This window comes from Nothobranchius furzeri, chromosome 13, assembly GCF_043380555.1.
Source record: "Nothobranchius furzeri strain GRZ-AD chromosome 13, NfurGRZ-RIMD1, whole genome shotgun sequence".
In the NCBI taxonomy this organism is placed as follows: Eukaryota; Metazoa; Chordata; class Actinopteri; order Cyprinodontiformes; family Nothobranchiidae; genus Nothobranchius; species Nothobranchius furzeri.
Genome location: NC_091753.1, coordinates 60,873,795 through 60,945,883, shown reverse-complemented (window position 1 = coordinate 60,945,883; position 72,089 = coordinate 60,873,795). Strand labels below are relative to the sequence as shown.

The window sequence follows — 72,089 nt, the reverse complement described above, 5'->3', positions numbered from 1 at the left end:
GAATCTAACCCTCACCCTTCACCCCACCCTAACCTTAAGGTTGGTGGGTTTAAATCATTAGTCTTTAGCTGTATGCTACTAGTCTCCTACTCATTGTAACTTAGAATCTAACCCTCACCCTTCACCCCACCCTAACCTTAAGGATGGTGGGTTTAAATTATTAGTTTTTAGCTGTATGCTATTAGTCTCCTACCCATTGTAACCTTGAAATCTAACCCTCACCCTTCACCCCACCCTAACCTTAAGGATGGTGGGTTTAAATCATTAGTTTTTAGCTGTATGCTATTAGTCTCCTACCCATTGTGACCTTGAAATCTAACCCTCACCCTTCACCCCACCCTAACCTTAAGGTTGGTGGGTTTAAATTATTAGTCTTTAGCCAAGAATGTTTAAGACTATGGAGGTTAGTTTGTGCCATCTACCCACTTTACTTTTCACCTATAAACTCTACATTCCAGCGTTGTCTGCCTGCTCATCTCTTTTCCTCTCCCATTCCTTCTCCTATATTTAGGAGCGGGAATTGGGCGAGACAGGTTAAGCCTAGACCGGCTCGGGTGTGGTTGAGCGTCATACGACGACGCCACATCTGTTACCTGTTCTTCATCAAATTCTTTTCCATCCCTGTTTCTTTCTTCTTTCTCTTCCTTTTTTCTGTATTCTCTATTCTGTCTTTCTCGGTTTTTCTTTATTCTATCTTTTCAATCTTTTTCTATTCTGTTTTTCTATTCTGCATTGATACGAACCAACAATGGAGGGGAGTTTCTGAGTGACATGCGCCGGCCCGTGCATTGCCAGTGACTCTACTCCAAACTGTTTTGGTCAAGGTACCGATTCAGGGGGATGTCACTGAGATACATCTACTCCATCTACTCCACCTAACCCTAACCCTAACCCTCTACTCCACCTAACCCAAAAACGACATTATCTCACCTCAGGTGGGGCGTAGAACTACGGGGTTTCCACCGTTGGAAAGCCAGACATCGACTTTGGGGGGGTAGGTGCCATCGGTTTTTTCCTACGACCTTCCTATAAAGAGATAAAGTCACTTGAAATTTTGAAATTTTAATAAAATTACATTAAATTACATTTAAATGCATTTAAAGGGACACAAACTGCCCTAGAACGCTCAGTCTGTCTCTGACAGACCTCGGGAGCACACCCCCTTGTCCGGCTCCACGCAGAGGATCATCTAAAGGTAACGGACGCTTACACTTACACTATCACCTACCCTATCACTTACTCTTACCCTAACACATACAGACCTAGGGGGCACATCCCCTTGTCCGTCTACACTCAGAGGATCACAGGGCAACGGACTCTTACACTTACACTATCACCTACCCTATCACTTACTCTTACCCTAACACTCACACACACAATTTCACTATCACTTACCCTATCACTTACACTTACCCAAAGTATGGGTTGGGAAAACTGGTCACTCAAAGTAGGTACCATTGGACTCCAAATGCTCTGAAACGTGCTCCTATGAGGTTTCTGGGGGAAGGATTTGGTTCCTGGCACAGAAATTTTTCGGTCACCCGCCTCCCATTCGTTTCAATGGGACGACTTCAACGGCGGATATCTCCGGAACGGAAGGTCGTAGAGACTGGCAACCCTAAACCCTAACCCTAACCCAGATACATCTACTCCATCTACTCCACCTAACCCTAACCCAAACCCTAACCCAAACCCAAACCCTAACCCTAACCCTAACCCTAACCCGTCTGCCATAATTCGACCCTTCTGAATCCAACGGTGGTCTCCGCGAGTTTCTACGACCTTCCGTTCCGGAGATACAGGCAACCGGAAGTCAAAAAGTGGGCGTATCTCCGGACCGGAAGGTCGTAGAGCCAAACGGATGGCACCAATCGAAAGCCAGACCCGTTGGTAGGGGGGGTAGAACTTCGTTTCAAGTCTCTAGCACCTTCCTATCCGGAGTTATTCGCCTTCAAAGTTTCATTTTGGGGGTACCGACGGTCGTCAAAACCCCATATCCCTAACCCTAACCCTAACCTAACCCAACCCTAACCCTAACCCTAACAACCCCACAGTGATACCATATCAATATCAAGTCATTATGATGGCGATTTCCAAAATAAAGGCCTTTTTAAAATGCCCATATACGACCAAACTTTCAGTGATTTCAAACTGCTCTAAAATGGAAAATTGCTGTTTCCACTGGGTCATTCCACTTTAGATCAACAGTATACAACCCCACAGTGATACCATATGCATATCAAGTCATTCTGATGGTGCTTTCCAAAATAACTGCCCTTTTAAATTGCCCATATACTACTAAACTTTCAGTGATTTCAAAATGCTCTGAAATGAAAAATGCTGTTTCCACTGGGTTATTCCACTTTAGATCAACAGTATCGCACCCCACAGTGATACCATATCAGTATCAAGTCATTTTGATGGTGCTTTCCAAAATAAAGGCATTTTTAAATTGCCCATATACGACCAAACTTTCAGTATTTTCAAAATAATCTAAAATGAAAAATTGCTGTTTCCACTGGGTCATTCCACTTTGGATCAACAGTATACAACACCACAGTTATACCATATCAATATCAAGTCATTCTGATGGTGCTTTCCAAAATAAAGGCCTTTTCAAATTGCCCATATACAACGAAACTTTCAGTGATTTCAAAATGCTCTAAAATGGAAAATTGCTGTTTGCACTGGGTCATTCTACTTTAGATCAACAGTATACAACCCCACAGCGATACCATATGAATATCAAGTCATTCTGATGGTGCTTTCCAAAATAAAGGCCTTTTTAAATTGCCCATATACGACCAAACTTTCAGTGATTTCAAACTGCTCTAAAATGGAAAATTGCTATTTCCACTGGGTCATTCCACTTTATATCAACAGTATACAACCCCACAGTGATACCATATGAATATCAAGTCAATCTGATCGTGCTTTCCAAAATAAAGGCCTTTTTAAATTGCCCATATACGACCAAACTTTCAGTGATTTCAAAATGCTCTAAAATGGAAAAGTGCTGTTTCCACTGGGTCATTCCACTTTAGATCAACAGTATAGCACCCCACAGTGATACCATATCAGTATCAAGTCATTTTCATGGTGCTTTCCAAATTAAAGGCCTTTTTAAATTGCCCATATACGACCAAGCTTTCATTGATTTCAAAATGCTCTAAAATGGAAAATTGCTGTTTCCCCTGGGCCTTTCCACTTTAGATCAACAGTATACAACCCCACAGTGAAACCATATCAATATCAAGTCATTCTGATGGTGCTGTCCAAAATAAAGGCCTTTTTTTAATTGCCCATATACGATTAAACTTTCAGTGATTTCAAAATGCTCTAAAATGAAAAATTGCTGTTTCCACTGGGTCATTCCACTTTAGATCAACAGTATACAACCCCACAGTGATACCATATGAATATCAAGTCATTCTGATGATGCTTTCCAAATTAAAGGCCTTTTTAAATTGCCCATATACGACTAAAGTTTCAATGATTTCAAAATGCTCTAAAATGGAAAATTGCTGTTTCCACTGGGTCATTCCACTTTAGATCAACAGTATACAACCCCATAGCTATGCAATATCAATATCACGTCATTCTGATGGTGCTTTCCAAAATTAAGGCCTTTTTAAATTGCCCATATACGACCAAACTTTCAGTGATTTCAAACTGCTCTAAAATGGAAAATTGCTGTTTCCGCTGGGTCATTCCACTTTAGATCAACAGTATACAACCCCACAGTGATACCATATGAATATCAAGTCATTCTGATGGTGCTTTCCAAAATAAAGGCCTTTTTAAATTGTCCATATACGACCAAACTTTTAGTGATTCCAAAACGCTCCAAAATGGAAAATTGCTCTTTCCACTGGGTCATTCCACTTCATATCAACAGTATACAACCCCACAGTGATACCATATCAGTATCAAGTAATTCTGATGGTGCTTTCCAAAATAAAGGCCTTTTTAAATTGCCCATATACGACAAAACTTTCAGTGATTTCAAACTGCTCTAAAATGGAAAATTGCTGTTTCCACTGCGTCATTCTACTTTAGATCAACAGTATAATCCCCACAGTGATACCAAATCAGTATCAAGTCATTCTGATGGTGCTTTCCAAAATAAAGGCCTTTTTAAATTGCCCATATACGACCAAACTTTTAGTGATTTCAAAACGCTCTAAAATGGAAAATTTCTGTTTCCACTGGGTCATTCCACTTTAGATCAACAGTATACAACCCCACAGTGATACCATATCAGTATCAAGTCATTCTGATGGTGCTTTCCAAAATAAAGGCCTTTTTAAATTGCCCACATACGACAAAACTTTCAGTGATTTCAAACTACTCTAAAATGGAAAATTGCTGTTTCCACTGGAACATTCCACATTATATCAACAGTATCCAACCCCACAGTGATACCATATGAATATCAAGTCATTCTGATGGTGCTTTCCAAAATAAAGGCCTTTTTAAATTGCCCATATACGACCAAACTTTCAGTGATTTCAAACTGCTCTAAAATGGAAACTTGCTGTTTCCACTGGGTCATTCCACTTTAGATCAACAGTATACAACCCCACAGTGATACCATATGAATATCAAGTCATTCTGATGGTGCTTTCCAAAATAAAGGCCTTTTTAAATTGCCCATATACGACCAAACTTTTAGTGATTCCAAAACGCTCTAAAATGGAAAATTGCTCTTTCCACTGGGTCATTCCACTTCATATCAACAGTATACAACCCCACAGTGATACCATATCAGTATCAAGTAATTCTGACGGTGCTTTCCAAAATAAAGGCCTTTTTAAATTGCCCATATACGACAAAACTGTCAGTGATTTCCAACTGCTCTAAAATGGAAAATTGCTGTTTCCACTGGGTCATTCCACTTTAGATCAACAGTATACAACCCCACAGTGATACTTTATGAATATCAAGTCATTCTGATGGTGCTTTCCAAAAAGGCCTTTTTAAATTACCCATATACGACCTAACTTTCAGTGATTTCAAAATGCTCTAAAATGGAAAATTGCTGTTTCCACTGTGTCATTCCTCTTTAGATCAACAGTATACAACCCCACAGTGATACCATATCAGTATCAAGTCATTCACATGGTGCTTTCCAAAATAAAGGCCTTTTTAATTTGCCCATATACAACAAAACTTTCAGTGATTTCAAACTGCTCTAAAATAGAAAATTGCTGTTTCTACTGGGTCATTCCTCTTTAGATCAACAGTATACAACCCCACATTGATACCATATCAGTATCAAGTCATTCTGATGGGGCTTTCCAAAATAAAGGCCTTTTTAAATTGCCCATATACGACAAAACTTTCAGTGATTTCAAACTGCTCTAAAATGGAAAATTGCTGTTTCCACTGGGTCATTCCACTTTAGATCAACAGTATACAACGCCACAGTGATACCATATGAATATCAAGTCATTCTGATGGTGCTTTCCAAATTAAAGGCCTTTTTAAATTGCCCATATACGACTAAAGTTTCAATGATTTCAAAATGCTCTAAAATGGAAAATTGCTGTTTCCACTGGGTCATTCCACTTTAGATCAACAGTATACAACCCCATAGCTATGCAATATCAATATCACGTCATTCTGATGGTGCTTTCCAAAATTAAGGCCTTTTTAAATTGCCCATATACGACCAAACTTTCAGTGATTTCAAACTGCTCTAAAATGGAAAATTGCTGTTTCCACTGGGTCATTCCACTTTAGATCAACAGTATACAACCCCACAGTGATACCATATGAATATCAAGTCATTCTGATGGTGCTTTCCAAAATAAAGGCCTTTTTAAATTGTCCATATACGACCAAACTTTTAGTGATTCCAAAACGCTCCAAAATGGAAAATTGCTCTTTCCACTGGGTCATTCCACTTCATATCAACAGTATACAACCCCACAGTGATACCATATCAGTATCAAGTAATTCTGATGGTGCTTTCCAAAATAAAGGCCTTTTTAAATTGCCCATATAGGACAAAACTTTCAGTGATTTCAAACTGCTCTAAAATGGAAAATTGCTGTTTCCACTGCGTCATTCTACTTTAGATCAACAGTATAATCCCCACAGTGATACCAAATCAGTATCAAGTCATTCAGATGGTGCTTACCAAAATAAAGGCCTTTTTAAATTGCCCATATACGACCAAACTTTTAGTGATTTCAAAACGCTCTAAAATGGAAAATTTCTGTTTCCACTGGGTCATTCCACTTTAGATCAACAGTATACAACCCCACAGTGATACCATATCAGTATCAAGTCATTCTGATGGTGCTTTCCAAAATAAAGGCCTTTTTAAATTGCCCATATACGACAAAACTTTCAGTGATTTCAAACTACTCTAAAATGGAAAATTGCTGTTTCCACTGGAACATTCCACATTATATCAACAGTATACAACCCCACAGTGATACCATATGAATATCAAGTCATTCTGATGGTGCTTTCCAAAATAAAGGCCTTTTTAAATTGCCCATATACGACCAAACTTTCAGTGATTTCAAACTGCTCTAAAATGGAAACTTGCTGTTTCCACTGGGTCATTCCACTTTAGATCAACAGTATACAACCCCACAGTGATACCATATGAATATCAAGTCATTCTGATGGTGCTTTCCAAAATAAAGGCCTTTTTAAATTGCCCATATACGACCAAACTTTTAGTGATTCCAAAACGCTCTAAAATGGAAAATTGCTCTTTCCACTGGGTCATTCCACTTCATATCAACAGTATACAACCCCACAGTGATACCATATCAGTATCAAGTAATTCTGACGGTGCTTTCCAAAATAAATGCCTTTTTAAATTGCCCATATACGACAAAACTGTCAGTGATTTCCAACTGCTCTAAAATGGAAAATTGCTGTTTCCACTGGGTCATTCCACTTTAGATCAACAGTATACAACCCCACAGTGATACTTTATGAATATCAAGTCATTCTGATGGTGCTTTCCAAAAAGGCCTTTTTAAATTACCCATATACGACCTAACTTTCAGTGATTTCAAAATGCTCTAAAATGGAAAATTGCTGTTTCCACTGTGTCATTCCTCTTTAGATCAACAGTATACAACCCCACAGTGATACCATATCAGTATCAAGTCATTCACATGGTGCTTTCCAAAATAAAGGCCTTTTTAATTTGCCCATATACAACAAAACTTTCAGTGATTTCAAACTGCTCTAAAATAGAAAATTGCTGTTTCTACTGGGTCATTCCTCTTTAGATCAACAGGATACAACCCCACATTGATACCATATCAGTATCAAGTCATTCTGATGGGGCTTTCCAAAATAAAGGCCTTTTTAAATTGCCAATATACGACAAAACTTTCAGTGATTTCAAACTGCTCTAAAATGGAAAATTGCTGTTTCCACTGGGTCATTCCACTTTAGATCAACAGTATACAACGCCACAGTGATACCATATGAATATCAAGTCATTCTGATGGTGCTTTCCAAATTAAAGGTCTTTTTAAATTGCCCATATACGACCAAACTTTTAGTGATTTCAAAATGCTCTAAAATGGAAAATTGCTGTTTCCACTGGGTCATTCCACTTTAGATCAACAGTATACAACCCCACAGTGATACCATATCAGTATTAAGTCATTCTGATGGTGCTTTCCAAAATAAAGGCCTTTTTAAATTGCACAAATACAACAAAACTTTTAGTGATTTCAAACTGCTCTAAAATGGAAAATTGCTGTTTCCACTGGGTCAGTCTACTTTAGATCAACAGTATACAACCCCACAGTGATACCTTATGAATATCAAGTCATTCTGATGGTGCTTTAAAAAAAAGGCCTTTTTAAATTGCCCATATACGACCTAACTTTCAGTGATTTCAAGATGCTCTAAAATGGAAAATTGCCGTTTCCACTGGGTCATTCCACTTTAGATCAACAGTATACAACCCCACAGTGATACCATATCAGTATCAAGTCATTCTCATGATGCTTTCCAAAATAAAGGCCTTTTAAATTGCCCATATACGACAAAACTCTCAATGATTTCAAACTGCTCTAAAATGGAAAATTGCTGTTTCCACTGGGTCATTCCACTTTAGATCAACAGTATACAACCCCACAGTGATACCATATGAGTATCAAGTCATTCTGATGGTGCTTTCCAAAATAAAGGCCTTTTTGGTGTGTGATGAGTAAGATGGCGCTTGCGCACGGTCATGCTGCGAAATGCTCGTCCTCTTTACGCACTGATACCTTGCTTTTTATTGGATTTTATTGGCGTTTTTTTGGCTTTTATGCACTTTTCTTGTCGCTGATCCCTTTTTTGAATGGTGTGGATCCACTGCTGACATACGATCGAGCTGTGCTGCTGAGGCTTCGTCCCTCCGCTGATCTAGCCGGCAGCGCGCGCTGGGAACCGGGCTGTGCGAGCTATGAACCTCACGGACGATGCTGCTGGTTGAACTGCCCGCGTGCTCTCTCCACCCAAGCCGTGATGTGTCGGCCCTCTGTCCGCCCCAGCTCGAGAAGGAAGCATCGGAGAAGACGAGGAAAGAGAGGTAGCCGGCGCGTGAGACGTCGGCCTGGATCCCTGAACAAGCGGCTGGCCCGATCCGGCCCAGCTTCTGACCCAATGGTTCCGAGATGTCTCCTGGATTACTCGGCGCCCTGCTCAGGGAACTCGGCCGGCTCTGAGGGTGAACCGGCACCGCGCCACGGCCGATCGGCTCGAAGATCTCGCCAGACTGGGGTTTGCTGGGAGAATCTGCACTCGGTTACAGGCACAGAGTTAGAGGGGACTGGGTCCGTGCGCAATCTTGGTGCTGCAGCCCCGCTGCAGACCCGGTTTGGTTTGGTCAATGCCAGGTCTGTGCTGAACAAAACTTTTATTCTTCGTGACTTTTTTATTCAGCATGACTTGGGTTTTCTCTGCATCTGTGAGTCCTGGATCCCGTTTGGTGACACAAGTTCCCTACTCGAGCTGATACCACTTGGCTGCTCGTGTTTTAATACCCCCAGGTCACGGGGCAGAGGTGGAGGGCTGGTTGTTGTTTTTAAATCCAGCTTTCCTTGTAAACAGCTTACACCCACCATGTCATTTTCTTCCCTTGAACTGTGCTTATTTGAACTGTGCATCTCCCCCTGCCTGCTTGTCGTGCTGATATATCGCCCTCCAAAGACTGACTCTAACTTCCTTAATGATTTCTGTGATCTTGTGGCAGACTGCATCCTAAAATCTGACTATGTCCTATTTTTTGGTGATTTTAACATCCATATCTGCTGTCCTGACAATGTGCTTGCTAAAGGTTTTTTTAATTTGCTAGATTCATTCAATCTAACTCAATGGGTATCATCCCCAACTCATGCCAGGGGTCACACCCTGGACCTGGTTATCTCTTATGGTCTACCCATCACGAACCTTGTGACTTTGCCTCCTGTGTTCTCTGACCACTCTCCTATACTCTGTGATGTTACGTTGCCATGTCCTGTCCCTGTGTGTGTAGCTCCAGCTACTAGGTTCAGAGCCCTGGATGCAGAAACTATTTCAAAGTTTGTGGACTGTATGTCTGTAAGGTTAGAGACCTTTAACCCATATCCATCTAACGTTGATCACTATTCACAACACTTTGATGTACTTTGTAATCAGGTCTTGGACGTGGTTGCCCCTCTCAAACTGTGCAAGTCTCGGCCTAGGAGGGAGCCATGGCTCTCTGATGTCACACGGGCTTGCAGGCGGGCGTGTAGATCCTCGGAGAGAAAGTGGAAAAAGGATGGCCTACAGGTCTCGCGTGAGTTGTTCAGAGCATCTCTGGTTGCTTATCAGGATGCAGTGAAGGCCGCCAGAATGGCCTATTTTGCAGACATCATTGAGACAAACTCCAATAATCCTAAGATTCTCTACAAAACGCTAAACTCAGTTCTGGTGTATCAGGAGCCTAGCACCATGTCTCCTACAGCTGCTGGAAACTCTGAAGCTTTTCACAAATTCTTTGTTGATAAAGTGTCGGGCATTAGAGCAGTCATTTCAGGTAACTCTGTTGACCCTGTTCCTGTTCATCCATCACCACCCACCCTGAGCTCCCTCAATACAGTTTCATACTCTGAGCTGAGTAAGCTTGTTGCGAGGCAGAAGCCATCTGGCTCTCCACTTGATGTTCTGCCGCCTTGTCTCTGGAAGGCTGCCTTTCCGTGCCTTGGCCCTTCACTTGGTCAGATTATCAATGGGAGCCTCAGCACAGGTGTGGTCCCAGCTGCTTTGAAAGCAGCAGTTATTCGGCCGACCCTGAAGAAACCTGGTGCTGATGTCTCTGTGATCAAAAATTACAGGCCTAACTCTACCCTGCCCTTTACATCTAAACTGCTTTGAAAGTCGTTTATCAGCAGCTGGTCTCACATTTAGCTGACTCTGATCTGTTTGAGGTTTTCCAATCAGGGTTCAGGTCTGGCCATAGCACAGAGTCTGCTCTACTGAGCGTCCTAAATGACATCTATCTATCACTAGATCAGGGTACATCTGTGCTGCTTCTGTTGTTAGACCTGACACCAGCCTTCGACACAGTTGACCACGTGATTCTACTCAATCGCTTGGAACGATGGGTTGGGATCAAAGGGTCAGCTCTGGATTGGTTTAGATCGTATCTCCAAAACAGGACATTCTGTGTTAAACTGGGTGATGTTTTTTCTTCTTGGGAGGGGCTCCGCTGGGGGGTCCCGCAGGGGTCGATCCTTGGTCCTCTTTTGTTTGCCATTTATCTGCTACCTCTGGGCTCAATCTTTCGTAAACATGGCCTATCATTCCATCTGTATGCTGACGATTGCCAGTTTTACTCTCCATTGTGTCAGGAGAAAGGTCACTCTCTTCAATCCTTTGTCTCCTGTGTTAATGAGGTGAAGTCTTGGCTAATGTCCAACTATCTACATCTGAATGAGGGAAAGACAGAGATCATTGTTTTTCACCCCAACAGCAGGAATGTGGATCGTTATGCTGATCTTGGCCCTCTTTCTCCATACTAAAAACCAGTTGTTACCAGTTTGGGGGTGAAACTTGATGTAGGACTTAAATTTGACGCTCACATCAATTCTGTGGTCCGGTCCAGTTTCTTTCACCTGAGACGCCTTGCTAAAATCAAGCCTATGCTGTTGAGAGCCCACCTGGAGCGGGTACTGCATGCCTTTGTAATTTCTCGGCTTGACTACTGCAACTCTTTATATGCAGGGTTGTGTCAGTCAACACTGCGTCGCCTACAGGTTGTGCAGAACAGCGCTGCCAGGTTCCTGACTGGGACCAGGAAACGGGACCACATCAGTCCGGTTCTGGCCTCTATGCACTGGCTTCCAATTTGCTATCTCTCACAATTCAAAATCCTCGTCTTTGTTTATCATTTCTTCCAGGGTGGTGGTGCCCCCTATCTAGCCACACTCCTGAACAGACACTCCCCATCACGCGCTCTGCGCTCCTCTGACCAAGGCCTGCTCGCTGTCCCTCGGTCTAGGTGTCGTACCCGTGGGGAACGGGCTTTCTCAGTCCTAGCACCGTCACTCTGGAACCAGTTGCCACCCTCAGGCTGTCCCCTTCTCTGCCAGTCTTTAAGAATCACCTAAAAACACACCTCCTCCGCTTGGCGTTTCCAGAACATGTTTGATTTTGGCCCCCTTTTATGTTGAATCCATTCCACAGTTTTCATTGGTACACTCAATCCATCCACTCAATCCAAATGTGTTTCACACATTTGTCCTTTACCAGAATGTTTCATCTATCCTGTAATTTCCATTTTGTATTTTGTAATTTGTATTTTGTAATTTGAATTTCTTTTATTGTTGATTTATTCAATATATTTACATACAACTGTACAATGTTCAGCACTTTGGGCTTCCTGACAGGGTTGCGGAAGGCGCTTTATAAATAAAGCTTTGATTGATTGATTGATTGATTGATTGAAATTGCCCATATACGACCAAACTTTTATTGATTCCAAAACGCTCTAAAATGGAAAATTGCTCTTTCCACTGGGTCATTCCACTTCATATCAACAGTATACAACCCCACAGTGATACCATATCAGTATCAAGTTATTCTGATGGTGCTTTCCAAAATAAAGGCCTTTTTAAATTGCCCATATACGACAAAACTTTCAGTGATTTCAAACTGCTCTAAAATGAAAAATTGCTGTTTCCACTGGGTCATTCTACTTTAGATCAACAGTATACAACCCCACAGTGATACCATATGAATATCAAGTCATTCTGATGGTGCTTTCCAAAATAAAGGCCTTTTTAAATTGCCCATATACGACCAAACTTTCAGTGATTTCAAACAGTTTTAAAATGGAAAATTGCTGTTTCCACTGGGTCATTCCACTTTAGATCAACAGTATACAACCCCACAGTGATACCCTATCAATATCAAGTCATTCTGATGGCGCTTTCCAAAATAAAGGCCTTTTTAAATTGCCCATATCCGATCAAACTTTCAGTGATTTCAAAATGCTGTAAAATGGAAAATTGTTGTTTCCACTGGGTCATTCCACTTTAGATCAACAGTATACAACCCCACAGTGATACCCTATCAATATCAAGTCATTCTGATGGTGCTTTCCAAAATAAAGGCCTTTTTAAATTGCCCATATCCGACCAAACTTTCCGTGATTTCATAATTGCTATAAAATGGAAGATTGCTGTTTCCACTGGGTCATTCCACTTTAGATCAACAGTATACAACCCCACAGTGATACCATATCAACATCAACTCATTCTGATGGTGCTTTCCAAAACAAAGGCCTTTATAAATTGCCCATATCCGACCAAACTTTCAGTGATTTCAAAATGCTGTAAAATGGAAAATTGTTGTTTCCACTGGGTCATTCCACTTTAGATCAACAGTATACAACCCCTCAGTGATACCATATACATACCAAGTCATTCTGATGGTGCTTTCCAAAATAAAGGCCTTTTTAAATTGCCCATATACGACCAAACTTTGAGTGATTTCAAAATGCTCTAAAATGGAAAAATGCTCTTTCCACTGGGTCATTCCACTTTAGATCAACAGTATACAACCCCTCAGTGATACCATATCCATATCAAGTCATTCTGATGGTGCTTTCCAAAATAAAGGCCTTTTTAAATTGTCCATATACGACCAAACTTTCAGTGATTTCAAAATGCTGTAAAATGGGAAATTGCGGTTTCCACTGGGTCATTCTGCTTTAGATCAACAGTATACAACCCCACAGTGATACAATATCAACATAAAGTCATTCTGATGGTGCTTTGCAAAATAAAGGCCTTTTTTAATGTTCCACAATTGACCTATCTATAACGATTTCAAATGCCGTACATTGGCAATTTAAAAAGGCCTTTCTTTTTGAAAGCACCATCAGAATGACTTGATATTGATACGGTATCACTGTGGGGCTGTATACGGTTTATCTAAAGTGGAATGACCTAGTGGAAACAGCAATTTTCCATTTTAGAGCATTTTGAAATTTTTTATTTAATTTTTAGATTTTTTTGATTTGCCCATACACGACCAAACTTTCAGTGATTTTAAAATGCTCTAAAATGGAAAATTGCTGTTTCCACTGGGTCATTCCACTTTAGATCTACAGTATACAACCCCACTGTGATACCATCAATAAGAAATCATTCTGATGGTGCTTTCCAAAATAAAGGCCTTTTTAAATTGCCGATTTACGACCAAACTTTCAGTGATTTCAAAAAGCTCTAAAATGAAAAATTGCTGTTTCCACTGGGTCATTCCACTTTAGATCAACCGTATGCAACCCCTCAGTGATAACCTATCCATATCAAGTCATTCTGATGTTGCTTTCCAAAATAAAGGCCTTTTTAATTGATCCACAATTGACCTACCTTTAACGATTTCAAATGTTGTATATGGGCAATTTAAAAAGGTCTTTATTTTGGAAAGCACCATGAGAATGACTTGATATTGATACGGTATCACTGTGGGGTTGTATAAGGTTGATCTAAAGTGGAATGACCCAGTGTAAACAACAATTTTTCATTTTAGAGCATTTTGAAAATTTTAATTTAATTTTTAGATTTTTTTGAATTGCCCATACACGACCAAACTGAGTGATTTCAAAATGCTCTAAAATGGAAACTTGCCGTTTCCACTGGGTCATTCCACTTTAAATCAACAGTATACAACCCCACAGTGATACTATATCAATATCAAGTCATTCTCATTGTGCTTTCCAAAATAAAGGCCTTTTTAAATGGTCCACAATTGACCTACCTTTAACGATTTCAAATGTCGTAAATGGGCAGTTTAAAAAGGCCTTTATTTTGGAAAGCACCATCAGAATGACTTGATATTGATACAGTATCACTGTGTGGTTGTATACAGTTTATCTAAAGTGGAATGACCCAGTGGAAACAGCAATTGTCCATTTTAGAGCATTTTGAAATTTTTTATTTAATTTTTAGATTTTTTTGAATTGCCCATTCACGACCAAACTTTCAGTGATTTCAAAATGCTCTAAAATGGAAACTTGCTGTTTCCACTGGGTCATTCCACTTTAGATCAACAGTATCCAACCCCACAGTGATACTATATCAATATCAAGTCATGCTGATGGTGCTTTCCAAAATAAAGGCCTTTTTAAATGGTCCACAATTGACCTACCTTTAACGATTTCAAATGTCGTACATGGGCAATTTAAAAAGGCCTTTATGTTGGAAAGCACCATCAGAATAACTTGATATTGATAAGGTATCACTGTGGGGTTGTATATGGTTTATCTAAATTGGAATGACCCAGTGGAAACAGAAATTTTCCATTTTAGAGCATTTTGAAATTTTTAATTTAATTTTTAGATTTTTTTCGAATTGCGCATACACAACCAAATTTTCAGTGATTTCAAAATGCTCTAAAATGGAAACTTGCTGTTTCCACTGGGTCATTCCACTTTAGATCAACAGTATACAACCCCACAGTGATACCATGTCAATATGAAATCATTCTGATGGTGCTGTCCAAAATAAAGGCCTTTTTAAATTGCCCATATACGACCAAACTTTCAGTGATTTCAAAATGCTCTAAAATGGAACATTGCTGTTTCCACCAAGTGGTGCTCGCTGCAGAACCACAAAGGCGGAGCTGCACCAGAAGGTGGAGCTGCACCAGAGTCAGCCCCGCCCATTCCAGAATCAGCCCCACCCATTCCATCAGAGTCAGTACAATTCCTTCCAGTTGTCAGACTTGATAGCATTCTGGAACCAAAGAGGGTGTTATAGCTAAAAAAATGCAAGATTGAGGACGGAGATGAGAAGTTAATTGAGCAGTTTTTGTAAAGTTTCCATATAATTAAAAATCTAACTTTTGGAACTTTTAATCATGTTATATTGTCATTTCCTCATAAGAAACACGCCAAAGCCATTTTTAGCCTCATTCATGCATTGTCCTCCCATCTCAGCTTCAATTTGGTCTCCTCCCCCGAAGCGGCTCTGGTCTTGGTTCTCAAATCTGGATATTCTGTGAATTTTCTGACAAATTATTTCTGAAATGACTTCTACTGAGACACCGCCAATAAACCATACAACCCATCTCCAAGACATTCTGGAAAGCACAATTACATGTAACGCCACATGGAGTAGTGGTTATGGAGTCAGGTTGACATGCAGTTTTGCGCAGGTTCGCCTCCCAGTAGTGGAAGTTTTAGGTAGTCTACAACCTCTTTTCTTCATTTCTAGCTACACTTGCCAGTACTATGTTTACAATAATTTACTGGTATACCGTTTAACATATAATGACTAATGTGTTTATTTATTTATTTATTCGTTTATTTAGCCAGTATGAGTCCATTTGTGAGCAGAGTTTCAACTAAAATGCTGTTTAGGAACGACCAAATTCAAAGAACTTTTAGAGACATAAATATTTTGCTGAAAATAAACATTACAACTAAAATATAAACAAATTAAATGTTTCAGCTGGCTAAATAGATTGCTGACGACCCCACCGAGAATCGAACCAGAATCAGCTGAGGGGAAAGCAAAACTTAACTCACACGATCTTGCCACTAGACTACCAGAGCTCAATCAATAGTCTGATATGCTGTTGTACACCAGTTTTGTTAGATCGGCTGTGGACAGATATTCGCTAACAGAAACCTTTTCATTTCGAGATATATGCAGGTTTTGTCATGTAGCAAGTTATATTTATCTTGTTTAATTGGAGCATAGAACATAGCATTAACGACTGTAAACTAGTAACAGCCGTAATTCATGTGGGTCAGGTCAGTTTGTGATAAAGTGGAAAACAAACGGAAGTCAGTGGGCTAGGCTGAGTTTGCGTGAATGGGCGGGGCTGACTCTGGTGCAGCTCCACCTTATGGTGCAGCTCCGCCTTTGTAGTTCTGCAGCGAGCACCCTCTCGTTTCCACTGGGTCATTCCACTTTAGATCAACAGTATGCCACCCCTCAGTGATGCCCTATCCATATCAATTTATTCTGATGGTGCTTTCCAAAATAAAGGCCTTTTTACATGGTTCACAATTGACCTACCTTTAACGATTTCAAATGTTGTATATGGACAATTTAAAAAGGCCTTTATTTTGGAAAGCACCATGAGAATGACTTGATATTGATACGGTATCACTGTGGGGTTGCATACTATTTATCTAAAGTGGAATGACCCAGTAGCAACAGCAATTTTCCATTTTAGAGCATTTTGAAATCACTGAAAGTTTGGTCGTATATGGGCAATTTAAAAAGGCCTTTATTTTGGAAAGCACCATGAGAATGACTTGATATTGATATGGTATCACTGTGGGGTTGTATACTGTTGATCTAAAGTGGAATGACCCAGTGGAAACAGCAATTTTCCATTTTAGAGCATTTTGAAATCACTGAAAGTTTGGTGTTATCTTATATTGGAGTTAGAAGTCGTTCATAGAATGTTATTATCAAATTTATAATGTACAATAATTTGTACTGAAAAACGATAATTTCGGCCTCCCTGTACGATATTGTGGGATTTTGGTTCTGGCAACACTGGTGAGACAAGCGCTCCTTCATTCTCCTGCACGTCATGTTGATGTTGACAGCATTATGTTAATGCAAGAAAGTGAGTCACCGTACTTCTTGTTTAAGACTGCATTATTAAGTTCCTCCATTTAATTATGGAATATTAGTTGAGTATTGAATTACTGAAGTGTTTATGTCCAACACGTTTCTTTCCTTTTATAAAAAATATATAAAGTTGTTTAGCCTAGATGTTAATGACATGAGGAGTTATTTTGTTATATTTCATTTCTAGTTCCACCTTATAATTGCTCTAGTGAGTAAAGGCTGACAGTGTCACATGAGTGAGTTATGGAGATCTTAGATAGCCACAAGAGGGCGCTATTGTTTGAATTTCTCTGTTAGATTATAAGTTGGTTAATTAAGATAAATGTGTTTTGCCTCATTCCCCCTTTCTGTATTGAATGAGAAGGATCATTAGTAATTCATTTTAAGACATATGTGACATATGGTTAGTTCAGTACGGAGTGCTGGTATACTGGATAATTTATATTCTGTAAGAGAATTTGCTGTCACTGGAATTGATTCTTATCTTACTAATTATGTTTACTGTTTCAGACTGTTGTCAATGCTGTTAACGATTACCATCAACCAAGATTAAAGATTTGGATCTACAGCAAAGGATGCATCTAGCCTCTACCTGTATTCTAACAGATACACCATATTGATAGCCACCTCACCTGGAAAGAGCTAGCTTTAACCAATAACCAAACCCTCCTTTACACCCAACCCCTATTCTAACCCTAACCAGTGGAATAAACTGGGTTCTTCAACCTAACTCCAACCCCCTAACCCTAACCAGTGGAGTAAATTGGGGTCTTTAACCTAACCCCAACCCCTATTTTAACCCTAACCAGTGGAGTAAATTGGGTTCTTTAACCTAACCCCAACTCCTAACCAGCGGGGTAAATTGTTCTAACCCTAACCAATAGTGGACACTAAAAACCGGAATATCTGACACAAATTCCTTTTAATCTTACCATCAATTGCCTCTTCCAGCCAGCAAATCTCAACCCCAGGTTGACAGTTCTTAAATCCCACACAGATGTTGGATTATTCAGATTAAAAGGGCACACCTAAAATTAATTTTCTAATCAGCTACAGATGACTCATGTAATTTGCAGTTTTGCCCACTAGAGGGCAAGAGGGTATCAGAAATGCAGCAGGGAAATGGGTCAGTTACATAGAATACAGCCAGTGTGGGGAATCTTGTCTTGGAAGTTGAATTTCTTCTAAATCATGCCCCACAGAAGGTCTGTTTTCACATAACACATGAATGCAAAGTGTTATATACATTGTGTGTATATTTTTTTATGGTCATAACATGTTGTAAATATAATCTTTGTTAGTGAAAGGTGCCAGGTGCTCTCTTGGACACTAGGGGGAGTATGGACCGGAACTTTAAATATGGTCCTACCACTCCCATGGCGCTCTGGATTGGTTCAATTTGATTGGACACAAGTACAGGTGCTATAGAGCCAATTGAGGCTTGTTAACTGGTGTGCGCTAGACGGAACCGGTCAGAAACAGAATGGGACAGCCATTCTGGACCGAACTTCGAAGACAAGAGAAGGTTTTATGCGCTTTTACAAGCTTTTAGCCTGATGAAGACTCATTGAGGAGTCGAAACGTAGCGTTGAGCTTGTTTTTTGCAAATATTTTGTTTCTTTGTTCCAGTTAACTTTTTCACGTTTGTTCAATAAATGGCCAGTTGCCAAAATTTTAAGCCGCAGTTTTTCGGTTCTTTCATTTCATTCCACTTGTTTTTTTAGATAGTTAGCTACACAGTTAGTTAGTTTAGCACCTGTTTTTTAACTACCGGACATCTCCGGAATGACTTGGGACCATTTCCCACCGGATGAGATGGAGGAGTCGGGCTGGACACAGGTTCGCTACCGAGGTGGAAGGAGACGGGACGTTCAGTGTGATAGGTAATTTTAGATTTATCCCATATTACCTTAAAGGACGACACACACAGAGAGAGAAAGATTATTTGTAAGGTCCATGAATCGTCATGTGAGAGCTGGGCGCAGAAACCCCTCCATGGAGCTAACCAGGCCCCCTCTGCTCATGGGGAAGCCTTCAGGTCACCAGCTCTGCATCCCCGGCATCTCCACCAAAATGATAAGTAATTACATGTGGGGTAATATTTAATCTCCATAACCCTGGAACATGAAATAACACACGACAATAAGGGAGACATTTCACCCTGAGTCCCCAAAATAATGGAGAGTTAACGCAGGGAAAACCCACTTGACTGCAAACAAGCTTCTCTGCTCAACCTTTCATAAACAGCCACAGTTGGCAAACACAGATTCATGAAATGGGCATCTTTTAGGCCTCAAAAAGGTACAATTATAAAAATACCTAACACAGTGGAACCAGCAGAAAAGAGGACATTTCCGGCTCTCCCCAGCAACGACAGCCACGCTATCAGCAGGACCGCAGCTGGCAGTCACAGTACCCCCAGCGGTACCCCCAGAGACACAAGTCTTACGCGTCAGCCGCCAGGTATGGTCCCCCTTACCCCCAGCGTCCATTTCAACCCTCCAGGAGCCGCAGTAGGGGCTTCAATAAGCGGTACCAGAACCAAGGACCCCGAGGTTGGAACCGACAGACACGCGCTCGGCTACCCCCTCAGGGACAGTACGCGCAGCAGAGCGCTCAGACCCGAAACCGGTCAGAGGCACCACAAAGGTCTGGTGACCCAGACTTCACAATAAAGGTCAGAACCATGCACAGACTTCTTAAAGCGGCACATCATTTGAAAAATGTGTCGGACAAGGACAATAATCCACCTGGTATCCAAAATATAACTGCGTACTTGGCCACAATTATTCAACCCGCGGCCCCATCCACCAGAACTTCCACACTGATAGATGGAAATGTGAGATCGTGGGCCTATACCACCATGCTGATCCTTGAACAACACTACCAAGATCAGATGGAGACAGAAAAACGCACTTTGCAAGATCTTGGGGGAAACCTACTGGCTCCATTAGAAATAGCCACCAAATGGGCCAGAAGGAATCTGGGGAGATGGTTCAGACCAGAATCGGTGGAAGAGGTACAGGTCTTCCTGATGACGGATTAGAAAAAGGGCCCACAAGAACCAGCAACTCCCTCATCTGAAAATCGTGGATCTGATGAAGGCACACCTGCAGTTCTTGGGTCCTCCACGCAGACCACGCCCCCTCCGCACTCCCAACAACACAGCGAGCAGAGGGAGGATGAATTTTCTGTTTATGCATCCTCTCGCTACGCTCCCAGGGGCTCCTTGAGATCACAATCTCTTCTTCCAGCCTCCCCACCTTCTCCTCCACCACCACCCCACATGACAACAGTTGCAACGATGACGGAACCATCCAGAGGGGACTGGTCACCTACAACAGTGGTTCCCAACCTTTTTCCCAAGGGACCCCGTTTTTTACAAGTAAAATTTTTGACGACCCCCTCCCATTCTCTCTTCCAGTACAAACATTAAGAAATGATAAAATTGTTCAAGCACATGTTAATATGCTTTGATTCAATAGATAACAGTAATAGTAGGCTCCAGTACAGAACAAAGTCATTAACAAAACCAAACAGAGCATAATGTGCTTGACAGTTTGTATTACTTTTCTGAACACATTGTTTCTTGTAAACACTGATAAATCAATCATTCCTTTCAATAAACGTTTGACACATAAAAAATACACTGAGCTAAATGTACTTAAATGTGTATATTACCGTTTATACTGGATTATTTACTGTAAAGGCTGTGATTAATCAACCAGTCCTATCTTTAATGAACATTTGACACTTCAAAATAAAACAGTGAGCTGAGCAAAATGTTCTTAAAAGTGTGTTACTTTTTCTGTACTAATTATTTCCTGTCTTAATATCAGTAAACTTTTCACTCATGAAAAAAATGTGAGCAAAATGTAGGCTATAAACAAGTAATAAATGAAGTTTTAACCCCTTAAAGTGGAGAGGTCCTCGCGACCCACTGAGAGGCTTTGGTGCCCCCTTGTGGGGGTCGGGACCCCCAGGTTAGGAACCACTGACCTACAGCATCCAACGAAGAAGAACACAGCAGCAGCCCCCTTCTTCCAGCTGTAGCAACACCACCCACACCATCACCTCAGGCACGCAGCACTCCACAGGTGCCGGCTCTTCCCCAAAGGCAGCGGAAATCATCCAGCCAGGAGGAAACGCATACTCAGAGGACAACAGGATCCTCCCCTTCAGTCGTGATGGAGTCTCCGCCTCTACCCAGCAGCGTGAAAGCAGAGGAACAGACCATCATAGACGGCATCCTGGAGTATGAAGCAATGCTGCTCTCAAACCCACCAGCTGCTGCTTCTGCTCCACCACTGCTGGGGCCCACACCGATGGCCCTCCGTCGCTGGATGGAAAAGAGCACACAGAGGCAGCTTTCCTTCCAGCAAATGACTCACCCACCGCTCACCGTAGCCACCGCCACCACCCCCACCGGGACTGGTGAATCACCTTCATCTCAGGTAAATGCCACAGCCAGACACACAAACACTGGTATAAAATCACGAGACTGGTCGCTTAACCTGAGAGCAAAATATGTGGTTCTGGGGGACTCGAATGTTGCACACCTACCTGTGACAAGTGGCAGCAGCAACAACATCCAGGTGGACAGTTTTCCTGGATCCAAGTGGAGACATGTGACCAGCCTGTTCCTCAAATCTGGACGAATGGAGCAGGTAGAGAGACTGATCCTCTCATTTGGTATTAACAACAGAACACAGAACGACAAAAGGGTTTTGGTTAAGGAAATGCAAACTGCCATTAAAGTAGCCAAACTTAAATGTCCTAATGCTGAGATCTTTGTTCCTGTGTTGAACTTTTCTTCCTCCTTATCACACAGGGAGCAAGCCATGCTCACACATCTTAATATGCATATTTCTCAGCTCAACAGGTTTATCCCTGCCTTTTTCAGGGTTAAACCAGACAAGGTCCATTGGACCAGATTCACGGCTGCCAGAATGTTGGACCACTGGTCTGCCTGGTTAAAATAGGCAGCCCTGATAGCCTACCAGGACAAGAAGGGCATAGAACCATTGTTAATAACAATGTTTGTAACTTGTCCAGAACTTTTGCACTGTCTGATGCACAGCGTTCTTTGTTAAACAGGGGTTTAACCTTCATCCCTCTCACAGCAAAGCTAAAAATAATGACACAATGCTTCAGATCAGACATGACTTACAAAAATATCACAGGAGAATCAAACTAGCAGTTCATTTTAAGGAAGATGGTAACACTAAAACAGGTAAAGCAAAACCTTTCATGCCAGAATCAGAATGGATGCCCCCTGCTGGCACTTTGCCGCCAGAAGTTAACTCACTTGTGGATGAGGATCTTGGTTATTTTAACAAAACATTTTACATGAATAAATCCAAACCTAACTTAAGTATTAACTAAACCAAAGCACTCAAGGAATTAACAGGCAACAAGAACATTATCATCAAGCCGGCTGATAAGGGGAGCTCCATTGTTATCATGGACAGGGCACAATATCTCTGGGAAGGTAACAGACAACTGCTAGACACCACCTATTACAATAGACTAGACAAACCCATTTATCCAGAGACCATTCCCATGGTGACTAAAATCATTGACTCTTTGTATGAGAAAAAGTTTATTAATGCAAAACAGCGAAGATATCTTAAAGGATCTTCGGCAACCAAGAGCCAGAAGGTTCTATTTGTTACCAAAGATCCACAAGGAACCAGCAAAATGGTGTAAACCCCACGAGATCCCACCGGGTAGACCCATAGTGTCTGACTGTAATAGCGAAACATATCAAACATCAGAATTCATCGATCACTATTTAAATCCCCTGTCGATAATGCATGAGAGTTACATCAAGGATACATAAGATTTTGTTAACAAAATCAAACAAATCATCCTGCCAGACAACTCCATCCTATTCACCATGGATATAGACAGCTTATATACAAACATTGACATAACCGAAGGCATTAATGCAGTTAAACAAATTCTCCTTAAACACCCCAACAGCAGAAGGCCAGACAAGGAGCTACTTCAGCTATTACAAATTAATCTGAGAAAGAATGATTTTGAATTTGATGGCCAATTTTACCTGCAAATTAAGGGAACAACGATGGGGAAGAAATTTGCTCCAGCAAATATCTTCATGGCACAATGGGAGACTGAGGCATTAAATAAATGTATGAAAAAAACCACTCCATTATTATTACAGATATCTGGATGACATCTGGGGTGTCTGGACTCACTCGGAGGAAGATTTTCAGCTATTTCTACACACGCTGAATACACACAATCCATCCATGAAGCTGAAATCATCCACCAATGCGAAAACAGTAGATTTTTTAGATACCACAACCTTTAAAGGCCCAAATTTCAGCTCCACACACAAACTGGACATAAAGGTCTATTTTAAACCCACGGACACACACGCGCTGCTTTTTAAAACCAGTCACCATCCTAAGCACACATATGCTGGTCTTATTAAATCCCAGCTACTTCGCTTCCACAGAATCTGCACTCAGGAAGACGACTTCAAGGAAGCTAGTACTCGGATGCTGTTTTCAGCACTATCGTTAAGAGAAAATTCTAGATCATTTTTGAAAACATGTAAAGCTTCCTTCTTGGAGTCCAGACCCAAGGACACATCACCATTATTGCCTTTGGTCACCACTTATTCTCCCTCAGCAGGAAAACTAATTCATAAAGTTAAACAAAACTTTTCTAAATTGCAATCAGAGACTAACTTACTACAAAATCACAGGGTAATTGCGGCCTACAGACGGAACCAAAACCTAAAAGATCTCCTGGTTCAGGCCAAGCTGAGACCCCTACAACAACCTAAGGTCAAAGTGATTTTTTTAACCAAATGCGCTGGATACAAAATAGGTTTAACAAAACCGTTTATCCCATCACACAAGCAGGTAACCCTAAAACCAAAAACTGTGTTTATTTAATTCAGTGCAAAATCTGTAAAATGAGATATGTAGAAGAAACAGGAAATAGCATTTTAACATGCTTCACACAACACAGACACAATATTACAAAAAAACAGAACACACAGCGACCAGTAGTTAAACACTTAATTGAACATGGCTGGCAAGCCCTCACAGCCACGATTCTACAATCAGATTCAAACTGGTCCACAAAACAACGGAAAAGAACTGAAAGGCTTTGGATCTGCAGATTGGATACACTTGTTCCCACAGGTTTAAATGAGGGATAGATCTGCACCAGTGGACTAAATGCAGGAGAGTCTGTGCACAAAGTGTCCCAGTCGTAGGCGACTGGGACTTTCTTTTCTTTAACTCCTAACCCTGTTATGTTATTTTACCTTTTTTTGGCATTATTATTAAAAAACAAGTTCCCAGTAAACGTTTTGTGAGCCTCAGTTAAGGTTTTTGAATTTTGCTGCTACACAGCCTACTACAGTTAGTGAGGAATATATAAACAAAAGCCAAATAATAGATTTTTCAACACAACCAACGGACCAGACGCCCCTGCACGGATGTGGGAGTACGGGGACCAACCGGACAACGACACGGGCTGGACCCGGGTTAGCCACCGGAGGCCGGGACGGCGCCACAAACAAAATCCTAACCGTCGTCAGCAACAACCTGACCACCGGGGCCTCCGAGACAACTCCGGATACCCCCAACAACGGTGCCCTGCTCAAAACCAGCCTCCACGGTACCCCTCCTATGCTGATGCGGTCAGGTCCAGACCAACGGACGCATGGCGACCACCGCCTAATCAACACAACGACGGGTACCATCACCGGTTCCAACCCAGAGCACCGAACCGGAATGGAAGAGGCGCACGGGGTCGGGCACCATCTCGAGCCCGCAACAGCAATTATCAAAACCAAACACAAAGTAGCGGTCATCCCTGACCCGGAGGGGGATACGGCAGATGAGCATGCGCTGACGGCCGATCACCAGATACACGGCAGCATTTGAAGCTGATGGCAGCTCGTTAACAAACATCCAAAAACAATTAAGATACATTTTCGCCTAATTTATTTACTGACAACGCAAAAAAAAATCTGGCAAGTATAACTCACTCAATCTGGAGGTAAGTGAAGGAAATTTAGAAAGTTTACTAAATTATATTGAAGTTTTTGAGTTTTTCGTTATGGGTCCGAAGAAATCAGCAGCTGAGGCTGAAACACCTGGGATCAAGAGGAGCCGTCCTCAGGACTCGCCTGAGGCCTCATCTCCCCGGAAGGACGTATTAGAATTATTAGATTCTATTGATAAACGGCTTCTGGGATTTGAGGGGCGACTTCATCTGCTCGAGGTTCTTCACCAGGAGTTTCAGAACCTCCGAACATCTCTGGAATTCAGTCAGGAGCAGGTTGAGCGGCTCACTGCTGAGAACGCGTCTCTGCGGGAGTCCGTTTCTTCCCTACACAATCCAATCCAATCCAATCCAGTTTATTTATAAAGCACTTTAAAAGACCCAGCACAGGAACAAAGTGCTGTACAGAAAGTACATTAAAACAATTGACTAGACAGAAAACAGCAAAGATAAATAAAACACATGATACATAAAATTAAACTAGCCCTATATTAAAAAATAAAAACTTGATAAAACTTGATAAAACCGCATTTGAATCACCTAAAACAGCTAAAATAAAATAAAAAATAGAAACCAACATCTCACAAGGTATTAAAAGCCAGGGTAAAGAGGTGTGTTTTCAGGAGTGCCTTAAAAACAGATAAGGAACTGGCCTGTCTTATCTCTAAAGGAAGTTCGTTCCACAGTTTAGGAGCTGCAACAGCAAAAGCACGATCTCCTCTAAATTTACGCTCAGTCCTGGGTACAATCAGGAGCAGCTGATCAGCAGACCTGAGAGAGCGGGAGGGAGTGTAAGGCTGTATCAGATCAGAGAGATAAGAGGGGGCGAGGCCATGAAGACCTTTAAAAGCAAATAAAATAATTTTAAAATGAATCCTAAAAGAAATGGGCAGCCAGTGAAGTGAAGCTAAAACAGGGGAAATGTGCTCAAACTTTCGAGTGCCAGTTAAAAGACGAGCTGCGGCATTTTGCACTCTCTGTAGCTGACTAATACATGATGCACTGACCCCAATGTAGAGTGCGTTACAGTAATCCAGCCGAGTGGTTACAAAGGCATGGATCACTGTCTCAAAGTGCTGCCGTGAAAGAATTGGCTTTATTTTTGCCAGCTGCCTGAGGTGAAAGAAGCCAGATTTTACCACCGCCTTAATCTGATGTTCAAACTTCAGATCACAGTCCACTTTGACCCCCAAGTTGGTGACAGTTGGTTTAACAAACTGGGCCAAGGAATCTACAAACACATTGGGTGTCTCAGTAGGACTACCAGAAATCATCACCTCAGTCTTTTTATCATTGAATTTTAAAAAATTCATAGACCTCCAAGCCTTTGTGTCGTCAAGACACTGTAGTAATGGCTGTATGAGGTTTCTGCCTTTTTTCTTTAGAGGGACATAGATCTGACAGTCGTCAGCATACAAGTGGAAGGCAATACCATGCTTTCTCAATATAGAACTGAGAAAGAAGATACAAAGAGAAGAGGAGGGGGCCTAGAACTGAGCCCTGCGGGACACCACACAAGAGCGGAGCGGAGGACGACACATAGTCACCGAGACTGACACAAAATGTTCGCCCCGCCAAATAGGACCTGAACCACTCCAGAGCTGTGCCGCTAATGCCCACCCAGTGCTCTAAACGAGAGAATAAAACAGCATGATCCACAGTATCAAAAGCAGCTGTCAAATCTAAAAGCACAAGAACAACACAGTCCCCAGCATCAGTAGCTAAGAATATGTCATTAAAAACTTTTTAAAACTTTTAAAAACTGGAAGAGGGAATGACGCGGATCACCCAGGACAACAAAACTCTAAAAGAGACGGTTTTGGACCTTCAGGCCCGCAGCATGAGGGATAATCTGGTGTTCGCAGGTCTGCCGGAGCAGACGGGAGGGGCGGAGAACTGCGAGCATACAATCAAGAACTTTCTCCAGACCCAAATGAAGATACCCGAAGAAACGGTAAAAAAACATCACCTTTCATCGCCTTGGAGCTAAAAGAGGAGACAGCAGAAGACCTCATCCCATCGTGGGTAAATTTGAGCATTTTAGGCAGAAGGATCTTGTTAAAAGTCACGGAAAAGAGCTCAAAGGGAAAGATTTCAGCGTTAACGATCAGTTCCCGAAGGAAATTCTGGATCGGCGCCGGGCCCTCTTTCCGCTGCGCAAAAAGTTAATCCAGGATGGGAAGAGAGCTGTCATCTCTGTGGATAAGCTTTATGTGGACAATAAACTTTACAAGGAGCGAGGAATGACTGACTGGCTGTATTAGCCCAACATCAGGTCAGACATTTATCATTCTGATCAGGATTCACTGGGTTTGATCACGTCAGGATTAAACAGCTGCTAAATCCGTTTTCTAGATGATAAGATCACCTGTTCATCACCACTTCACACCCCTACCACCTTTTATTTAGTTCTTTCTTCTTTTTTAACCTGTATCTGTATTTTCCCTTCCTTTTTACCTGCTTCTGTACCTTTACACCTGTACGGCACAACCACACAACTTTCCAACACTGCGTCAGTATCCACACACACACACACACACACACACACACACACACACACACGCGCGCGCACACACACACATCTAAACACACACATATCTACACGCACGCACACACAGATATATTAAATTCACAGCACAATATCATAATTTATGCATCAAATAAAACAACCACAAACACTGTTGGATCTTTATTATTATTATTTACTTTTCTGTTATTTATTAACACATTATTTTATACATTTATATACTTATTCCATCTTATTCACATGAAGGCGTCATATTTTAGCTACTCACACACACGTCTATGGGTGCACTAAGGTTTGTCTCATGGAACGTACATGGAGCTGGCTCCATAGAGAAAAGATTAAAGATTTTTGATCAGCTAAAGAGAGTGCAAGCAGACATAATATTGTTACAAGAAACTCATAGATCTGCCACATCCGCAGATGAACTTAAAACACCTGAGTTTTCCAGCATGTTCTCTGCCTGCTATAACTCTAGGCAAAGAGGTGTAGCTATTTTAATACACAAAAACATCAATTTCACAGTATTGGACACAGTCTCTGATCCAGAGGGTAGATTTATAATGTTAAAAATATCTGTACAGAACCAAAGCTTATGTATTGTCAGCATATACTGTCCAAATATTGATGACCCTCCATTCTTTCATAATTTTTTCTCTGTACTATCCGAACACTTGGACTGTCCACTTATACTTGGAGGTGACTTTAATTTTTGGATGAATTCCTTAACAGACAGGCTCAGTACAGCTGGGACTCAGCGCAATTGGCAATCCACTAACATAGTTAAACAGTACATGAGTGATTATGGGCTTTGTGATGCATGGCGATATCTTCATCCTAACCGAAGAGAGTATACTTTTTTCTCACACGTCCATCACTCTCATTCACATTTGGATTATTTTCTAGTCAGCAGCTCATTGTTGGCTGACATTTCAGACACTGAGATACACCCCATAGTTGTCAGCGACCATGCTCCGGTCTCATTAACTGTGGTAAATAAGAAGAAGATCCCACCAAGCAAAAACGAAGGTTTTATAGATTTTTTTAAAAAGGAGTGGGCTTTATATTTAGAACATAATGACCTGCCTGGAACATCAGCATCTGTTCTCTGGGAGGCAGGAAAGGCAGTGATGAGAGGTAAACTAATCTCTTTCTCATCACATAAGAAAAAAACGGAAAACAAACGTATTCAGGAGTTAGAAGAAATCATCAAGTCTTTAGAGGCATCCACAGAAGAGGAGTTAATGAGCAAATTACGTAAAGCTAAATTAGAACTTCATGGAATTATTGACAAAAAGACACAATTTTTAGCACAAAGACTTCGAATAGAAACTTTGAACATAGTAATTCTTTAGAGGCATCCACAGAAGAGGAGTTAATTAGCAAATTACGTAAAGCTAAATTAGAACTTCATGGAATTATTGACAAAAAGACACAATTTTTAGCACAAAGACTACGAATAGAAACTTTGAACATAGTAATAAATCAGGTAAATTTTTGGCTAGCCAGTTAAAAATAAATAAAGAGAAAACTACCATATCTTCTGTTAAAGACTCAACCGGGAATATAGTTTATGACCCTGAAAGCACAAACACTTTCAGAGACTTTTACCAAACTTTGTACTCACCACAGATAAACCCATCAGATAACGAGATCGATGAGTTCCTTGGCAGGATAACACTTCCTAAATTATCAGACAGCCAAGTTACAGTCCTGGACTCGCCACTAACCTCAGCGGAGCTCCAGGAAGCCCTTAAATCCATGACGAATAGGAAAGCTCCAGGTCCAGACGGGTTCCCAGTAGAGTTCTACAAAGAATTCTGGATCATTCTGGCTCCAATATTTTTCAGAATGGTGAGGGAAATCGAAGAGAGTGGCAGATTAAAGCCAAACATGAACTCAGCCAATATGAGTCTCTTGTTAAAACCAGGCAAAGACCCTGCATTTCCTACCAGCTATCCCCCAATTTCCCTTATTAATGTTGATCTCAAAATAATTTGTAAAGCCCTGGCAAAAAGATTAGAGAAGGTAACCCCCTTCATAATACACCCTGACCAAACTGGTTTCATTAAGGGTAGACAGTCATCCACAAACTCACGTAGATTACTTAATTTGATAGATTTCTCTTACAGTAGAAACATAGAAACTAGTATGTTATCTCCAGATGCAGAAAAGGCTTTTGATAGAGTTAACTGGAAGTTCTTATTTGCAACTTTACATAAATTTGGCTTTGGAAACTTCTTCATAAACTGGCTACAAACATTATACAGTTCGCCAACTGCACGTGTCAGGACGAACAACCAAATATCAGCTAGCTTCTGTCTTCAGAGGGGGACCAGGCAGGGATGCCAACTCTCCCCCTCACTTTTTGCTATCTTTATCAAACCACTAGCGGCAGCAATTAGGCAAACAACATGTATTAAAGGGATAAAGTGTAAGAAAATAGAACATAAGATAAGTCTTTATGCAGATGTTTTACTCTTTCTCCGGAATTCTCAATCCTATCTCTCCCATTCAATAGAACTGATAAACTCTTTTTCACAAGTTTCAGATTACTCTATAACTGGTTAAAATCCACAGCTCTACCAATTAATTTCTCTTTTGTCAATTTACTTAATACACAATTGGAGTCAGGGAATATCACATACCTGGGAATTAATGTCTCTCCCAAGTTAGCAGATCTAACCAAACTAAACTACATCCCACTTTTAAAGAAAGTGGAAGATGATCTTGCAAGATGGAAATCCTTACCAATATCACTCATGGGGAGAGTTGCTACAATTAAAATGATGGTCTTACCCAGAATAAATTACTTATATTCAATGATCCCAAACAAACCACCAGCTGACTGGTTTAAATCTCTGGACTCCTCAATTACCAAATTCCTTTGGCAGGATAAACCTCCACGAATTAGCTTAAAAACGCTTCAGAAGACCAAAGACAGAGGAGGACTGGATTTACCCAACTTTTATTATTATTTCTTAGCCAACAGGCTGCAATATATACCAAGATGGTTGCAAGATAACCCACTAGATGAGTCCTGGTTAGATATAGAACAGACACTTTGCCATACGACAGAGCTTTCAGACTTACCATTTATTAGCTCAAGCATAAGGAAACATGAAGGCTTTAAAAGTATTAGTATCAGCACCTCTCTGACAGCATGGTGGGAGTATCTTAAAATGACAGAGTCTTCACTAGTACCAGGCAGACGCACACCTATCTGGAATAATCCGGATATTTTGCAAAATAACAAAATGATGAACCTTCCGGACCGGAAAAATAAAGGAATCCTATACCTGGAACACATATGAAAGATTGGACTTCATCCCATTTAATAGAATAGTCTCCCAATTTGGAATAGATAAGAATAGCTTTTTAGAATACCACCAAATTAAATCTGTAGTAAAACAAAAATTTCAGCTCAATAAAATAGAATTACAAACACCACCAAGGGTATTAGACTTCTATAATCTCAAACACCTCAAACTACTGTCTAAAGTATATAAGATACTGTCCAAAATAGACGATAGAGTAGTAATCACTATTGAAAAATGGGAGGTGGATCTATCAGTCAGCTTTGACCAGAACTTCTGGTCCCAAACTTGTTTAAAAACTTTTAAAATGATCAGACACCCCAATTTACAATTAATTCAGTCGGGTCCTGACATGTATGCTGCCGGAAAGAAGGCAGGAAGATGCAGCAGTGCCTGGCCCGGGTTCGGGGGCCTCAGGTAGACCTTGGCTCCTCTGCCGTTCCATCACAGGGGAGGGGGAGGTCCAGGAGTGGGAGGACCCAACCTTACCTGGATGTCCCATGCCATATATTCTGGAAGTTGTGCAAATGCAGGGGTGGGCATAGATATTCTGCTGGGGTGGGGCTGGGTTGGTGCCCTCGGACTTCATGAGGCTCTGTAATGCTGCTGCTTTGGGCCCTGGCAGGATGGGCTGGGGTCTCCATGCCCTGGGTGCCAGTTTGACAACAGAGGTGCCTATTGGGGCCAGTAGGGGAGCTGGCTCCCTGGAGGGCTAAGCCCAACCAGCCCTTCCTCCCCATCCCCGCATGTTTCTCTCCTCCTGCTCCCTCACATCATCACACAAACATACACATAGGACCTTGGGGGGTGGGCAAGTCAGGGAGTGTGGGTATGGACCCCATTTCCACATTCCTGTGGCAACCTGCCGCCCAATTTTATTTGCACCTTATACACTTCCACTGACGACATTCCACACAAACACACACTTAGGGCCTTGGGAGTGAGCACATTCAACGGGATTTGGCAGCTGATTCTATCTTTTGGTATCAATAACCGTTGTGGCACAGACAAAAAAGGTCTGATCACTGAAATCAGGGCGGCTCTCCGCTGTGCTGCACAAAAATGTCCCACTGCGGAAATTTGGTGCCTGCAATCAACTTCTCTACAGCCTTACCTCGCAGAGAACAGATGATGCTGCTACATCAGAACAGCTTCATCCTCAACCTTAGATACTGCATCCCTGCTTGGGAACGGAGCAAATTTAGGGTCAAAAAGGACAAGGTCCACTGGACCAAATTCACTGCAAACCGTTTGTTTCTCCACTGGAGGGAGTATTTAAAATAAAGGGCCCAGTGAGCCTGCTTCAGCAGAATGGGCTTCAAAGGATTGTAAATAACAATATCTGTAACCTGTCAAAATTGTTTTTACTTTCAGAGGCTCAGTGTTCCCTTTTATCCAAAGGTTTAACCTTCATCCCATCCTGGAACAAATCCAGACGGGAGGAGACGAGACTCCAACTTAGGTATGAATTACAAAAATACCACAGGAGGATAAAACTGGCTGTTCATTTCAAAGATGACAACACCACCAAAACAAAGCAGAGCAAGCCGTTCACATCTGAATCTCAGTGGACGCCCCCTGCTGCCTCTCTACCACCTGAGGTCAATAGGTTAATTGATAGAGACCTCAGTTATTTTAATGAACAATTTCACATTTTAAGATCAAAACCCAATTTAAGCAGGGAGGAGAACCAAGCATTAGACGAATTAACCAAAAACAGGAATATAATTATTAAACCTGCGGAAAAGGGCTGCTCCATTGTAATGTTAGACAGAGAGCAGTATATTTGGGAAGGGAAAAGAATTACTAGACGCCAACTATTATAAAAAATTAATCAAACCAATTTTCCCAGGAACAATTCCGCTGGTTTCCAAAATTATTACCAATTTATATGAAAAGAAATTCATCGATGCCAAACAAAGAAATTATTTATTAGGATCCACCAAACCGAGAGCCCGCAGGTTCTATCTGTTGCCTAAAATTCACAAGGAATCTCAAAACTGGAGCAAACCATACGAGATTCCCCCAGGACGGCCGATAGTCTCGGATTGTGGCAGTGAAACCGACCACTCGGCTGAATTCATTTAGCATTATCTCAGCCCGTTGTCAATTTTACACAGCAGTTACATTAAGGGTACGTATGTGTGATTCCCTCCAAGCAACACAGACGCAAGTGATTTCTTTACGGGTTTATTGGCCGTCCTTTCTTTGTGGACCTCTTCTGTCCTCCTTTCCTTAGACCTCCCTTAAACCGTGAAACTAAATACAGGATAGTACAATTAAAACATATACAATAATGTGCAACAAAATAAAGACAAATAAATACCTCGCTGGCTGTTTTGCTTAAAACGCAAAGGGAATCCATCTGTCCTTCTTTAAGTCCTTTCACTAGATAGTTCTTTAGCAAAAAATTGAATGTTTTCAGTCCATTAGCTGTCTGCTTGCCAGCACTTCATCCAGGCTGTGTGTGTTCCTCACACCTGGCTTGTATTCATCAAATTAAGGGTGTGGCTGGCAGAGCAGCTCATGTAGCTTTCAAAATAATATTACAGGAAACACAACCAACCCAGTGTCTTACAAATGAGAAAATAAATAAATGAAGAAATAAACAGCAACAGCAGTTACAGTATGACTTTATAGAAAAAATTTAATCCACAATCCTACCCGATCAATCAATCTTATTTACAATGGATGTAGACAGTCTCTACACCAATATTAACATCACAGAAGGCATCACAGCCGTAAAGAACATCCTGATGAAATACCCAAACAGCAAACGTCCTGACAAAGAACTACTTCAACTACTGGATATCAACTTGAGACGTAATGATTTTGAATTTAACAGCTAGTATTTCCTCTAAATCAAAGGTACAGCCATGGGTAAGAAATTTGCCCCAGCCTACGCAAACGTCTTCATGGCTCAGTGGGAGACAGAGGCCGTCAATAAATGCTCCAAAAAACCACTACACTATTACAGGTACCTGGATGACATCTGGGGGGTCTGGGCTCACTCTGAAGAAGATTTTACACAATTTCTCCTAACCCTTAACACCCACAATCCGTCCATCACGCTTAAAGCCACAACCAACACTGAGTCAGTGGATTTCCTGGATACCACTACATTCAAGGGCCAACAATTTATAACCACCCACAAGTTGGACACCAAAGTGTTCTTCAAGCCAACAGACACACACGCACTTCAAGTCCAGCCACAACCCTAAACACACATACGCGGGGCTAGTCAAATCACAGCTACTCAGATTCCACAGAATCTGTACTCAACGGGAGGATTTCGAACAGGCCACCAAAACATTATTCTTGGCCCTGCAAAACAGGGGTTACTCGAGGTCATTCTTACGTGCATGCAGAGCATCCTTTGTAGAGTCCAGACCCCCCAATACATCACCTATGCTCCCAATCATAATGACCTACTCCGAATCAGTTGGACGGCTCATTTACAATGTGAAAAACAATTTCACCAAATTCCAATCTGAATCACTATTGTTATCAGACTACAGAATAATTGCGGCCTATAAACGAAACCCAAATTTGAAGGATCGCCTAGTTAAAGCCCAAATTAAACCCCTAAAGGAGCATAAGGTCAAAGGTCACGGAGAATTTTTTAAACAAGTATGCTGGGTTCAAAACCAGTCCAACAAAGCAGTGTACCTCACCACATCGACAGCGGGACCCAAATCCAAGAACTGTCTATCTAATTACATGCAAAACCTGCAAAACTAGATATGTGGGAGAAACAGCAAACACACTTCTAACCCGCTTCACACAACATCGCTATAACATCACCAACACGAAAGAGACACACGTCCCCTTGGTCAAACATTTTATTCAACATGGTTGGGATGCACTGACGGCCTCGGTCCTTGAATCCAACCCGAGATGGTCAGTCCCTCAGAGGAAAAGAGCTGAAAAGATATGGATAAAGAGATTACAAACACATATCCCTGGAGGCCTTAATGAGAGATAGTGGGCTAACCTGCAGACTACACGCAGGGTGTCTGTGCACGGGAGGGTTAGGGTTAGGGTTATGGCAGCAGGACCCCCCTAACCCCAACCCAACCCTAACCTGCCAGTGGCCCCTTGCAGTTAGTCTGCTCTGGCTCATCCTCTCACAGGATACTCCTAGAACTTCCTGCAATTTATTAGTGGATCACCTTTCCCACCCCAAAATCCTAACCCTAACCAGGTGACTATATTCCTAATCAGGTTTTTAATCCCTGACCCATACCTTTATTCTAACCCTAACCAGGAAACATAACCCCTAACCCTAACCAGGGAATCTAACCCTCCAACCCACAATTTAACCTTAAACATAAGACCTTTGACACCCAAATCACTTTGAACCCCTGCCTCACAGAATCCTAACTCTGAGGGTCGAATTCTTTAAAAAACTACTCTTAAATGTTTCTACATGGATTTTTAATAATACACAAACTAAAATCAGCTCATTTTGTTACCTTTTTTGGAGTTCAAAGGCATTTAAACAACAGCAATGTTGGTGACTGTCCTGAGGAAAGTAACCAGATGTAACGCCCAGTCTGGCCACAAGAGGGGGCAAGAAGACCACAAATGAATCCAGTTTGACAGACCATCTGGCCGATTTGTGAGAACTGATTTGGTTTATTTCTATGTTCGTTCTGGGTTGTTTTCCTCTCACCTACTTATCCTCAGCCAAGATGATTCCCCCTTTTTGACTCTTTCTTCACAGAAATGGAGCTTCAGCTCCAGCCTTTGGGTGGATTTTCCCTTCTTGTAACACAAAAAATAAAGACTAAAAGGGGTTCTATGTGACTAACAAAGTCTGAAATATTCTACTGGTAAGACTGAACCTATCAAAATAACTCTGGATGAGATTATGTAAATACTTTACCTAAGGTGTATGACTTTCTCTTTGAAACACTGAGCCTCAAATTACATGTGATGTTCTCTACACACTTCTATGTAACTATTCACATGTTTTAAGGTGATTTACTTCTGGTTGGGGGAGGCCTGCTGGTTCAGCCCGGGGGTGTGGCTTCACCGGTGACCTGACCTGTCAAAACACAGAACAAACTAGAAAAATTGCATTTGTTGCACAAATGCTGTTTGAATGCTGGACAGCTGAAACTGTAAGCTGAAGCCGCCGAACAGCTGAGCTGAAGCTGAAACAAAGCAGAACTGTCAAAATGAGCTGAATGTATTTAAAGATGTAGAAGCAAAAATCACCAACAAGCGTAATGTAGCTCAGAATATAGGCAAAGAATGGATCAAAATGCTAAACAGCAGACAAATGTAATCTTTGAACATTTATCAAAAACTCAAAATTTGAAACGTTAAACAGCTGGCATTTGTATGAGAATAGTTTAACGGGTACATTTTTACAATTGGCTGGACTGTGAATTTAGAAATATTTGCTGATATGTGAAACTGATAGATGAACATATGTTCAGATTTGATATGGGATGGATGAAGAGTTGGATGAATGAAATAACGGATGGATTTTTGGATGGATGTTAGATGGTTTATTGGATGGATGGATAGATAGAAGCATGTATGGATTTATATGTAGATGGATGGATTCCTTAGGCCAAGCCGATCAATTTGATGTCTCACATGCGTGGGTTGTAATTCCATCTAGCCAGAAGATGATTGACCTCTCTCAACCAATAAGGGAGCTGGGAGGGAGCGGGGCACTTTCCCACCTTCTGACGGTCAATGAAATTGAACTTATTTCTAATTTTAAGTACAAACAATTCAAAAACAGGAGTCTGTTAATGGCTCAATATTCTTCTTTTTATATTCATTCCTATGAGACTTGGTTAAAGTGATTTGTAGTTCCTTGTGTTGCCATGGTAACAGATGACAGAAGTCTGCATTAATAAAGCTATGTACAATAACACATGAGTCATTTAAACTTTGAATAACATTTCTATATTAAAGTATGTTGATACAGTTGTGTCTAAAATGTTGTTAAATGTTGTTGCTAAGCACGTTGCCATGGAAACACAGAGCACAATATCAATTTAATACAAGACTCCTGGGACCAAGCATGTTGAATTGATGTACCATACGTGTGGGTGCACATTTCCTTTTAGGCAGAAGACGATTGAAAACCCTCAGCCAATGAGAGAGCAATGAAGGAGGAGGGGGCGGTTCCTGCCTTCTGACTAGTGTTAAAATGTCAGCAATGCTGCTAGTTGTAAGTGTATAGAGTTTTAAGTGTATAGAGCTCCGGGAGCTGACGTCACTTCTTCCGGCATGCAACAGTTCAAATCGAAACGGCGCCATATTGGCATGCAGAAGCCGGCAGCTGGACTATTTGTTATTGTCAGAAAATTCAATCAAATGGGAAATATGGTAGATTCCTGTTGTGCCCCAGGATGCAGAACAGACGCGGACGACATAAGGAATGAGCCATTTACAGGATTCCCCAAGATCCGGAGCGCCGCAAACATTGGATCATTGTAATAAAAGGCGTTAGTGACCGGGCGAAAATGAAACTGTGGGATCCAGAGAGTAAAGGTTTTCGCTTATGCAGCGACCGCTTCATATCAGGTACTTAAACCAACGTTTCCTCAACTGTGTATGGTATTTATTTTAAATGCTTTTATTATGATTCTTAGTGGGCTTCCTAAACTTATTTTGGCATGGCTTTTTCTGTCTTATTACTCACAGCAGCAAGTAAACATCACGTAAAACGTTGCCTCGTGAGTTCTGCGTGCTGCCGTTTCCGTGTTATATGATCACAGCAATTAACCGGCTAAGCTGTATAGGGCTGCAACTAACGATTATTTTCATAATCGATTAATCTGTCGATTATTTTTTCGATTAATCGATTAATCGGTTTGTTACTGTTTAGCTATTTAACCTATACAAGTGATGGATGCATTTCAGTTAAGAAAAAAAAAACATAAGAGAATTGTGCAGTTGACTGCAATCTATTTTATTGCACATGAACACAGTCAGCAGTAGAAAATGAGCTAAACAGTGCAAAATATCAGTCCAGAATAATTTTTTAGCATTAGCTGGAAGCCTGCTCCTTCCACCATGGATAGTGGCCTCATGTCTTTTACCAGCATGTTTAGAATAGAGTTTGTAAGTGGTATGAATTGCTGGGGGGTGAGTGTCTTGTTCCCCATGTAGTTGTCCATCGTTGCTTGTTTTTTTCTGCATAAGAAACACAAATAGACTGAAATAAGTACACATATAAAATAAAGCAGCACACACACTACAACACTAAATCAATGTTAAATTATTTGAATTAATTAACAATATACAGTGATCATTTATTTTGAGGGTTACGTTCTACAAAATAGCCCGCAACAGGAGATATTAAGAAAAAAAGTCTAATTTTTTTACTATTAAAAAGCTCAGAGTAAGAAGCTCATGAGGTTTTTACTTTGAGTCGGGAGTGTTTAAATTAGCTAGAAAAATGTGAAAAATGTTTATTTTGTGTAATACTGTTTAAGAAACATGATAAAAATGTGTTGTGAGGCGTTTTACAGCGTTAGACAGTAAAACAGCCTTTTAATAGTAAAAAAATGACTTTTTCTGAATTTCTCCTGTATTTAAAAATTGAAAGCGTACAACTATGCCGCGTTATATTCACCTGGACACAGCTCGTCTGTATATTTTTCACCGCAGAGTTGTCCTTTTTTGAATGAGGAACATAGTTATGGGTTTGTGCCGTTTTTCTCTTAACTAGAACATTCTTATAAACAGACGTGCTAAATTTGGCAAGCGCATGATTCACAACACGGAGGAGATTCACGATTGCATCTAGTCAATCAGAAGTAGAACACCGTAGACTGACGCGACAAAAAAACATGTTTAACATCCACTATAACGAACTCAGCTAAAACACTAAGTCCAGCTTGTTTATTTTCTGTTACTTACCGGGCTGGCTCTTCCAAATGACGGCTCACTTGACCGCGGTGCTCTTCCTCAGCCCCCACGTTTTCGTCTCAAATGTTCACTTAGGGACGTCGTGCTTCCGTGCCATGCTAGATGGTTTTTGCATATTTTGCCTTTTCAAGGCATCTAGACTGAAGTGCTCCCATACTCGTGAGGTTTTTGTCCGGGGTTTCTCTAAAGTTTTGTCGCTTCTATTTTCTTCCGTATTTCCTCTTGTTCCGCCATCTCTCACAGCAAGATGAGCGTCAGTAACGTGATACGTCATGAAAACCGAGGGCACTCATTGGCTCATTTCTTCTTCTACGGCTCCACTGGTAGATCAGTGGCTCATTACTGCCACACACTGGCGGCAAATTTAACAGCTTGTAACCGATGTCAGATTGTGGTAAAAATAGACTTTATGCGGTAAAATATGATTATTAAACAACTAATCGATGACTAAAAAAGTTGTTAACTATTTTAATAATCGATTATAATCGATTAAATCGATTAGTTGTTTCAGCTCTAAAGCTGTATTTAATTTTTAAGCAATGGTTGATCAATTGTCAGATCACACATAAAAAGCACTTTGGATTGCTATTATCTGTCTCACCGAGACTACTTACGTGTAAATCTGTTATTTGTCCGTCCATCCATCCATTTTCATCCGCGTATCCGGAGTCGGGTTGCGGGGGCAGTAGCGTGACTTCCCTCTCCCCAGCCGCCGGAGCCAGCTCCTCCGGGTAAATCCCAAGGGGTTCCCCGGTCAGGTCCGGTGTTGTGCCGGTAAGAAGTCCGCTCCGACAGCTTCTGGCGTTTTTAAAAAGTATCCCAGGGGCACGGTAAGGGTCGGAGATGTTTAGTCTATTTAATTTCTGACTATATAAAATGATTTCTTCTGTTTTAAAGTGTGAAGTAAACTCCGACGAAGTAAAATCCAAGCGGATCCCGTTCATGTTCATGGTTACATCCGTGTTTGTTTACCTTTTTTGCATGCCAAAATGGCGTCCACTAACTGAGAGTCACGTGGGGTCCGGAGCTCTATAGAGCTGGTTGGTTGGTTGGTTGGTGTGTTGGTTGGTTGGATGGATGGATGGATGGATGGTTGTTTGGTGTGTTGGTTGGTTGGATGGATGGATGGATTCCTTAGGCCTAGCCGATCGATTTGATGTCTCACATGTGTGGGTGTGTAATTCCAATTAGCCAGAAGATGATTGACCTCTCTCAACCAATCAGGGGGCTGGGTGGGAGCGGGGCACTTTCCCACCTTCTGACGGTCAATCAAATTGAACGTGTTTCTACACACAGAACAAACCACACAATAACACAGTATGTGCAAGCGCTTCACCTTAAATTCTCTTTAATTCTCTTGTATGTTATTTTGTGTGTGTGAGTGTGTGTGTGTGTGTGTGGGGGGGGGGGGGGCGGCCCTGGGTGTGTGACTGAGTTTTGAAGGTGATCTGAATTGTATCAAATGTACAAATATTACATGTGTGTAGTGGACATAAATCTACCTACATTTTACTTTTCAAAACTTTGTTTTGTTTTCTTGTTTTTATTGAACTATTTTCCTGTCCTGTGTCTCTCATCGTCCTGCATCATTTATGACCACATTTGACATACATATTTCAGTTTGTAGAACAAGCGTGAGATAATTGACTTACTGCTGGAAACCGCTGGCTTTTTGATTCCCGCTTCCTGTGAGCCTGCGGGCTGCTGTGAAGCTGTGAGCGAGGCAAAGCCGGCAGCCCCGCCCATTGGAAACAGCGCGTGTGGACCGACCGTACCAACTTGAGGAATTGGGGGGGGGGCTATAATTTCTCAACAATTAAAAACACATTGTTTTGTATTTGCAGACTAACTTTTACGTTGTGGTTTTAGAAGACAATACAGGTTTACTGATAGCATTTATACATTTACATTAACTTTTGTGGGGGGGGGGCAACTTTTTGTGAGGGGGGGGACGCTTCCCCCCCGTCCCCCCTGGGATCTCCGCCTATGCTCCTGTTAACGAGAGAACCCTTGAAATCTGTCCTTCAGAAAAGGAATTGGACCTGTCAAACTTCTCATCACCATTTAAAAAGTACTGCACCGATTTGAAAAATTCAAAAAGCGTGAGTGGTAGAAGACTTTGATGATCATCTGTGCCGATTTTTATGTGCCTACCATGAATTGTCTAGAAGCTATGACGAGAAACGTTTAGCTGTCTGAAGCCGTTTTGAGGAGAAAATCTCTGTTCCTTTAACATGGGTTTCAATGAGTGAGAATCTGGGCCTCTCCTCCTTCTGAGGCTTGTAGCGAAAGAATAGTAAGACTTACAGATAAATTGAAACCCATTCTGAAAAGCTGACAAAAAATCCTACTTTTTGAGTTATAACTTGTTTCGGTAGTCCAAACGGTCTGGGGGTAGTAAAGAGCTGTTCACAGAAGATGTGAAGTTCAAAAGTTACAGTGCGGAATTCTTAAGTTAGAGTGAGAAGAGACATTTTTTTAAATTTGAATTTTCTCAAACAAATGAAACGTACGGCCACAATGTTTGGAGTACAGTCATGACTTATAGCTCAAAACGAAGGTATATTCGTTAGCTGCAAGCCAGCGTGTGTCTCATTTCAGTCGGCCCTACGGTTCTCTCGGGACAACGCCGGAAATGGAGCAAGGGAGGGTCATTGCTCCTATCTTTCCCCATGTATTTATAGATTTAGAAACAAAAATCACCAACAAGTGTAATAAAGCTCAGAATATAAGAGAAGAATGGATAAAAAATGCTAAACAGCTGAAAACTTTTATCTTTGAACATTTATTAAAAACTCAAAATTTGAAATGTTAAACAGCTGGCATTTGAATGAGAATAGTTTAACGGGTACATTTTTACAATTGGCTGAACTGTGAATTTAGAAATATTGGCTGACATCTGAAACTGATAGATTAACATATGTTTAGATTTGATATGGGATGGATGAATGGTTGGATGAATGAAATAACGGGTGGATTGTTGGATGGATGTTAGATGGTTTATTGGATGGATGGATGGATGGATGGATGGATAGATAGAAGCATGTATGTATTTATATGTAGATGGATGGATTCCTTAGGCCAAGCCGATCAATTTGATATCTCACATGCGTGGGTGTGTAATTCCATTTAGCCAGAAGATGATTGACCTCACTCAACCAATCAGGGAGCTGGGAGGGAGCGGGGCACTTTCCCACCTTCTGACGGTCAATCAAATTGAACTTATTTCTAGTTTTAAGTACAAACTGTTCAAAAAGATCAAAAACAGGAGTCTGTTAGTGGCTCAATATTCTGCTTTTTGTATTCATTCCTATGAGACTTGTTTAAAGGGATTTGTAGTTCCTTGTATTGCCATGGTAACAGATAGCGCATTTAAAATTGAATACAAGATTCATGAGACCAAACTGGTCGATTTGATGTGTCATTTGTGTGGGTGCTGGATCCTGATTGGACAGAAAATGGTTTAACACTCTCAACCAATCAAAGAGCAGCACTAATTCCCCCCCCCCCCCCCCCCCCCCCCCCCCCCGGCTATTTTTAGACCTGAAGCTGTACTCCTGTTAATGAGCGAAGCCTTTAAATCTGTCCTTCAGAAGTGACATTGGACCTGTCAAACTTCTCATCACCATTCGAAAAGTACTGCACCGATTTGAAAAATTCGAAAAGCGTGAGTGGCAGAAGGCTTTGATGATCATCTGTGCCGATTTTTATGTGCCTACCATGAATTGTCTAGAAGCTATGATGAGAAACTTTTAGCTGTCTGAAGCCAATCAAGCAGAAAATCTCTGTTCCTTTAACATGGGTTTCAATGAAGCAGAATCTGGGTCTCTCCTCCTTCTGAGGCTTGTAACGAATGAATGGTAACAGTTACAGATAAAATGAAACTCATTCTGAAAAGCTGATAAAAATTCCTACCTTTTGAGATATAATTTGTTTCGTAGTACAAACGGTCTGGGGGTAGTAAAGAGTTGTTCACAGAAGATGTAAAGTTCAAAACTTAGAGGGCGGAATTTTCAAGTTAGAGTGGATAAAGACCTTTTTTTAAATTTGAATTTTCTCAAACAAATGAACCGTACGACCACAATGTTTGGAGTACAGTCATGAATTATAGCTCAAAACGAAGGTATATTTGTTAGCTGTAAGCCAGCGTGTGTCTCATTTCAATCGGACCTACGGTTCTCTCGGTACAATGCAAGAAATGGAGCAAGGGAGGGTCACTGCTCCTATCTTTCCCCATTGTAACTTTTGTGAATTTTTCTGAAAATTTCAAGTCGTACCTCAACTTCTACCTGCGATTTTAGAAAAACCGTAAAATATATCAAAAAGTCTCTTTAATATGTTAAACAGGAAAGTCTTGTGAGTTTGTTAAACTTTGAATGAAGTCTGGGTTAGGGTTAGTCCAATGGAACATTGCTGTTTCCACTGGGTCATTCCACTTTAGATCAACAGTATACAACCCCACAGTGATACCATATCAATATCAAGTCATTCTGATGGTGCTTTCCAAAAAAAAAGCCTTTTTAAATTGCCCATTTACGACCAAACTTTCAGTGATTTCAAAATGCTCTAAAGTGGAAAATTGCTGTTTCCACTGGGTCATTCCACTTTAGATAAACAGTATAAAACCCCACAGTGATACCATATCAATATCAAGTCATTCTGATGGTGCTTTCCAAAATAAATGCCTTTTTAAATGGTCCACAGTTGACCTACCTTTAACGATTTCAAATGTTGTTTATGGAATATTTAAAAAGGCCTTTATTTTGGAAAGCACCATCAGTGATGGTCTTCAGCTTGTCCAAAATGCTGCAGCTAGAGTTCTGATGAGAATTAAAAAGAGAGATCATATCTCTCCTGTCTTAGCTTCCCTACATTGGCTACCTGTTAAATTCAGAATAGATTTTAAGATCCTTCTTCTCACATATAAAGCTCTTAATAATCAAGGTCCATCATACATCAGTAATCTTATTGTTCCATATGTTCCTAACCAAGCACTTCGCTCTCAGACTGAAGGTCTACTGGTGGTTCCAAGAATACCTAAACTTAGGATGGGAGGCAAATCTTTTAGTTATCTGGCTCCTCTCCTGTGGAACCAGTTCCCAGCTTTAGTCCGTGAGGCAGACACTTTGTCTACTTTTAAGAATAGGCTTTTAAATTTTTAATTTAATTTTTAATTTTTTTTAATTGCCCATATACGACCAATCTTTCAGTGAATTCAATATGCTCTTAAATGGAAATTTGCTGTTTCCACTGGGTCATTCCACTTTAGATCAACAGTATACAACCCCACAGTTATACCATATCAATATCAACTCATTCTGATGGTGCTTTCCAAAATAAAGGCCTTTTTAATTTGCCCATATATGACATTTGAAATTGTTAAAGGTAGGTCAATTGTGGACAATTTAAAAAGGCCTTTATTTTGGAAAGCACCATCAGAATGACTTTATATTGATACGGTATCACTGTGGGGTTGTATACGGTTGATCTAAAGTGGAATAACCCAGTGGAAACAGCAATTTTCCATTTTAGAGCATTTTGAATTTTTTTATTAATTTTTTAGATTTTTTTTAATTGCCCACACACGACCAAATTTTCAGTGATTTCAAAATGCTCTAAAATGGAAAATTGCTGTTTCCACTGGGTCATTCCACGTTAGATCAACAGTATACAACCCCTCAGTGATACCCTATCCATATCAAGTCATTCGGATGGTGCTTTCCAAAATAAAGGACTTTTTAAATTGCCCATATACGACCAAACTTTCAGTTATTTCAAAATGCTCTAAAATGGAAACTTGCTGTTTCCACTGGGTCATTCCACTTTAGATCAACAGTATACAACCCCACAGTGATACCTTGTCAATATGAAATCATTCTGATGGTGTGGCGAGTCCAGGACTGTAACTTGGCTGTCTGATAATTTAGGAAGTGTTATCCTGTCAAGGAACTCATTGATCTCTTTATCTGATGGGTTTATCTGTGGTGAGTACAACGTTTGGTAAAAGTCTCTGAAGGTGTTGTTTAGTCTTTCAGGATCATATACTATATTCCCGGTTGAGTCTTTAACAGCAGATATGGTAGTTTTTTCTTTATTTATTTTTTATTGGCTAGCTAAGAATTTACCTGATTTATTACTATGTTCGAAGTTTTCTATTTGTAGTCTTTGTGCTAAAAATTGTGTCTTTTTGTCAATAATTCCATGAAGTTCTAATTTAGCTTTACGTAATTTGCTCATTGACTCTTCTTCTGTGGACGCCTCTAAAGACTTGATGATTTCTTCTAACTCCTGAATACGTTTGTTTTCCATTTTTTTCTTATGTGATGAGAAAGAGATTATTTTACATCTCATTACTGCCTTTCCTGCCTCCCAAAGAATAGATGGTGATGTTCCAGGCAGGTCATTATGTTCTAAATATAAAGCCCACTCCTTTTTAAAAAATTCTATAAAACCTTCTTCTTTAAGCAGTGATGTATTAAACCTCCAGTTTTTGCTTGGTGGGATTGTCTTTTTATTTACCAGAGTTAAAGAAACCGGAGCATGGTCGCTGACAACTATGGGGTGTATCTCAGTGTCTGAAATGTCAGCCAACAATGAGCTGCTGACTAGAAAATAATCCAAACGTGAATGAGAGTGATGGACGTGCGAAAAAAAAGTATATTCTCTACGGTTAGGATGAAGAGATCACCATGCATCATAAAACCCATAATCACTCATGTACTGTTTAACTATGTTAGTGGATTGCCAATTGCGCTGAGTCCCAGCTGTACTGAGCCAGTCTGTTAAGGAATTCATCCAAAAATTAAAGTCACCTCCAAGTATAAGTGGACAGTCCAAGTGTTCAGAGAGTACAGAGAAATATATTTGGACAGTATATGCTGATGATACATAAGCGTTGGTTCTGCATAGATATTTTTAACATTATAAATCTACCCTCTGGATCAGAAACTGTGTCCAATACTGTGAAATTGATGTTTTTGTGTATTAAAATGCTACACCTCTTTGCCTAGAGTTATAGCAGGCAGAGAACATGCTGGGAAACTCAGGTGTTGTCATGATTCTAGGAGACTCTGGAGCGAACACACCCGGACACAGGAGAAAGTTTAACAGTTTTATTGAAAAGTTCAGCGGGTTCTCAAAATGGTGGAGGAACTCTGGACGGGTTTGCAGAGGCGGTTCTGAAGGGGAAACAGAAGGTGAGTCGAGGAGCAAGGAGACTGTTCCGATAAAAGAATTGAAGGGGGTGAGCTTACTGGTCTGCGTGGCGAGGAGTGTTTGGAGAGGAGGTGAGGTCCAGTGTGGGAGTGTGGCAGGCTGAGGTTGAGATTTTGCTGGAGGCTCGAGGGTGGACAGCTAGGTGGAGAAGAGGAGGATCCAACAGGGCGTGGATGAAAAGGCTGAAGCACCGCAGCCAGGAGGAGCACTGGGTGAAGCAGACACCACGGTTCAGGGAAGACGCTGGGAGATCCTGGGAACTCAGAAGGTCGGGACTACTGCGAGACAAAACATTACTTGTGAGAGAAACACTGGGAAGCGCAAGGAAACACAGAGCTGACCTGATTACCAAGCTGTGTGGCTTAATCATCTGGCATCTGCTTTCCTCCTCCGGCCAGCTTTAAGTGCTCCACCTTAATTGCCTCTGATCAATGGCACCTGGTGCGGCCTGCCTGTCACACCTGAGGAGAAGAGGTGAGGAACCACACACACACACACACACACACACACACACACACAGAACCTCACAGTACCCCCCCCTCAACGGAAGCCACCCGGCGGCTGACCCCGAGAGGTCGAGGCAACAGACCGCTCAAAGTCACGGATGAGGGACGGATCCAGGATAGCAGAACGAGGAACCCAGGAGCGTTCCTCAGGACCATAACCCAGCCAGTCGACCAAGTATTGGCGACCACGTCCTCGAGGTCGGACGTCCAGGATCCGGGACACAGAGAAGGCGGGATGGCCATCAACAACCCGGGCGGGCGGAGGGGGATCGGCAGGAGGGAACAGGGGGCTCGAGGATACCGGTCTGATCTGGGAAACATGAAAAACTGGGTGAACACGAAGGTGGCTAGGGAGTCTCAGACAGACAGCTGAAGGACTGATGATAGCAGCAATCGGGAAAGGGCCCAGAAACCGGGGAGACAATTTCCTGGGAGCGCCCTTGAGCGGGAAATGCTGGGATGACAGCCAGACCTCCTGACCAACGGAGTATGCGGGGGCTGAAATGCGACGCCGGTCAGCATACCTCTTGTTTTGGGCTGAGGTGCGCTGCAGGGCGGACCGAGTATGGTTCCAAACTCGTTTGCAGGCCATCATGTGAGAACGGACAGAGGGAGTGATGGAATCGGGGAAGGTGCCAGGAAGGAGAGGTGGTTGATACCCGAGTGAGGCCTCAAATGGAGACAGACCTGAGGCGGCAGAGACGTGAGTATTGTGAGAGTACTCAACCCAAGGAAGGTGGAGGCTCCATGATGTAGGGTTATCGGCACAGAGGCAACGAAGGGTGTCCTCGACTTCCTGGTTGAGCCTCTCACATTGGCCGTTTGTCTGGGGATGAAAGCCAGAAGACAAACAGGGTTCAGCCCCAATGGAGCGACAGAAGTCCTTCCACACTTTGGCGATGAATTGGGGTCCGCGGTCTGAAAGGATCTCAGATGGGATGCCATGTAGTCGGACCACGTGGAGAAACAAAAGTCGAGCGGTAGTAGCAGCTGAGGGTAGTTTGGACAGCGGGACCAGGTGACATGCCTTAGAAAAACGATCTACTATAGTGAGGACGACTGACTTGCCTTTGGAGATGGGGAGACCTGTTACAAAATCCAGCGCGATGTGGGACCATGGTCGGGCTGGAACTGGAAGAGGCTGCAGGAGCCCAGCAGGTGGACGGTGAGAGTTCTTACTACGAATGCAAGTAGTGCAGGCAGTAACATAGCTCGTGACATCCTTATTCAGGCCAGGCCACCAGAAGTAACGGCGAACAAAGGCTATGGTACGACTCACCCCTGGGTGGCAGGAGAACCTGGAGCAGTGCGACCACCGGATGACCTGGGACCGGACACTTGCGGGGACATAGAGTCAGTTAGGGGGACCCCCACCCGGGTCTGGTTCAGTCTCCTGGGCCTTGTGGATCTGTCTCTCAATGTCCCAGGTGAGACTGCCCACCAAACATGTGGCCGGTAAGATGGGTTCTGGGGCTTCAGAGGGATCGTCGGGTGAAAACTGGCGTGAAAGAGCGTCTGGCTTGACATTTCGGGTGCCTGGCCTGTAAGTGATAACAAAATTAAAACGGGAGAAGAACAGTGACCAACGAAACTGTCGGGGATTTAGACGCTTGGCCGATTGTAGATATGACAAATTTTTGTGGTCAGTCCAAACGATTACTGGTAACTCGGTACCTTCGAGCCAATGCCTCCACTCCTCAAAGGAAAGCTTGATGGCCAGAAGCTCTCGATCCCCTATGTCATACCGGCCTTCAGTGGGGGTGAAACGCTTGGAGTAGAAGGCACAGGGGTGGAGCTTCTGATCAGCAGATGAACGTTGAGACAAGACTGCCCCCACGCCAGTGTTGGAGGCATCTACTTCCAGAATGAACTGGGCCTTGCTGTCAGGTGTAACCAGAATGGGAGCATCAACAAATCTCTGCTTAAGGGACAGAAAAGCCTGGTCTGCGTCTTTGGTCCAACGGAAAATCTGCTTAGTGGAGGTGAGAGCAGTTAATGGGGCTGCCAGAATGCTAAAATTGCGAATGAACCGCCTATAAAAATTAGCAAAACCCAAAAATCGCTGCAGTTGTTTTCTCGACTCTGGAATGGGCCAATCCTTTACTGCCTTGATCTTTTCTGGATCTGTCTTCACCTGCCCACCCCCGAGGACGTAACCAAGGAAAGTGATGGTACGTGTGTGAAACTCACATTTCTCAGCTTTCACAAAGAGGTTGTTTTCCAGGAGGCGTTGTAGGACTCGGCGGACGTGGACCTGGTGGTCTGAGAATGATTTGGAGAAGATTAGAATGTCGTCCAGATAGACAAAAACAAAGACATTCAAAAAATCCCGGAGTACATCATTTATCAGATTTTGGAATATTGCTGGGGCATTGCAAAGGCCGAAGGGCATGACCAGGTACTCAAAATGTCCAATGTGTGTTTTAAACGCTGTTTTCCACTCATCCCCTTCCTTGATCCGGACCAAATGGTAAGCGTTCCTGAGATCAAGCTTGGTAAAAAATAGAGCTTCCTGGACAGGCTCGAAAGCAGAAGCAATTAAAGGGAGGGAGTACCTGTTCTTTATGGTGATGTTGTTCAGGGCACGATAGTCAATGCAGGGCCTCAGGGTTCCATCTTTTTTCCCCACGAAGAAAAAACCTGCTCCCATGGGGGAAGTGGAGTGTCGGATGATGCCTGCTTTTAATGAATCGTTAATGTATTCCTCCATAGTCTCACGTTCTTGTTTTGAGAGCTTAAACAGACGACCGGAGGGAAGAGGGGCCCCTGGGAGAAGGTCTATGGAACAGTCATAGGGCCGATGAGGCGGAAGGGAGAGGGCACGCTCCTTACTAAAAACCCTGTGAAGATCATGGTATTCTGTGGGGACGTTAGTGAGATCAGTGGGCTCAGAATGTTCTGGGACGGAGGAAACCTGAATGGGAACGGCAGAATGGAGGCATTCGCGAATGCAGGTAGGGCTCCAAGATTCCACACGGGCCTGGGACCAATTGATGGAGGGATTGTGCTGGGACAACCAGGGGTAACCTAAAACTACAGGTGAATCATTGACTGGGAAAACCAAAAATGTAATTTTTTCACAGTGGTTACCAGAAACCACTAGGTTAACCGTTTCAGTCTGATGGGTGATTGTAGCAAGAGAACAACCATCTAATGCAGAAACCTGCACTGGATGATCGAGCTCTAGGATGGGAATGCAATGTTGTTGAACAAAACCTGCACTAATTAAATTTTGCTCTGAACCAGAATCTATGAGGGCACTAGTTTGGACCTGAAGACAATTAATTTGGATGGTGGCGGAAAGCATGAGGCGAAGATTACTTTTATTTAGGTTGCCCGTCAGTACCCCCACTTTTACTGACGAGCAAACTCTTTTGGGCGGAGCTGGCAGGCTGCAATGACATGGTCAGGGGAACCGCAGTATAGGCAGCAACGAGCTTCCATACGACGCTGTCTCTCCGCCGGAGAAAGCCGAGCACGGCCGATCTGCATGGGCTCAGAGGGAGGCAAGTTTGGCGGTGCGCTGGACACAAGGGGTGGAGCCGAAACCCCGAGAGGAGACGGCGATGCAGTTAGTTCAGCCCGACGCGGAGCAGGGAATCGGGGACCCGGACCTCTAAGTTTTGCTCGCTCTCTAAGACGGTTGTCGATCCTTATAGCGAGATTGATTAATTCATCCAAGGTGTCGGGCTCGTCTCTGCTGGCCAACTCATCTTTCAGATTCTCATTAAGCGCATGTTGAAACGCCCCTTTCAGCGCGGGACCGTTCCAACCTGATTCCGCAGCCAAAATGCGGAAATCGACTGTCATCTCAGCTACTGATCTACTACCCTGTCTTAGATTCCATAATCTCTTGGTGACTTGTTCCTCGCTAATTTTTGGGCAGAAAGTCTGCTTAAATTGTTCGAGAAAATAGTCAAATGAGTGATCTGAAAGACTGTCGGAGCCAAGAGTAGCCTGGGCCCAAAGCAGAGCCTTGTCATTAAGGAGGGAGATGACATATGAAATTTTACTCTCATCTGTCTGAAAAGAGTGGGGACTGCGGTCAAAAGCTAAGGAACATTGCAATAGAAAGCCCTTTGCCTTACCTAACTCGCCAGAGAACGGATTAGGAGTCGGAGAAACCGCATCACGGAAACCGGACGATGCTGAAGGATCACGGCGGACCGGGACTGGTGCCGACGGTTGTGGATCAGATGAGGGGAGCCTAGAACTCAGATCATGAAAGAGTTTAGTGAGATGATTCATTCCTTGGAGTAACGTATCCTGTTGCTGAGACATGTTCTGGAGAGCCGTTTCGTGTCGGCCCAACAGGATGCCTTGTTCGGACAGAGCAGTGCGCAGGTGTGCCGCAGAGTCTGAATGGCCAGATGATTCTGTCATGATTCTAGGAGACTCTGGAGCGAACACACCCGGACACAGGAGAAAGTTTAACAGTTTTATTGAAAAGTTCAGCGGGTTCTAAAAATGGTGGAGGAACTCTGGACGGGTTTGCAGAGGCGGTTCTGAAGGGGAAACAGAAGGTGAGTCGAGGAGCAAGGAGACTGTTCCGATAAAAGAATTGAAGGGGGTGAGCTTACTGGTCTGCGTGGCGAGGAGTGTTTGGAGAGGAGGTGAGGTCCAGTGTGGGAGTGTGGCAGGCTGAGGTTGAGATTTTGCTGGAGGCTCGAGGGTGGACAGGCAGGTGGAGAAGAGGAGGATCCAACAGGGCGTGGATGAGAAGGCTGAAGCACCGCAGCCAGGAGGAGTACTGAGTGAAGCAGACACCACGGTTCAGGGAAGACGCTGGGAGATCCTGGGAACTCAGAAGGTCGGGACTACTGCGAGACAAAACATTACTTGTGAGAGAAACACTGGGAAGCGCAAGGAAACACAGAGCTGACCTGATTACCAAGCTGTGTGGCTTAATCATCTGGCATCTGCTTTCCTCCTCCGGCCAGCTTTAAGTGCTCCACCTTAATTGCCTCTGATCAATGGCACCTGGTGCGGCCTGCCTGTCACACCTGAGGAGAAGAGGTGAGGAACCACACACACACACACACACACACACACACACACACACACAGAACCTCACAGGTGTTTTAAGTTCATCTGCAGATGTGGCAGATCTATGAGTCTCTTGTAACAATATTACGTCTGCTTGCACTCTCTTTAGCTGATCAAAAAATTTTAATCTCTTCTCTCTAGAGCCAGCCCCATGTACGTTCCATGAGACAAACCTTAGTGCACCCATAGATGTGTGTGTGAGTAGCTATAATATGACACCTTCATGTGTATGAGATAAGATAAGTAATTAAACGCATATATTAATCTTATAGTAAATAATAATAATAATAAGGGTATTGTTATAATCATTATTATCATTTGCAACATTAAATATAATAATAATAGTAGTACAAAAACAATAATTAAAGAAAACAACTTTAATATAAAAATATTAATGCTGATGATGATAACGTAAAATATATAATAAAAAACAATAGTTATAATAATAATAACAACAACAAAAACAAGACAAGCCCAAAAGTGTTTTGACTGTGCAATGAAATGCCTTAGGCTACTTATCTGTGTGCCTGCGTATGGAATCTGTGTGTGTGCCTGCGTATGGAATCTATGTGTGTGTGTCTGCGTATGGAGTCTGTGTGTGTGCGTGTGTGTGTGTGTGTGTGTGTGTGTGTGTGTGTGTGTGTGTGTGTGTGTGTGTGACTGCGTATGGAGTCAGTGTGTGTGTGTGTGTATGTGTGCGTGTGTGTGTGTGTGTGTGTGTGTGTGTGTGTGTGTGTGTGTGACTGCGTATGGAGTCAGTGTGTGTGTGTGTGTATGTGTGCGCGTGTGTGTGTGTGTGCGCGCACGCAAGTTGTGTGCTGCAGTGTGGAAAGAGAAGAAAAAAAATTGTGCCATGCAGATGTAAAAATCCAGAAGCAGATTAAAAAAAGGGAAAGAAAGGAATGATAAAGGTTTAAAAGAGAAAAAAAGAAGAAAGAAAAGAAAAAGTGTTGTGGTTGTGAGGTGGTGAGGGAATAGGTGAACATTTCTAAACGGATCTAGCAGCTATAAATCCTGACATGTTCAAGTGAGTGCTTTTAATAACAATAAAGTTGTACCTGAAGTGTGTCTAATAAAGCCAGTCTGTTACTCCTCGTTCTTTGTAGATCTTACCGTCAACAAACAGTTTATCCACGGAGATCACAGCCCGCTTCCCATCTTGGATAAACTTCTTGCGCAGCGGGAAGAGAACTCGGCGGCGATCCAGAAATTCTTTAGGAAACTGATCGTTTACGCTGTAATCTTTACCTTTAAGCTCTCTCCCGCGGCTTTTAACAAGATCTGATATTATGCTTTCTACATAAATATTTTTGTAATAATTTTAATTTATCTGTGTGTTGTCCGTGTGATTTATGTTTTCAGGAACAAACAGAAAAGTCTGGAGGACTACTGTCAGAAGAGAACAACCTGCACCCCCCAGGAGGTGGCTGTACTACTGAGAGCGTCCTATCTATGATTCTGAAAGACATGAGGCCACTTGCTGTCGTTGAGGGTGAAGGATTCGAAGAAATGGTGACCACTTTTCAACCAGGTTACACTCTGCCTTCTTGGCACCATTTTACAAGCATGATGGAGAGAAAAAACAACAATGCATAACTACTTCATGTGATGAACAAAAGAAAAGGCAAAATTGATTTTATTTTGAAAACAAAACAACACTTTTTTGCAGAAAGCAAAGTGAATGTTAGATTTTGTTTGTTAAATGATGCCATTGCTGCTATTTATATATTCGTTTTGTTATAAATTTTCCTTGATTTGTATGAATAGTTTGCACAACATTTAATTTTTTGTTAAATGTTATCTCTAACACAGGGATTCCCGAGCTGCCGCTAGCGGGTGCGCGAGGTGAAAAGTGTAAAGGCTGCGGAGCACAGAGAAGTCTGTCAAAAGTCACCATTAGCGTAGCCAGAAACTCATTTGTGAGTGGGCCTAAGACAATGTAATTGAAAACAAGTATATTTTGCTTGTGTGTGTGTGTGTGTGTGTGTGCAAACTCAATACATCTCTTTTATTACAGCGCTTTGTGATTTATATCTGTGAAAGGCGCTATATAAAAAAACTTTTACTTACTTACTTTATTGTGAGGTAATAATTTCTCCGAGTTTTGTGGTTACGGGCGGGAGTAGACATGCACGCTGCAGGTGCGGGCGGGAGTGTAACACACATGTTGCGGTTGCGGGTGGTAATTGTCAGAAATTCAGCGGGAGCGGACAGGAGCGGGATGAAGAAAAGTCCCGCGCAGGGCTCTACTGCTGCGTTTCAGTCAGGGGTCGGCAATCCGCGGCTCTGGAGCCGCATGCGGCTCTTCCATCCATCTGATACGGCTCTCTGTGCTTGTAAAATAATGAATGTATATTTAAATAAAATGCTTCATATTTTACTGCATAAATTGTACATCTGTAAGCTAATTCTAAATGTAAAGATTGTCTGCGTAAACCTGAACAGGTCCAACCCGGTCTACTGTGTGACCGGGTTGATGCGTCACGCTTGTGCGTAATCATATGCGCTTTATGAGCTGACGACGATGTGAGATTCTGGGATTCTCCTCAGACGCCACATTGGAGACAGGAACAAGCGCAATTCAGCCAAAGTTTCATCATCAGGGAACATTTTCTAAGTGACAAGACTCTCTTAGAGACCGGGTTTGGAAACCTCTCGCTTCAGTGGAAGGAATCTTCCTGCATGCGCTCTGGTTCTGCGATGCGCTCCAAGCCCCTCTCCACATCTTCAGCTCACTGTGCACCTTATGTAGTACCCGCTGACAGCGAGCTGCGCTGAGCGGTGTACAGCTCAGATGTTCAGAAGGAAATCTTTTCTTGAGTGATTTAGCTACATCTGCGATTTGCGTAGAATAAAGTGTCAGTTCGTCTCCATGCGTCGGGGTAATTCTTTCTATTCTTTCTCCGTCAAAATAAACGGCCAAACACGGGAACTGTCCGGTCAACACAAGCCCTGCTTTTAACTGTTTTGTTTTCTTGTGAAAATTGTTACAAATTAAACTTGATTAACCCCAGAGCCAGGCGCACTGCACCGTTATCTCTTTCGCTGTAAATGAGGAGAAAACAAATTGATCAGATCCTTTTCTGACCTTCCCCACCTACAAAGTTTAATTACAGCAATCAAACGTGACAGAGCCTGGATTTGTATTCTGAACAGTCTAAACATGTTTTAAAAAGAAACGTATGACAAAAGTGGCACCTGCTCAGTAAAACCACCAACAGGGTGAAAAATATCAAAATATTGTAGGCAGAGACGGGCTACAACTTCTGGATCCACTTTATATAAATCGTTTTATTGATTATCTTCTTATGAAAGATAGCTTTGACATACACGAGCGACCGGTACCGACTGCTGTCACCTGTTGTGAGCAGCGCTCTGCTGTCTGAGGGTAGGCCCCGCCCAAAACGCCGCGGCTGCTGCGGTGTTTTCTTTACTGTGGGAAACGGGTAATAATGGCTCTTTGATGGGAACAGGTTGCTGACCCCTGGTTTAGCATGACGTCTGATATATATATATATATATATATATATATATATATATATATATATATATATCCATGCCCTGATGTGGGGCTGGGAGGTGCGTCAACATGGTCGGGACATAGAAGGGGGTGCGCGGCTAAATAAGTTTGGGAACCACTGCTCTAACATAAGATTGTACTACTATTACAACAACTTTATTTTTGAATTTTTTTTATTAAAATGTGTTCAAATGAAGACATTTGCATTTATTTCATTGAGATCATAAATTAGTAATAATCGAACTGCTATAAAGGCCAAATAATTGGGAAATAATCAATAATTTAATCTAATCAAAATCTAATCAAATTAACAAATTAATCGTTAGATTAATCGATGCATCGAAAAAATAATCGCTAGATTAATCGATTACAAAAATAATCATTTTGCCCAGCCCTACACTGAACCCTTTGGTACTCCACAAGTAACCTTGGAGTATGAAGAAGATTTGTCATGTACATTAACAAAATGAAATCTGTCAGTCAGGTAGGATTTAAACCAGCCTAGAGCTGTTTTTGATCCCTACAGCATGTTCAAGCCTTTCTAAATAATAATATTGATTATCCGTATTTTTATTACACTTTACTGAGTAACTTTATATTCTATATGTCATTTATTAAAAGTAACCACTTACAAAACGTTACTAAAACTACGGAAGCCCAAGAAGGGATTGACAGAATAACTCAACCATCTGACTTATTTAAAATTTACTTTAAATGAAACTTCAAGTGACAAGCGCATCGTTTCTGCCATCTTGGACATCAACAGAGTATTTGTGTAAAAATAAAACTAGCTCAATTCTAAATTCAACACATATACAGTGGGGCAAAAAAGTATTTAGTCAGCCACCGATTGTGCAAGTTCTCCCACTTAAAATGATGACAGAGGTCAGTAATTTTCATCATAGGTACACTTCAACTGTGAGAGACAGAATGTGAAAAAAAATCCATGAATTCACATGGCAGGATTTTTAAAGAATTTATTTGTAAATCAGGGTGGAAAATAAGTATTTGGTCAATAACAAAAATTCAACTCAATACTTTGTAACATAACCTTTGTTGGCAATAACAGAGGTCAAACGATTACTATAGGTCTTTACCAGGGTTGCACACACAGTAGCTGGGATTTTGGCCCATTCCTCCATGCAGATCTTCTCGAGAGCAGTGATGTTTTGGGGCTGTCGCCGAGCAACACGGACTTTCAACTCCCTCCACAGATTTTCTGTGGGGTTGAGGTCTGGATGTCGCGAGTGTGTCCTATTTGTCGGTTCCTTTAAAACCTAGTTCCGTTAGAACTTATAAAACTGCGCTGCTTTCTCAGGGTTCGTGGGGCGTCGGTGAGTTTTATTGTATTAGACCCTGGTTTGGACTCCCTAATTAGAATCAGTTTCCTATTTTAAGGGGAAATGACATGCCATACTTGTTCTTCTGTGATAGCACACTTCCTTTTAGATACTCCCGTTATCTAGTGGTTTTAGATACTAGGGCAAAGTCCAGCGGGTGGCCATCCTTTGCTGGCAATTCTTTGGGTTATATTAGGATTAATTTGCGCCTCTGTCAGCTTTTGTGGGCGGTGGTAACTAGAAAATGATTCTTGTTAGTTGATCAGGCTAACATAGATTTATCAATTAATCTAATTAATCCAACCTTCCCACGCTGACGGAGACTTTTTCACACTTGCAAACAGAGCCTAAATTAACCTACTAATGTTTTGGCTTATCATCAAGACATCTCGTTACTCACGGGAGAGAAGACTAGCTTCTTTACTTAAGGTTTCTTTTTTCTTAATCTGTCACAAACCGTAAAGCAAATCCTGATAATTCAGGAACCTGTAGTTAATGTGCTTACCTCTCCTTATTGTTCAGGTCGGGGCCCCAACTCAAACCTTTAAAGAGGACCTTTAAGAATCAGGAATGTGGATTCTTTTTCAAAAAGTGTATTACAAGATTAAAAAATACAAAAAATGGGTAGATATAAGACTGATCACTACCCCCAAGGAGAAATTAATCCTAATAATTAGCTAAGAATAATGAGTTGGCTTACACCAACTCTAAATCTTCTTCAGCTTCAGGTTAATACCCTCTAACATACGCTCACTGACTCCTCTCAAAAATTGCTAAATACAAAAAAATGAGTAAATATAAAAATAATCTATCCCCTCTGGAGGATGCTAATGCTAAAATCTTCCTGACCTGTTGGACGGAGGATGACCTCTTCTATCCTAAATCTGCTCTGTCTCTCACTGTCGTCTGCCCCAACTGTTGTGTCAGCTCTGCTTCTAGCTGCCCTTTTTATACTCTTCTTGGGACTGCCTAGACCAAGTAAAAGTTTTCCAGTTACACATACATCATTATCACCTGACAGCAAGGTCATGGGGTCATTAATCAGTTTCATACTTTTTTAGTTCAACACATTCTTCAGGACGGCTTTTCAGCTGAACACAGGCCATTAGGTGTCTTTTCCCGAAGTCCAGCATTCCTCATGAAGGCTTTCCGTCTCCTGATAGGCTCTTTTCAGTCTGTCTCCTGCAGCTCCACCTCTTCTGCTGATGGTTGGGTCAGACACTTCTTGACCTTTTGCCCAATTTTACTCGCAGAAGCAAGTTCTGATCCCTTGGATTCTTCATGAAGGGTTTGTCCACTTCTGAGATGCTTTATCTTTATGCTTGTTGTGCAGTTGGACCCCTGTCTTCTGGCTGATTTTACTCGCATAAGCAAGTTCAGTGTGTTTCAGTGTGGGTCCAATCTTATCTCTGTGGCCCACCTGTTGACTCCGTTTCTTGCCACTGTCTTTGGCATGTGGGAACTTGCAACATGGAGACTGGCTAGGCCACTCCAGGACTTTCAAATGCTTCTTACGGCGCCACTCCTTTGTTGCCCGGGCGGTGTGTTTGGGATCATTGTCGTGTTGGAAGACCCAGCCACGTTTCATCTTCAAAGCTCTCACTGATGGGAGGAGGTTTTGGCTCAGAATCTCACGATACATGGCCCCATTAATTCTGTCCTTAACACGGATCAGTCGTCCTGTCCCCTTAGCAGAAAAACAGCCCCAAAGCATGATGTTCCCACCCCCATGCTTCACAGTAGGTATGGTGTTCTTGGGATGCAACTCAGTATTCTTCTTCCTCCAAACACGATGAGTTGAGTTTATACCAAAAAGTTCTACTTTGGTTTCATCTGACCACATGACATTCTCCCAATCCTTTGCTCTCTGGCAAACTTCAGACGGGCCTGGACATGCACTGGTTTCAGCAGCGGAACACGTCTGGCACTGCAGGATTTGATTCCCTGCCGTTGTAGTGTGTTACTGATGGTGACCTTTGTTACTGTGGTCCCAGCTCTCTGCAGGTCATTCACCAGGTCCCCCCGTGTGGTTCTGGGATTCTTGCTCACCGTTCTCATGATCATTTTGACCTCACTGGATGAGATCGTGCGTGGAGCCCCAGATTGAGGGAGATTATCAGTGGTCTTGTATGTCTTCCATTTTCTGATAATTGCTCCCTGTCAGGGACTTGCACAAACCAGCCAGAGAAGCACTGCTCATGAGACTCAAAACTCCATTTTATTTTGGAGCAGCTTCAAAGTTAAAAGGAACTTTAACCTAATCACAGCACAAGACACTCTCCAGAAAACAAAAGACATTTCAGACACACCAGGTTCAACTTAAATAGTGGCTGATCAGACCACTCTACATACAAGAGGGGAACAATTAACATACAATTAACACACACATCCTCACACACACACACACACACACACACACACACACACACACACACACACACACACACACACACACACACACACACACAAACTAACCACTCTAATCAATTCAGGTAACTCAAATAACTAAATCATAATTACAAACTTCCTATCCATAACACAAAACATCTACATTAAATTGAACACAAGCATAAACATGAATCTCCCCTCCCTTGGGAGTTGGTAGATCCCAGGAGTGCCGATTAGGCTTCCTGAGGAGATGAGCTGCAGGTGTGAGACTCCATGGGAAACTCCAAGTCACTGGTAACTCAAAATAGAAGTACAAAATTAACACATGCATTCATAAACAGAAGACTGATTGTGTGCACATCAACCAGTCATCCTGGACAGAACACAGAAAACACTACCAGCAGACCATGTCCATGAGGTGACAGACACTGCTGTCACACTCCCACAGTTGCTTTTTTCACACCAAGCTGCTTGCCTATTGTAGATTCACTCTTCCCAGTCTGGTGCAGGTCTACAATTCTTTTCCTGGTGTCCTTCCAAAGCTCTTTGGTCTTAGCCATAGTGGAGTTTGGAGTCTGACTGTTTGAGGCTGTGGACAGGTGTCTTTTATACAGATAATGAGTTCAAACAGGTGCCATTAATACAGGTAATGAGTGGAGGACAGAAAAGCTTCTTAAAGAAGACGTTACAGGTCTGTGAGAGCCAGAGATTTTCCTTGTTTGAAGTGACCAAATACTTATTTTCCACCCTGATTTACAAATAAATTCTTTAAAAATCCTGCCATGTGAATTCATGGATTTTTTCTTCACATTCTGTCTCTCACAGTTGAAGTGTACCTATGATGTAAATTACTGACCTCTGTCATCATTTTAAGTGGGAGAACTTGCACAATCGGTGGCTGACTAAATACTTTTTTGCCCCACTGTAGTACACGTTTACAAATATTACATATGAGTATTCAATTGTAGGGATACATTCTGCATACTTTCAAATTTCAGCATTTATAAAATAACCACATTTAAGTGTTGTTACATTTTGTTGCTGGATTTCCATTACATTGGTCACGTCCCTGTGGGCATGTTACCAGTTTGTGACTGTGAGTGTCTAATTACCGCCTCCATTATGCTGGACCACTTCACCCCCCGCTGACTCTCTTTCTCTGTTTGCAGCAGCAAACAAGCAGCTTGTGGTATCGCTGACTATACCTGCAAGGAAAGAAGAAGGGGAGGACTCATTTACATCCATATGCCCTCACAGAGAAGGAGACGAAACAAGGAAAAGGACTGATGAGATAATTTTTGAAGAGTTTAGCCACAGATGAGACAAGATAAGAGTCAACAAAAAACACAAGAAAGAAAAATAAAGAAGAAAAATCTGTACAAAGAAGAAAAAGGCAGGCCTGACTCTGGAACAACAAACAAGAAAGAAAAAGAAGACGGAGAGTTCTCCTCATTTGAAGGGTGAGAAAATGTATGGTGGTCCATATATGTGGTGTGCGCATGTGTGTGTGTGTCTGTCAGCTGGAGCTGGAAAAAAATTTAAATTTTTAATTGTTTAAACATAGTAAGCCATACTTTATAGTGTCTTCATATGACAATCAATGTGTGGCATTGCCCCTTTAAGTGAAAAAAGCCTGAAATGGGTCATTTATATCAAATAATGCATTAATTGCAAAAAAATGTTTTCGTACATGAAAACATAATAATGAATGAATTTTAATATTTTTCTGTTGGCAAAATGGGTCATAAGTCCTTGTTATGTTCTTTCTGTGTTTTACTTCTATAGTTTTTCAGTAATGTGGTAATGTAATGTAGCAAAGATTACTGGTTTTTACTTTGTTTGCTGACATTTTGGGCGTCACACTGTCACCCTCATCAGGCAGCATCTTGTTCATGGACATGTAAATAACCAGGAAAAACAGAACAAGTACTCTCAACATTACCACATACAGCAAACCAAAGCACACAGATCAATATCTTCTTTAGACATAGGAACATTCAGTCATTCACAAAATGCAAGTAATCAGTACACTATATCACCAAGCCAAAATGATAACAGAGAAAGAGGACACAAAGAAGACAAAAGGTGATTTTATAAGACACACCATGCCAGCAAATTGGCGTAATATTACCGGAATGGTATGTCTATAAACGTCCCATGCTGGCATGGCATTGCATGAATATTGCGGCATTCGTTCCGCCTCGCTTGGTAGTAATATTGCGGTAATGGTCTGTCGTATGCGCCCTGGCGCAACAGAGGCAGATGTCATGATGACGTTGGGAGTTATTGCTGAGCTCCGGCTGGCAAATTTATTGAAAATGAATGTAAACACAGGCAGTAAGGTTTACTTTTTGAACAAAATCAGCTGACATGGCAAACTGGAGTGCCGCAGCGCTCCACGAACCTCTCTGTTAGAGCTGAAGCTCAGATCACCAGAGACTGCACAGGGACTGATAGAGACAGACACCTTTAGGAGCTGCTTGTTAAAAAACAATCACGGCTTCAATCGCAATAAAAAGTAAGTTATGTCCAAGATAAACGGAAGTCTGCGGCAGCGCAGAGACCGCCCCCATACCCCCTTTATGCCGCCATCACCTAATCTTTTATAAAATTGCCACGATTGCGCCACATTACCGCCACGTTCTGATCTTATAAACGACCTTTATCCTCTCCAGGGAGCCGTGGCAAATCCCGTTTTGAAAACGCTTTGGTCCTGTAAAAACGGCTAAAGACATACTTGTGTTATAAATCTGCAGATAAGTCTGCTCACCACAGCCATGGAATACACCTCATCAACACGCACTAAAACTGTATTGGAGCAGGCGGAGAGAGAATAGGGGTCTTAGCAGACCTCTGTTGTTGCTTGGCTTCCCGGGGCTGGAGGCTAGGAGTGGGAGCTGGCCGTCATGTTGGGGTCTGGGGTGGTGGGATGCTTTGCTCGGCATTGGGCGAGGGTGCCTTCTCATCATCACCCCCAGCAGAAAGGAGCAAACTCTGGGAACCGGTGATGGTTGTACCCCTTGTGCAGCAGTACCAGGACCAGAGTGAATAGGGTGTGTATGGGGAGCGTGAGTGGGTGTCTAGCGTTTATTTCTGTAAGTCTTAGGTTGCATGTGTATGTGGGAGCTTGAGGGAGGAGTGTGTGACTGTGTCTGTGTATGGCTGTATATGTCAGGTGGGGTCTTGGACTCCTGCCCCTCCACGGACTTCTTGTGGTACTAAACATCATCGCCTACCCTCCCCCTGCCACATTTGGTGTGGAGTTTAGTGCCTTGGTCTGCCCGAGTGTTCACGGCTCCCGGGTCAGGGGTTTTAAGATTTTTGGAGTCTGCCTGATTGATCCCGGTGGCTGCGTGGTGGGATCTGAGTCCATGGGCTCTGTTGGGTCCCCAGCGGGGCTGGTCGCCCCTGGGTCCCGGGCCGCTGGCTTCCGGGCTTGGCCGACTTGGGGGTGGGAGGCTGCGGGCAGGCCTGTGGGCTTGCTGCTGCTATCTCCTAAATATAAATATGGAAATTCAGTCTTATCAGTTTTTGACTGTTTAACCAGAAGATTTAGAATTCTTTGTTTATTCAGGGATTGTAAGACACTTTGTAATAATTCAAGAAGAGAGTCAAGTTTATAAAAAAGCAAGAAATTTATTTTCTAAACAATTAAAACATGACAACCCCCAGTGTTTCCCCTAGGAAATTTTCCAGCTGTGGTGGTGGTGGTGGTGGGGGGGGGGGGGGGGGATGACACGTTTCACCTTTATGTTGCTATTGTTTTATTAGACGCACTCCACTTTTAACTGCTCCAATCCAGCAACTGCTGCATTTTAATAACTAGTATTAAAGGTGAATACACCAATATTTGCACAAGAATAATTTTTGATTTAAACTCTCAGTGACACACTTTGCGGGGGGGGGGGGGGGGGGGGGGGTTGGCATTTAATTTTTCTTGGCATCTGGAAAAACATCTTCTGCCCCCCTTTATTTGACTTTCTGCCCCCTTTATTTTGGTCCAAGATCATTACTGGACTGGCCCTGTTAAAAACCTTCTACACCCCTGCTTGGTAGACTTAAAGGCAGGGTCCGTAAGATGACACTGGCAGGGTGAGGAGGAGGAGATTTTTAAATTTGAACGGCTGTTGCTCACTCCCCCGCCCTTCCTGAAAGAGCCGAAAGCCACACCTCCTAATGTGCACGCGCAGGAAAAGCCGAGTCAACACCAGAGCATTGCTTCTTCGTAATAGAGCTGAGGTAAGTGTTAGCAATGGAGTTATATGAGGTAAGACAGTTGTTTTAAACCAGCACATTAAACACTTACTGTTTACACAAGGCATTTTATAAAGAATATCTATAAGTATATATATATATATTTATTTTTTTTAAATACCAGTAACAGTTGACAATCTATATTGTAAATAAAATTAATCCTATCAAATTGTTAGCATTTTATTATGAGTAATTGGCTTATTTTTAATTGCTTTGCCATTCAAGATGGGATGAATATATCAAAGCATATAAATAATTTATGCGGAAATCATGAATAAACACTGCATTCTGTGTAGTCCTCCTATAATCATGGTTGTTTTCGGGCCATTCCACCGAATGGGTGCCATTTCCATCCATTTCCGTCCCCAGGAGGTTTTTTGAATCAAGGTGCATGAAAATTTACGGGTAAATAATTTTTGTTATTAAACAAAAGGTCCTGCATAAGTATCTGAGTGTAAATTTAACATTAATCTTGGGCAAGAATAATAGAAAGTACTTTGAACACTGAAAAAACATTTCAGTGCATGTATTTTTCACCTGTCCCTGATCTTTAACATTACTCTTAGAGTGAAATATAATTAATAAAATCCCCCCCAAATTTATCTTTTTTTTGCATTTTTGCGTGACTCTATATCCTGTCTATGTTTCACAAATACTTTTTTCAAAACAATTTTATACTTTATTTGTTAAAATACACATTTTAGTTGTGTCCCTAGGTTTACACTCAGTCCTGTTACCCAAATACATTACCCCATCTGTTTTATTTTGAAAATTCCAAAGGTGACCCATACAACAGGAAGTTGCATCATAAGGATCTTCAAAAGGCCATGGGAAGACCAAAAGTAAGGTCTCTCATTCATTTTTCTGTCTATTTAATAATATATTAGCTGTAAATGACGAGGTCAATCTCAACATACTGTCCTGTTACTTTAATTATATCTTACTTACCATTTGTTTATTTTAAAAATACACATTTTTGGTAAATCACTAGATTGTGCTTTATGTCCTCATGCTATTAGCAACGATGTGATGTGGCTATATTTGGTGTATTTGCTAACTCTATGCTAAAAACTCAGTCCTGTTACTTTCAGTCCTGTTACCCATATGAGAAGTAACAGGACTGAGTAATGGTAACAGGGCTGAGTAGAGTTCATTGATGAAGTGATAATTTTTTAGATAGAATATATTATTATTTTACACTATTGACTTGATTTTATTTATTTATTTATTTATTATTTTACTTTTACACTTGACATTGCAGAGGTTGTGATCTAAGATCAGTTTTGTAATGTGACTTTAATGCTTGCAGGGAGCAAAGCCACCACATAGTGCAGCAGAAAAGCAGCGGCTCTATCGGGCTCGACGTGATGCCGACCCAGAGCGGAGGGAAAGATATCTTGAGAGGGAAAAAAGAAAATACAGGGAGGACTTAGAATCAGGCAAGAAGAAAACAATTGACCAACTAAGTGAGAGAGAAAAGCGCAGACGACGCAAAAAGTGGAGGGAGACATACCATACAATCAAAGACAGAAAAAAAGTTCAGCAGTACCTTGTGACCCCTCCAAACACACCCCAACTCTCACCAGAGCAAGCTATAGATCCACAACCAAGAACTTCCAGGTCCAATTTATGAAATTGATATCCATCTGTTTATACAATATAATAACATTAATTTGTAACATCTGAAATATGTAAATAAGTGCTATTTTGACATGTTTCTTCTAGGCAATGTGATCAGGGGCGGAGAAGACGACGAAAAACACTAAAGAACCTTGAAAAACAAATTCATCAACTACAAGGCCTATTGAGGAAACAAACCCAGAAAACAGAAAAATACAAGAAAAAAGTCCAGCGCATGACAAAGAAAGTCCTAAAAAAGAAGACAAAAGAAACTGAGTCTCCACGCACAAAAGTTAAAAGACAGATGACACAGCTTCCACCAGCAGCCATTCAAAAAACTCTTCTGTTTCATGAGGCTCTGGTGGACGGCATCCGAAACAAATACAGAAAAGCACAGGGGGAAAAAGAAAGGCAAATAATTGCAAAAGTACTAACAGGAAAAGTCCTTAAAAAGTACAGATTGCAACGCTTGGCTCAAAACTCATTAGGATTTTCAAAGAAAAGATGGAGGAATGATGAGAATGTCAACTACAGCTACCAACGGAAGCGGAACAGCAGGGTTCCAGATAGTTTGACAAGTAGAGTGAGAGCTTTCTACACAAGGGATGATGTTAGTCGTATCACAACAGGGAAGAGACAGACCATCACTTGGAAGAAAACTAAAAAGCAGAAACGGTTCCTTTTGGATACCATGAAAAATTTGCACATGAAGTTTTTAGCTGAAGAGCAAAGCTCCATCTCTTACTCACTCTTCTGTTTGCTTCGTCCTTTCTGGGTTATTCATCCAACTCTGAGTGATCGGGACACATGCATGTGCAAGATGCATGAGAATCTGGGTTTTATTGTACAGAAGCTGCACAACTTGAAAGTGATCAGCACTATCAACCTGGAAGATCTTGTGAAAACCATCGCATGTGACACAGAAAACATGAAGTGCATGTATGGAGAATGCTCTGAGTGCAAGAATCTATGCTGCCCAGTCTCCTCCAAGTACAATCCAGAGAGTCAAGAGACATATCTCGAATGGGCAATAGTGGATAAAGAGCATAACAATGACCCCAGTGGCAAAACATCTAAAATCACAATCAAACAAGAATCCCAGGCAACACAAGAAGAACTTCTGGACCAGCTGAACCTGCTGCTGCATAGGTTTAAGAGACATTCTTATAACATCAAGAATCAGTTTACCCACTACAGGGCACTGAGACAGGGCTTGAAGTCACATGAATGTTTAATTCACGTTGACTTCTCTGAAAATTACGTCTGCAAGTACAGCACAGAAATACAGGCTGTCCACTTTGGAGCATCACACCAGCAGGCAACACTGCACACAGGTGTGCTTTATGTGAACACATCCTCCTGCCCTATGTCCTTCTGCACAGTGTCCCCCTCAAGACTGAAGGGTCCACCAGCAATCTGGCAGCATTTGTCACCAGTCCTTGATTATGTGCATGTGGCACATCCAGAGGTCTCCACAATCCATTTTTACAGTGATGGCCCATGCACTCAGTATAGACAGCGAGGGAATTTTTTCATGTTTTGTACTGAGCTGTTCAAACAAGGATTCACTGCTGGAACATGGAACTTCTTTGAGGCGAGCCATGGGAAGGGGGCACCAGATGGTGTAGGAGGAGCTCTGAAGAGGAGAGCCGACAGTCTGGTCAGCAAAGGGACAGACATTCCTCATGCTGCCAAATTCTTTGATGTGTTGCAAAAGACAGAAACAACAATTAAGTTGTTTTTTGTCAATGAGGAAGCAGTGGAGAAAGCTGTTCAGGAGATGCCAAATGATGTGCCATCAATTCCCTCCACAATGAGGATACATCAGGTGGTAACCCTTGCCCAAGGAGAACTGACATACAGAGATATCAGCTGCTTGTGCACAACAAGACAAAATCTAACTTGTAAGTGCTTTAATGCAAAGTCTTTCACGTTGGATCATCAACAGGCAGCACTCAGAGCCACAGAAATTATGTGGCAAAGTTCAGACATTGTTGGCAAATGGTGTGTGGTTAAGTATGATGATGACATATACCCAGGTGTCATCACAGATACATCTGAAACACATGTTGAGGTCCGTTGCATGCACAAAATTGGGGTCAACAGGTTTTTCTGGCCAGCGCGCAAAGACCTGCTGTGGTACCTCTTTGAGGACATTTTGTGCATCATCCCACCCCTGAGGCAGGTCACATCTCGCTATATGGCAATTGAAAAGGGGGTCTGGGACCAACTTGACAGTGTGCCTTAGAAAAGGCCACACAAAGCCCCTGTAGCACATGTGCCCCGTGTTCATTGGTCATTCCTGTTACCCTCTGTTCATTCCTGTTACAGCTTGTTCATTTCTGTTACTCAGTTGTTTGTCTGTAAAAAAACGATAAAAATGAACTTATTTTTTCAATCATATTTGTTCCACCATTTATTAAATAGTTTACTGAATTACATTAGAATAAATTTTATTAACTAGAGCCCTGTGTCTCCTTGAAATGAAAAATATGGCTTTTGATCTTTCAAAAAATTACAACTTTTGTATGTTCATGTGAATTTTTTTATAACAAACATTAAATATTTGAACTTAAAACTAACCTTTTTATTAAAATAAACACTTTCTTGAGGGGAAAATGAAGGAATTAGTTGACAGTCTTCTATATGTGCTTTTTAAGAAGTTACATGAGTTTTGGTAACAGGACTGAAAATAAAGCAAACACGTTCATCTAAAAAAACATGTAAAAAATTAATTAAAGGCATTTAAGATTGACCAATGATCATTTGAAATAGTTAAATAAGTGTGTTACTAGATTTACTTTTGAAAATTGCATTAAAACCCAGTTTAATTTGATGCACTTGCATAAAATAAATGGCACCTATTCGGTGGAATTACCCTTTCATAGTTTCTGGTTATTGTTGGTTTAGCCCAAATTTGGACCAGATGTAAACCTGATCTGTGTCAAAATTGATTAATATGCAAGAGTACTTTTTATATTCGTATAATTATTATTTTTTTATTCTAATACAGTTTAGAGTTCAGTGATGAATCCTCTGAGGAAGTTTGAACCTCCCATTGCATCCTCAGGACGTGGTGCAAAAAGGAGATGCCCACCATCATCTCAAAGTCGTGGTGCATCCAGATGCCGAAGAAGTGCGAGACACTCAGCTGTGGACCTTGGAGATGAAGATATCACTCGAGTTTGGAATCTTCATTCCGAGCGAATAGACTTTGAACGTGTAAGCATAACAATATTACACTAAATGATCCTAAATACTGTTGCTGTAGCATCTCTTTCCACTTTTGTAGCAACACATACAGAACCTGAACCCTCAGCAGGCTATTGACATCCTTACCATGGTGCTGGACAGAGACCCTGGTGTTTTGATGTACTTGGCCTCTCTGGTCCACCTGCCACAACACCTCCAACCAACCTTCATGGTGTGTATGCTCCCACTGCAGAGAGATGCCAACTGATTTGGAAAGGAAATGCTGCCAACAGCCTCCCCAGACATGTATTTCAACTGTCCCCGCACTTGGAGGAGTTTATTCTGCAAAATGGTGTTCTTCGCCTGGCCAGAACATTGTGGAATGAGATTCAAGCGGTTTATGATGACCCAGACCCTGGTGAGGACAAGACAGTTCCGCCATGCAGCTTACAGACAATTTGTAGCATGGCAGCATGGAAAACTTGGTGGAGGGCACAGGGTAGTAATCCCAAGCTGTGTTGTCTGGAGGATAAGGGAAAAATTCCCTGACCCCAATGGTAACTACACTGGTTTTATTCCAAGACGATTGTAAATAATTGTATATATTTAATATTTTACATCAGTTTGTTTTTTATACATTTTTGTTTGATGCTCTAATAAAGAGTTCTAAAGCATAACTCTGTGTTGCATTTGCATAAATACCATAAATGTTAAAACTCCTGCACAACAACAAAAACTTATGTCTACCTCCAGCATTTTACATACATTTTTAAAGTATTAGTCCTTATTTCCCCCCAAAATATCTTTATTTTCAAAAAAAAAAAAAAAAAAAAGGAAACACGAAAATAAAGAAGGTTTTGGGTTTTCTCTTGCCTCCCCCAACACCTATGTCTTTGGCTGAGTTTTACCTTTAAATAAAAAATAAATTCAATTAGCAATGGACTATTGTGTGGAAGATGTAAGGCAGATAATGTTTTATTTTACCATCACCGCAAGTCCGTAGGTGTTGTAGAAGTTCCTCTGTTGATGGTGCAGGGACTCCAGACAGCAGACCATAACGCCTTGGATCCTCAGGCCTTAGCTTGTAGCGTCGAGGAAGACCTTTCAAATTTATTAAAATAAAAAGTTGTGATCACAGGCTAAACAAGTAAAAGAAACACAATATTATGTTATATAGCCATCTCTTAGTTTACACATCTATGTTATTGTAAGATATAATGAAAAGAAGGTCAGAGAAACTACTAAATAATTGACTGTAGCATGAAAAGCATGCAAATCACATTATATTTTTACATTTTCCTGCTAAAACAAATCTAATTGAAATTGGTAAAGTATCTCCTCAGCCAAGTGAGTTCAACGTGAGCTGCTAATCACTCATTTTAATATGATTTGCCTTTTCAAAACAGGGAAACCTAATAAAATACTTGAATTTGGCACTCGATTATTGCTATGACTGCAACAGGCTAAATAGTGTGATATCAGGCTAACTGACAGCCAGTGTGACCGTGTTTTGGATATGTTTTAGGCCATTCCCATCTGTACCGGGTCGGCCCGGGTCGGGTAGCCCCAGTCGGCCCCAGCCTGGCCCGGTTGATTCCACACACCCTTGCCTTAAGCCCATGTGGGCTGATTCTAGCCACCAATCAGAGGCTTGCTCTAATGGAAGGTGTGAATTTGCTGTCAGCAGTGGGTGTGTTGGCCCTGGTCGGCCTGAAGCAGACCCCCTCGAGAAGAGGGCTGAGAATGAGCCTTGGTCGGCCCGGAAAAATACCAGGCCACCCAGATATGTAAACAACCTACCCTACCCGGCCCGGGCCGACCCGGTACAGATGGGAATGGCCCATTTGTGGTCAGATACGTCTTTTTCCAACAGCTAATGTGTCTCCCCAGCCTTCACAGATTTCTGCACGAGCTGATTATCATTCCTTTTATTTTAATATGGAGTAGTCACGTAGGTAAAACCAGACAGTAATTAGCATTCAAGCTAATGCTACATTAGCCAATAGGACACTAAGCATACAAAGCTTGTTTGCTCTATTACTTATTTCAGTGAAAGAAAGATTTTAAGTAAATTTATCCGAAAAACAATAAATATCTTACCTGTCCAAAAGATACTTTGCCAACTCTTCATCCGTTTTCATGCCGCGTAGATCACGAAAATCTCTCCATGGTGTAAAACAATCCCCAATGTAAATTCAACTCGTCTTAAACGTCTTACAGCCACTTTTGAAGAAAGGCTTTTAAAATTTTAAATGTTTTTTGAGATGTGGAAGGCAGGCGAGGACTCGGTAATTTGGGGGTTTGTTGCTCCATGTTTCTCCAGTCCTCTAAAAGCCAAGTGAGGCGCGTGACACTGTTGTGCACGCTGAGATTTAATGCTCGTTCTCGATGATTGACAGCTACCCCTGGTGGTCAACGCGTTAGGCTTGAAGAAATATTGGCTGAGCTCTACAGGAGAGGGGAGGGACTTAGGAGAAAATTAAAAATGAAAGATTATTTACCTTTTTTTAATAAAATTGGGTCAGATGGTCAAAATTAAACATTTTTAAAGTTATTTCACATTTAAAACTTATGTACCCTGCCTTTAATGAAGTATTTTTAAGCCAGTATAAAAATGATTGAAACACAAATTTACATATTTGGCATTATTGACCAATATCTTTGATTTAATTTATGTGTTAACATCAAGATGCATTACAGTGAACATTATAATAAAGTAAAATTTTCTAGTGCAGAGAGGAGGCAACCCATAAAAGCACTGATTTGATCTCATTTCAGAGAAAAATTGAACAGGTTAGATGCACCTAATTCAATTCAATTGAAGTTTATTTATGTAGCGCCAAATCACGACAAGAGTTGTCTCAAGGCACTTCACATAATAAACATTCCAATTCAGGTCAGTTCATTAACCCAATCAGAATTAATGTTTCCTATACTGTATAAGGAACCCAGCAAATTGCATCAAGTCACTGACTAGTGTCAGTGACTATACAGCAATCCTCACACTAAGCAAGCATAAAGCGACAGTGGAGAGGAAAACTCCCTTTTAACAGGAAGAAACCTCCAGAGAATCCTGGCTCAGTATAAGCAGCCATCCTCCACGACTCACTGGGGATCGAGAAGACTGAGCACACACACACACACACACACACACACACACACACACACGCGCGCGCGCACACGCGCACACACACACACACACACACACACACGCATACACACACACACACACACACACACACACACACACACACACACACACACACACACACACACGGACAAGTAATGTGTCTATAGTTATATTGTGATGTCTTAGTAAATATTCTATTTGGTGAAAGATAAACTTTATTCTATTTATCCTAGTGGATCTATAATTAAACGGATAAACTAGTATTAGCACATCAAAAGTCAAGGAAACCAAAAAGTTATTATCAGGAGAGGGAGAATGTTTTAGTGGTTAGCAGCAGTGTGCTAGTCGATGGCCCCCTCCATGAGGCCACCACAGCTCAACAGAACGTCATTGTCGCTTCTTCTGGGGAGAAAAACACTTACAGAGAAAATAAAGTTAACAGCTGAAATTGCACAAAATAGTACAGTTAAAGAGCAGATTGTAGAAGAAAGCAGTAGAGTGTGAAAAGTGGTCAGTGTGTCCTCCAGCAGTCTAAGCCTATAGCAGCAAAACTACAGAGATAACTCTGGATAATCTATCCTATTTAGATGTAGGCATGTTGGAGGCAGGGCAAGGGAGAGCCGTCTGTACCGACTGTACACTCCACCTCCCTGTACTCCCCCACTTGTCCAGATTTAGGCTGACATCAGATTTTAACCATTGGCCCTATCAAATAAAAATGTTTAAGCCTATTCTTAAAAGTAGACAAAGTGTCTGCCTCACGGACTAAGGCTGGGAGCTGATTCCACAGGAGAGGAGCCTGATAACTAAAAGATCTGCATCCCATCCTAATTTTAGATATTCTTGGAACCACCAGTAGACCTGCAGTCTGAGAGCGAAGTGCTCGGTTAGGAACACATGGAACAATCAGATTCCTGATGTGTGATGGACCTTGATTATTAAGAGCTTTATATGTGAGAAGGAGGATCTTTAAATCTATTCTGAATT

At 41.7% G+C, this 72,089-nt stretch overlaps 1 protein-coding gene and 1 long non-coding RNA gene across 3 annotated transcripts; one reads left to right on the top strand and one right to left on the bottom strand.

Annotated features, from left to right (window-relative positions):
• Positions 1 to 37,908: 37,908 nt before the first annotated feature.
• LOC129162106 (uncharacterized) lies at positions 37,909 to 39,114 on the bottom strand. Its single transcript, XR_008562137.2, has 2 exons — positions 38,883 to 39,114; positions 37,909 to 38,153 (listed from the first exon to the last, which is right to left on the bottom strand). It is a non-coding gene; the product is annotated as an uncharacterized lncRNA (long non-coding RNA).
• Positions 39,115 to 63,488: 24,374 nt separating this feature from the next.
• Positions 63,489 to 67,654, top strand: LOC139061474 (uncharacterized). 2 transcript variants are annotated; one of them, XM_070543301.1, is made up of 3 exons: positions 63,489 to 64,002; positions 64,470 to 64,780; positions 64,886 to 67,654. In XM_070543301.1, exons 1-3 carry the CDS (start codon positions 63,988 to 63,990, stop codon positions 67,026 to 67,028), a joined length of 2,469 nt encoding a protein of 822 aa, XP_070399402.1. In that variant the 5' UTR covers positions 63,489 to 63,987; the 3' UTR covers positions 67,029 to 67,654. The 2 variants fall into 2 exon arrangements, with proteins under 2 accessions (XP_070399402.1, XP_070399403.1); XM_070543302.1 differs by lacking the exon at positions 64,470 to 64,780.
• Positions 67,655 to 72,089: the final 4,435 nt, after the last annotated feature.

What these genes read in the sequence shown, in the direction of transcription:
- LOC139061474 (XM_070543301.1), top strand. An exon ending in CCACAACCAAGAACTTCCAG is followed by an intron (nt 64,781 to 64,885) that starts GTCCAATTTATG and finishes TGTTTCTTCTAG; the next exon opens with GCAATGTGATCAGGGGCGGA.